The sequence below is a fragment of the Ranitomeya imitator genome, chromosome 4 (genome assembly GCF_032444005.1).
Source record: "Ranitomeya imitator isolate aRanImi1 chromosome 4, aRanImi1.pri, whole genome shotgun sequence".
Classification (NCBI taxonomy): Eukaryota; Metazoa; Chordata; class Amphibia; order Anura; family Dendrobatidae; genus Ranitomeya; species Ranitomeya imitator.
In genome coordinates this window covers 158,977,443-159,049,531 of record NC_091285.1, presented here as the reverse complement: position 1 = coordinate 159,049,531, position 72,089 = coordinate 158,977,443, and positions in this window count along the sequence as shown.

Below are 72,089 nucleotides of genomic sequence, written 5' to 3'. Positions count from 1 at the left end.
GGTTGTGGTTAGGGGTGTGTTGGGGTTAGGGTTGTGATTAGGGTTATGGCTACAGTTGGGATAAGGGTTAGGGGTGTGTTGGGGTTAGTGTTGAAGTTAGAATTCAGGGGTTTCCACTGTTTAGGCACATCAGGGGTCTCCAAACGCAACATGGCTCCACCATTGATTCCAGCCAATCTTGCGTTCAAAAAGTCAAATGGTGCTCCCTCCCTTCCAAGCCCCGACGTGCGCCCAAACAGTGGTTTACCCCCACATATGGGGTACCAGCGTACTCAGGACAAACTGGGTAACAACTATTGGGGTCCAATTTCTCCTGTTACCCTTGCGAAAATAAAAAAATTGCTTGCTAAAACATAATTTTTGAGGAAAGAAAAATTATTTTTTATTTTTATGGCTCTGCGTTATAAACTTCTGCGAAGCACTTGGGGGCTCAAAGTGCTCACCACATATCTAGATAAGTTCCTTGGGGGGTCTAGTTTCCTAAATGGGGTCACTTGTGGGGGGTTTGTACTGTTTAGGCACATCAGGGGCTCTGCAAATGCAACATGACGCCCGCAGACCATTCCATCAAAGTCTGCATTTCAAAACGTCACTACTTCCCTTCCGAGCCCTGACGTGCGCCCAAACAGTGGTTTACCCCCACATATGGGATATCAGCGAACTCACGACAAACTGGGCAACAAATATTGGGGTCCAATTTCTCCTGTTACCCTTGTGAAAATAAAAAATTGCTTGCTAAAACATCTTTTCTGAGGAAAGAATAATTATTTTTTATTTTCACGGCTCTGCGTTGTAAACTTCTGTGAAGCACTTGGGGGTTCAAAGTGCTAACCACATGTCTAGATAAGTTCCTTGGGGGGTTTAGTTTCCAAAATGGGGTCACTTGTGGGGGGTTTGTACTGTTTAGGCACATCAGGGGCTCTGCAAATGCAACGTGACGCCGGCAGACCATTCCATCAAAGTCTGCATTTCAAAACATCACTACTTTCCTTCCGAGCCCTGACGTGTGCCAAAACAGTGGTTTACCCCCACATATGGGGTATCAGCGTACTCAAGACAAACTGGGCAACAAATATTGGGGTCCAATTTCTCCTGTTACCCTTGTGAAAATAAAAAATTGCTTGCTAAAATATCTTTTTTGAGGAAAGATAAATTATTTTTTTTATTTTCACGGCTCTGCGTTGTAAACTTCTGTGAAGCACTTGGGGGTTCAAAGTGCTCACCACATATCTAGATAAGTTCCTTTGGGGGTCTAGTTTCCAAAATGTGGTCACTTGTGGGGGGTTTCTACTGTTTAGGCACATCAGGGGCTCTGCAAATGCAACGTGACGCCCACAGACCATTCCATCAAAGTCTGCATTTCAAAACATCACTACTTCCCTTCCGAGCCCTGACGTGCGCCCAAACAGTGGTTTACCCCCACATATGGGGAATCAGCGTACTCACGACAAACTGTGCAACAAATGTTGGGGTCCAATATCTCCTGTTACCCTTGTGAAAATAAAAAATTGGTTGCTAAAACATCTTTCTTGGGGAAAGAAAAATGATTTTTATTTTCACGGCCCTGCGTTGTAAACTTCTGTGAAGCACTTGGGGGTTCAAAGGGCTCACCACATATCTAGATAAGTTCCTTGGGGGTCTAGTTTCCAAAATGGGGTCACTTGTGGCAGCTTTCTACTGTTTAGGCACATCAGGGGCTCTGCAAATGCAACATGACGCCCGCAGAATATTCCATCAAAGTCTGCATTTCAAAATGTCACTGCTTCCCTTCCGAGCCTTGACGTGCACCCAAACAGTGGTTTACCCCCACATATGGGGTATCAGCGTACTCATGACAAACTGGCCAACAAATATTGTGGTCCAATTTCTCATGTTACCCTTGTGAAAATAAAAAATTGCTTGCTAAAATATCTTTTTTGAGGAAAGAAAAATGATTTTTTATTTTCACGGCTCTGCGTTGTAAACTTGTGTGAAGCACTTGGAATTCAAAGTGCTCACCACATATCTAGATAAGTTCCTTGGGGGTCTAGTTTCCAAAATGTGGTCACTTGTGGGGGGTTTCTACTGTTTAGGCACATCAGGGGCTCTGCAAATGCAATGTGACGCCCGCAGACCATTCCATCAAAGTCTGCATTTCAAAACATCACTACTTCCCTTCCGAGCCCTGACGTGCGCCCAAACAGTGCTTTACCCCCACATATGGGGTATCAGCGTACTCATGACAAACTGTGCAACGAATGTTGGGGTCCAATATCTCCTGTTACCCTTGTGAAAATAAAAAATTGCTTGCTAAAACATCTTTCTTGAGGAAAGAAAAATGATTTTTTATTTTCACGGCTCTGCGTTGTAAACTTCTGTGAAGCACTTGGGGGTTCAAAGTGCTCACCACATATCTAGATAAGTTCCTTGGGGGTCTAGTTTCCAAAATGGGGTCACTTATGGCGGCTTTCTACTGTTTAGGCACATCAGGGGCTCTGCAAATGCAACATGACGCCCGCAGAATATTCCATCAAAGTCTGCATTTCAAAAGTCACTACTTTCCTTCTGAGCCCCAACGTGTGCCCAAACAGTGGTTTCCCCCAGCATACTCAGGACAAACTGGACAACAACTTTTGGGGTCCAATTTCTCCTGTTACTCTTGTGAAAATAAGAAAATTGCAGGCGAAAAAATAATTTTTGAGGAAAGAAAAATTATTTTTTATTTTCACGGCACTGCGTTATAAACTTCTATGAAGCACTTGGGGGTTTAAAGTGCTCACCGCACATCTAGATTAGTTCAATGGGAGGACTAGTTTCCAAAATGGTGTCACATGTGGGGGAGCTCCAATGTTTAGGCACACAGGGCCTCTCCAAACGCGACATGGTGTCCGCTAACGATTGGAGCTAATTTTTCATTCAAAAAGTCAAATGGCACACCTTACCTTCCGAGCCCTGCCGCGTACCCAAACAGTGGTTTACCCCCACATGTGAGGTATCAGTGTACTCAGGAGAAATTGCCCAATAAATTTTAGGATCCATTTAATCCTGTTGCCCATGTGCAAATGAACAAATTGAGGCTAAATTAATTTTTTTGTGAAAAAAAAAGTACTTTTTCACTTTTTCGGATCAATTTGTGAAGCACCTGGGGGTTCAAAGTGTTCAGTATGCATCTAGATAAGTTCCTTGGGGGTCTAGTTTCGAAAATGGGGTCACATGTGGGGGAGCTCCAATATTTAGGCACACAGGGGCTCTTCAAACACGACATGGTGTCCGCTAACGATTGGAGCTAATTTTTCACTCAAAAGTCAAATGGCGCTCCTTCCCTTCTGAGCCTTGCCGTGTGCACAAACAGTGGTTTGTGACCACATATGAGGTATCGGTGTACTCAGGAGAAATTGTCCAACACATTTTAGGATCCATTTTATCCTGTTGCCCATGTGAAAATGAAAAAATTGAGGCTAACATAATTTTTTTGTGAAAAAAAAGTACTTTTTCATTCTTACGGATCAATTTGTGAAGCACCTGGTTTCAAAGTGCTCACTATGCATCTAGATAAGCTCCTTGGGGGGGTCTAGTTTCCAAAATGGGGTCGCTTGTGGGCAAGCTCCAATGTTTAGGCACACAGGGTCTCTTCAAACGCGACATGGTGTCCGCTAAAGAATGGAGCCAATATTTCATTGAAAAAGTCAAATGGCGCTCCTTCCTTTCAGAGCCCTGTCGTGCGCCCAGACAGTAGTTCCCCCCCACATATGAGGTTTCGGCATACTCAGGACAAATTGTACAATAACGTTTGGGGTCCAGTTTCTCTTTTTACCCTTGGGAAAATAAAAAAATTGTTCCTAAAACATCATTTTTGTGACTAAAAAGTTAAATGTTCATTTTTTCCTTCCATGTTGCTTCTGCTGCTGTGAAGTACCTGAAGGGTTAATAAACTTCTTGAATGTGGTTTTGAGTACCTTGAGGGGTGCAGTTTTTAGAATGGTGTCACTTTTGGGTATTTTCAGCCATGCAGACCCCTCAAACTGACTTCAAATGTGTGGGGGTCCCTAAAAAAATGGTTTTGTAAATTTCGTTGTAAAAATGAGAAATCACTGGTGAAATTTTAACCCTTATAACTTCCTAGCAAAAAAAAAATTTGTTTCCAAAATTGTGCTGATGTAAAGTAGACATGTGGGAAATGTTATTTATTAACTATTTTGTGTCACATAACTCTCTGGTTTAACAGAATAAAAATTAAAAATTTGAAAATTGCGAACTTTTCAAAATTTTAGCCAAATTTCCATTTTTTTTCACAAATAGACGCAAAAATTAGTGACCTAAATTTACCACTAACATGAAGCCCAATATGTCACGAAAAAACAATCTCAGAACTGTTAGGATCCATTGAAGCGTTCCCAAGTTATTACCTCATAAAGGGACACTGGTCAGAATTGCAAAAAACGGCCAGATCATTAACCCCTTCCCGACCTTTGACGCCACGTAGGCGTCATGAAAGTCGGTGCCAATCTGACCCATGACGCCTATGTGGCGTCATGGAAAGATCGCGTCCCTGCAGATCGGGTGAAAGGGTTAACTCCCATTTCACCCGATCTGCAGGGACAGGGGGAGTGGTAGTTTAGCCCAGGGGGGTGGCTTCACCCCCCCCCGTGGCTACGATCGCTCTGATTGGCTGTTGAAAGTGAAACTGCCAATCAGAGCGATTTGTAATATTTCACCTATTATAACTGGTGAAATATTACAATCCAGCCATGGCCGATGCTGCAATATCATCGGCCATGGCTGGAAACACTAATGTGCCCCCACCCCCCCCACCGATCGCCCCCCCAGCCCTCCGATCTGTCCGGTACACTGCTCCGGCTCCCCTCCGTCCTGTGCTCCGCTCCCCCCGTGCTCTTGTCCGCTCCCCCCATGCTCCAATCACCCCCCCGTGCTCCAATCACCCCTCCTGCACTCCGATCCACCCCCCCGTGCTCCGTTCCACCCCCCCATGCTCCGTTCCACCCCCCCGTGCTCCGTTCCACCCCCCGTGCTCCGTTCCACCCCTCCCGCACTTCGATCCACCCCCCATGCTCCGATCCCCCCCGTTCTCCCCCCCACCCCATCATACTTACCGATCCTGCCGGGGTCCGTCCGTCTTCTCCCTGGGCGCCGCCATCTTCCAAAATGGCGGGCGCATACGCAGTGCGCCCGCCGAATCTGCCGGCCGGCAGATTCGTTCCAAAGTGCATTTTGATCACTGAGATATAATCTATCACAGTGATCAAAATAAAAAAAATAATAAATGACCCCCCCCCCTTTGTCACCCCCATAGGTAGGGACAATAAAAAAATAAAGATTTTTTTTCCCCACTAATGTTAGAATAAGGTTAGGGTTAGGGCTAGGGTTAGGGTTAGGGCTAGGGTTAGGGTTAGGGCTAGGGTTAGGGCTGGAGTTAGGGTTAGGGCTAGGGTTAGGTTTAGGGTTAGAGTTAGGGTTAGGGCTAGGGTTAGGGCTAGGGTTAGGGTTAGGGTTAGGGTTAGGGCTAGGGTTAGGGCTAGGGTTAGGGTTAGGGTTTCGGTATGTGCACACGTATTCTGGTCCTCTGCGGATTTTTCCGCTGCGGATTTGATAAATCCGCAGTGCTAAACCGCTGCGGATTTAAGGCGGATTTACTGCGTTTTTTCTGTGCATTTCACTGCGGTTTTACAACTGCGATTTTCTATTTGAACAGTTGTAAAACCGCTGCGGAATCCGCACAAAGAAGTGACATGCTGTGGAATGTAAACCGCTGCGTATCCGTGCAGTTTTTCTGAAGCATGTGTACAGCGATTTTTGTTTCCCATAGGTTTACATTGAACTGTAAACTCATGGGAAACTGCTGCGGATCCGCAGCGTTTTCCGCAGCGTGTGCACATACCTTTAGAATTAGGCTATGTGCACATGGTGTGGATTTGGCTGTGGATCCGCAGCGGATTGGCCGCTGCGGATTTGCAGCAGTGTTCCATCAGGTTTACAGTACCATGTAAACCTAGGGAAAACCAAATCCGCTGTGCCCATGGTGCGGAAAATACCGCGCGGAAACGCTGCGTTGTATTTTCCGCAGCATATCAATTCTTTGTGCGGATTCCACAGCGTTTTACACCTGTTCCTCAATAGGAATCCGCAGGTGAAATCCGCACAAAAAACACTGGAAATCCGCGAAAAATCCGCAGGTAAAATGCAGTGCCTTTTACACGCGGATTTTTCAAAAATGATACTGAAAAATCTCACACGAATCCGCAACGTGGGCACATAGCCTTAGGGTTAGGGTTGGAATTAGGGTTGTGGTTAGGGTTGTGATTAGGGTTATGGCTACAGTTGGGATTAGAGTTAGGGGTGTGTTGGGGTTAGTGTTGGAGGTAGAATTGAGGGGTTTCCACTGTTTAGGCACATCAGGGGTCTCCAAACGCAACATGGCGCCACCATTGATTCCAGCCAATCTCGTATTCAAAAAGTCAAATGGTGCTCCCTCAATTCCGAGCCCCGACGTGTGCCCAAACAGTGGTTTACCCCCACATATGGGGTACCAGCATACTCAGGATAAACTGCGCAACAATCACTGGGGTCCAATTTCTCCTGTTACCCTTGTGAAAATAAAAAAATGCTTGCTAAAACATCATTTTTGAGGAAAGAAAAATGATTTTTTATTTTCACGGCTCTGCGTTGTAAACGTCTGTGAAGCACTTGGGGGTTCAAAGTGCTCACCACATATCTAGATAAGTTCCTTGGGGGGTCTAGTTTCTAAAATGGGGTCACTTGTGGGGGGTTTCTACTGTTTAGGCACACCAGGGGCTCTGCAAACGCAACGTGACGCCCGCAGACCATTCCATCAAAGTCTGCATTTCAAAAGTCACTACTTCCCTTCTGAGCCCCGACGTGTGCCCAAACAGTGGTTTACCTCCACACATGGGGTATCACCGTACTCAGGAGAAACTGGACAACAACTTTTGGGGTCCAATTTCTCCTGTAACCCTTGGGAAAATAAAAAATTCTGGGCTAAATAATTATTTTTGAGGAAAGAAAACGTATTTATTATTTTCACGGCTCTGCATTATAAACTTCTATGAAGCACTTGGGGGTTCAAAGTGCTCACCACACATCTAGATAAGTTCCTTTCGGGGTCTAGTTTCCAAAATGGGGTCACTTGTGGGGGGTTTCTACTGTTTAGCCACATCAGGGGCTCTGCAAACGCAACGTGACGCCCGCAGAGCATTCCATCAAAGTCTGCATTTCAAAACGTCACTACTTCAATTCCGAGCCCCGGCATGTGCCCAAACAGTAGTTTACCCCCACATATGGGGTATCACCGTACTCAGGAGAAACTGGACAACAAATATTGGGGTCAAATTTCTCCTGTTACCCTTGGGAAAATTAAAAAATTCTGGGCTAAATAATTATTTTTGAGGAAAGAAAACGTATTTATCATTTTCACGGCTCTGCATTATAAACTTCTGTGAAGCACTTGGGGGTTCAAAGTGCTCACCACACATCTAGATAAGTTCCTTTCGGGGTCTAGTTTCCAAAATGGAGTCACTTGTGGGGGGTTTCTACTGTTTAGCCACATCAGGGGCTCTGCAAACGCAACGTGACGCCCACAGAGCATTCCATCAAAGTCTGCATTTCAAAACGTCACTACTTCACTCCGAGCCCTGGCATGTGCCCAAACAGTGGTTTACCCCCACATATGGGGTATCAGCGTACTCAGGAGAAACTGGATAAAAACTTTTGGGGTCAAATTTATCCTGTTACCCTTGGGAAAATAAAAAATTGCAGGCTAAAAGATCATTTTTGAGAAAATATATATTTTTTTTATTTTCATGGCTCTGCGTTATAAACTTCTGTGAAGCACTTGGGGGTTCAAAGTCCTCACCACACATCTGGATTAGTTCCTTTGGGGGTCTAGTTTCCAAAATGGGGTCATTTCTGGGGGATCTCCAATGTTTAGGCATACAGGGGCTCTCCAAACGTGACATGGTGTCCGCTAATGATTGGAGCTAATTTTCCATTTAAAAAGCCAAATGGCGTGCCTTCCCTTCCGAGCCCTGCCGTGCGCCCAAACAGTGGTTTACCCCCACATATGGGGTATCAGCGTACTCATGACAAACTGGACAACATTTGGGGTCCAATTTCTCCTATTACCCTTGGCAAAATAGGAAATTCCAGGCTAAAAAATCATTTTTGAGGAAAGAAAAATTATTTTTTATTTTCATGGCTCTGTGTTATAAACTTCTGTGAAGCACCTGAGGGTTTAAAGTGCTCAATATGCATCTAGATAAGTTCCTTGGGGGGTCTAGTTTCCAAAATTGGGTCACTCGTGGGGGAGCTCCAATGTTTAGGCACACAGGGGCTCTCCAAACGCGACATGGTGTCCGCTAACAATTGGAGCTAATTTTCCATTCAAAAAGTCAAATGGCACGCCTTCCCTTCCGAGCCCTGCCGTGTGCCCAACCAGTGGTTTACCCCCACATATGAGGTATCGGCGTACTCGGGAGAAATTGCTCAACAAATTTTAGGATCCATTTTATCCTATTGCCCATGTGAAAATGAAAAAATTGAGGCAAAAAGAATTTTTTTGTCAAAAAAAAGTACTTTTTCATTTTTACAGATCAATTTGTGAAGCACCTGAGGGTTTAAAGTGCTCACTAGGCATCTAGATAAGTTCCTTGGGGGGTCTAGTTTCCAAAATGGGGTCACTTGTGAGGGAGCGCCAATGTTTAGGCACACAGGGGCTCTCCAAACGCGACATGGTGTCCGCTAACGATGGAGATAATTTTTCATTCAAAAAGTCAAATGGCGCTCCTTCCCTTCCGTGCCCTGCCGTGTGCCCAAACAGTGATTTACCCCCACATGTGAGATATTGGTGTACTTAGGAGAAATTGCCCAACAAACTTGAGGATCTATTTTATCCTGTTGCCTATGTGAAAATGAAAAAATTGAGGCTAAAAGAATTTTTTTGTGAAAAAAAAGTACTTTTTCATTTTTACGGATCAATTTGTGAAGCACCTGGGGGTTCAAAGTGCTCACTATGCATCTAGATAAGTTCCTTGGGGCGTCTAGTTTCCAAAATGGGGTCACTTGTGGGGGAGCTCCAATTTTTAGGGACATGGGGGCTCTCCAAACGTGACATGGTGTCCGCTAAAGAGTGGAGCCAATTTTTCATTCAAAAAGTCAAATGGCGCTCCTTCCCTTCCAAGTGCTGCCGTGCGCCCAAACAGTGGTTTACCCCCACATATGAGGTATCAGCGTACTCAGGACAAATTGGACAACAACTTTCGTGGTTCAGTTTCTCCTTTTACCATTGGGAAAATAAAAAAATTGTTGCTAAAAGATCATTTTTGTGACTAAAAAGTTAAATGTTCATTTTTTCCTTCCATGTTGCTTCTGCTGCTGTGAAGTACCTGAAGGGTTAATAACTTCTTGAATGTGGTTTTGAGTACCTTGAGGGGTGCATTTTTTAGAATGGTGTCACTTTTGGGTATTTTCAGCCATATAGACCCCTCAAACTGACTTCAATGTGAGGTGGTCCCTAAAAAAAATGGTTTTGTAAATTTCATTGTAAAAATGAAAAATCGCTGGTCAAATTTTAACCCTTATAACTTCCTAGCAAAAAAAAATTTTGTTTCCAAAATTGTGCTGATGTAAAGTATACATGTGGGAAATGTTATTTATTAACTATTTTGTGTCACATAACTCTCTGGTTTAACAGAATAAAAATTAAAATTTGAAAATTGCGAAATTTTCAAAATTTTCGCCAAATTTCTGTTTTTATCACAAATAAATGCAGAATTTATTGACCTAAATTTACCACTAACATGAAGCCCAATATGTCACGAAAAAACTATCTCAGAACTGCTAGGATCCGTTGAAGCGTTCCTGAGTTATTACCTCATAAAGGGACACTGGTCAGAATTGCAAAAAACGGCAAGGTCTTTAAAGGGACACTGTCACCTGAATTTGGAGGGAACAATTTTCAGCCATGGAGGTGGGGTTTTCGGGTGTTTGATTCACACTTTCCTTACCTGCTGGCTGCATGCTGGCTGCAATATTGGATTGAAGTTCATTCTCTGTCCTCCATAGTACACGCCTGCGCAAGGCAAGATTGCCTTGTGCATGCATGTACTATGGAGGACAGAGAATGAACTTCAATCCAATATTGCAGCCAGCATGCAGCCAGCGGGTAAGGAAAGGGTGAATCAAACACCCGAAAACCCCGCCTCCATGGCTGAAAATTGTTCCCTCCAAATTCAGGTGACAGTGTCCCTTTAAGGTCAAAATAGGCTGGGTCATGAAGGGGTTAATGTGTCTAGCTGATATAATTGTTCACCTGCTTTGACATTATTACCATATCTCCCGCTAGGATTGTACAATTATAATCTTTGAATTTTACAGTAAGTCCTTTGTTTGTCAGATGCTTTACGGATAACAATCCTCCTTCTAGTCCTGAAACATATAACACATCTTTTAATAGTAATTTTGAATTATGCCCAAATCTATCAGGACAGATTAGCATTCCTTGTCCAATACCTTCTGCGGTTATTTTACTCCCACCTGCAATATAAATTGCTTCCTTCTTATTTTCATCAAGTTCAGTAAACAAGCTTTTATCACTTGTTATGTGACTTGTTGCTCCTAAGTCAATAAACCAGGCTGACAATGACTCTTTATCAGTTATTTTATGGCTGTGTGCACACGTTGCTGTTTTTTCGTATTTTTTTTGCGTTTTTCCCCAATAAAAACGCTATAAAACCACAAAAAAAAGCATACAATAAGCATCCCATCATTTAGAATGAAATTCGCATGTTTTGTGCACATGATGCGTTTTTTTCCGCGAAAAAAACGCATTGCGGTAAAAAACGCAGCATGTTCATTAATTTTGCGTTTTCTTTTGCGGATTTCCTAATACTGGGAAATGTCCGGAAAAAAAGCGCATTAAAAACGCGGCAAAAACGCATGCAGATTTCTTGCAGAAAAATTCAGGTTTTTTTCAGGCATTTTCTGCGAGAAATCCTGAACATGTGCACATAGCCATAATGTACCATTCCAGTGATCTGCATGTGGGTTAGAAATTGTCCTTTTTACTTTCTGTTTATTCTCTTTTTGGTGTAATTTCTGTTGTTCTGCTTTCTCTATATTACAGTCTTTCTTTAAATGTCCATTTTTCTTACATCTGAAATATTCTCTTGTCTCTGTTTTAGGCCTCTTTCACACGTCCAGATAATTCCGGTACCGGAGAAATCGGTATCGGAATTATCCGTGTCCGTGTGCTCACGTAGCACATCAGTGTGGCACACGTGCGGCAGCCGTGTGCCGCCCATGTGCCGACTGAGGACCACTCGAACCGTGCAGGAGACAGCGCTACAGTTAAGCGCTGTCCCCTGCATGCGGTGCTGAAGCCGGTATTCATCCCTTCTCACCAGCAGCATTCGCTGGAGAGAAGGAATGAAAAATCAATGTTTTTTTATTTATTGTCCCTTAAAAATAAAGTTTGTGCGTCCCCTCCCGCCTCCCATCCCCTGTGCGCCCCCCCCCCCCCGCTTGCCTGCCGGGAAATACTCACCCAGCTCCTGCGAAAACACGCACATGTGCAGAAACGCATAGATCCTAATGAGTCTACGTGTGTCAGTGTCTCCGCTATGTGAGAAAACTGTCACTACACGTACCGGAGACACTGACGTGTGAAAGAGGCTTTAAGGTAATTCTAGTCTGTCGCTTTAAGAGCATTTTCACTATCCCTTTTAGTGGAATCATTTGTTTGCTCTTTCCTTCTATGATATTCATCTATAAGTCTGGTCTTTACAAACACTAGTGTAATGTCTGCTTCAGCTCTTGTCTCTAGTGCATTTATCAGAGCAGTGTATGAATCTGCACAATAATATTGCTGCTATATGACATTCCTTAATGTCTTCACCGACTGATCTCAGTTGTGTTCCCACCTCCATCATGGAGTTAATGTGCTCCTGCATGTCTTTCTTTGCACTTAATCTCAATCTTGTAAAGTTTTCTTAGCAGGAATAATTTGTGATTTAAGCTGCATCTTTCATGTAGCTTTCTCAATGCTTCCCACATTCCCTTTGCTGTATTCTCATTCCTTATGTGGATTAACTCTCCACTAATAAGCTGATAGTAGCTCTTGCTTGTTAGTTTTTCTTATCTCATGTCTGATTATTATTATTGGGTCTGTTTGTAGTGATTTCCTCCCATAAATCATCTTTAGACAATAACATCTCCACTTTGAACTTCCATAACTGATAGCTCTCATTGTTCAGCTTAGCTACTGTGAGTCTCAGTTCTGAACTGCTGACCATCTTTAACTTATTTGTCTTACTTGTTTGGAGTATTGCTTTAAAGTATTATTTTGCATTCACCAAGTCCTTTTTGTCTTCTTTGCAGGGCCCATAACCTGTTGCATAGTTTGCTTGCAGAAGAAACTTGTGAGAGTAGGTTACATGGGGTAATTCAACTTTTATCTTCACAGGACATGAGGTACATGCATCAGCTTCTTAATACAGCATAACAGGAAGTTTAAATGACCTTCTACCAGAGAGAAAGTGAAACCAAAGTACATGAAATATATGCATTACATTCAACTAAGCATATAACAGTAACAACATCGCCATCTACTGTCAGAAAAGTGTAAACTCCTCCTGCACACAAATAAGTCTGTATCTATTGCATATTGGACAACAAACCTTCGGCCAAGTCTGAGGTCCAGAGCACTCTGGAAGAGGTTTTCATCCAGGATATATCTGTACTTGGCTGCATTCATGATTCCTTCAATTGCAACTAGTTGTCCTGTCCCTGCAGCTGAAAAACATCCCCATAGCATGATGCTGCCACCACCCTGTTTCACTCTTAGGATTGTATTGGGCAGGTGTTGAGCAGTGCCTGGTTTTCGCCACACATACCACTTAGAATTATCACTAAAAAGTTGTATCTTCGTTTCATCAGATCAGAGAATTCTCATTGTCTTAGAGTCCTTCATGTATTTTTTAGCAAACTCTATGTGGGCTTTTTATATGTCTTGCAGAGGTTTCCGTCGGGCCACTCTGCCTTAAAGGCCTGACTGGTGGAGGACTGCAGTGATAGTTGACTTTGTGGAACTTTCTCCCATCTCCCTACTGCATCTGTGGAGCTCAGCCACAGTAATCGTGGAGTTCTTCTCTACCTCTGTCACGAAGGCTCTTCTCCCACGATTCCTCTGTTTAGCTGGAGAGCCAGGTGTAGGAAGACTTCTGGTGGTCCCAAACTCCTTCCATTTAAGGATCATGGAGGCCACTGTGCTTTGAAGAACTTTAAGTACTGCAGAAATTCTTTTGTAACCTTGGCCAGATCTGTGCCTTGCCACAATTCTGTCTCTGAGCTCCTTGGCCCGTTCTTTTGACCTCATGATTCTCATTTGTTCTGACATGCACTGTGAGCTGTGGGGTCTTATATAGACAGGTGTGTGCCTTTCCAAGTCAAGTCCTATTAGTTTAATTAAGCACAGTTGGACTCCAAGTAGAACCATCTCAAGGAGGATCACAAGCAAATGGACAGCATGTGACTTAAATATGAGTGTCTGAGCAAAGGGTCTGAATACTTATGACCATGTGATATTTCAGTTTTTCTATTTTAATACATTTGCTAAAATTTCTACATTTCTGTTTTTTTCAGTCAAGATGAGGTGCAGAGCATACATTAATGAGAAAAAATTAACTTTTTTGAATTTACCAAATGGATGCAACAAAACAAAGAGTAAAAAATTTAAAGTGTTCTGAATACTTTCTGTACCCACTGTATGTTTTAATTTATTTTTAGTTAAGAGAATGTGTCATATACATTTTTGAAAATAATCAACAATACCACATACAAGGACAAATACCATCACACCATGGCAGGACCACATACACTACAGTTCAAAAGTTTAGGGTCATCCAGACAATTTTCTGTTTTCCATGAAAAGTCATACTTTTATTAATCAAATGAGTTGGCAAATGAATTGAAAATCTAGTCCAGACATTGACAAGGTTGGAAAAAAAGTTTTTTATTTGAAATAATAATTTTATCCTTCAAACTATGCTTTCGTCAAAGTATGCTCTCTTTGCATCAATTACAGCATTGCAGACCTTTGGCATTCTAGCAGTTAATTTGTTGAGGTAATCTGGAGAAATTTCACCTCATGCTTCCAGAAGCCCCTCCCACAAGTTGGTTTGGCTTGATGGGCACTTTATGCATACCATACGGTCAAGCTGCTCCCACAACAGCTCAATGGGGCTGAGATATGGTGACTGCACAGGCCACTCCATTACAGATAGAATACCAGCTGCCTGCTTCTTCCCTAAATAGTTCTTGCATAATTTGGAGGTGTGCTTTGGGTCATTGTCCTGTTGTAGGATTAAATTGGCTCCAATCAAGCACTGTCCACAGGGTATGGTATGGCATTGCAAAATAGAGTGATAGCCTTCCTTATTCAAAATTCCTTTTATCTTGTACAAATCTCCCACTTTAGCAGCATCAAAGCAACCCCAGACCATCACATTACCTCCACCATGCTTGCCAGATGGCGTCAGGCACTCTTCCTGTATCTTTTCAGTTGTTCTACATCTCACAAATGTTCTTCTGTGTGATCCAAACACCTCAAACTTGGATTTGTCTGTCCATAACACTTTTTTCCAATCTTCCTCTGTCCAATGTCTGTGTTCTGTTGTCCATATTAATCTTTTCCTTTTATTAGCCAGTCTCAGATATGGCTTTTTCTTTGCCACTCTGCCCTGAAGCCAGGATCCCGGAGTCGCCTCTTCACTGTAGACGTTGACACTGGCGTTTTGCGTGTATTATTTAATAAAGCTGCCAGTTGAGGACCTGTGAGGCGTCAATTTCTCAAACTACAGACTCTAATGTACTTGTCTTGTTGCTAAGTTGTGCAGCAGGGCCTCCCACCTCTCTTTCTACTCTAGTTACAGCCTGTGTGTGCTCTTCTCTGAAGGGAGTAGTACACACCATTGAACGAAATCTTCAGTTTCTTGGCATTTTCTCCCATGGAATAGCCTTCATTTCTAAGAACAAGAATAGACTGTCGAGTTTCACATGAAAGTTCTATTTTTCTGGCCATTTTGAGAGTTTAATGAATCCAACAAATGCAATGCTCCAGATTCTCAACTAGCTCAAAGGAAGGTCAGGTTTATAGGTTCTCTAATCAGCCAAACTGTTTTCAGCTGTGCTAACATACTTGCACAAGGGTTTTCAAGGGTATTCTAACCTCCTTACACAGTTAGCAAACACAAAGTACCATAAGAACACTGGAGTGATGGTTGTTGGAAATGGGTGTCTATACACCTATGAAGATATTACATTACAAACCAGACGTTTGCAGCTAGAATAGTTATTTACCACTTTAACAATGTATAGAGTGTATTTCTGAATCATTTAATGTTAGCTTCATTGGATAAAACTGTGCTTTTCTTTCAAAAATAAGGAAAATTCTATGTGACCCTAAACTTTTGAACGGTAGTGTGTTACCACCCCATAGTGACTGAATAATACAACATACAAGGGGCTTTCATTAATGATTTCCCCTGACCCACCTCCTGTGGACTGAGAGCAATGAAACTTGGCACAGTTATGAGTCCTTCTCTACTACTGTAGTTGCCACCTAGGGATACACAATTCATCCATTTCTGTAAGCAACTATAAACACCAGGCTTGTAGAAGTCGAGAGGTTGCTCCAAAAGCCTCGCTGTGACTTTGGAAATCAGAGTCTCATCATCTGGAAAACACTTACCCTTCAAAAATAACTTAATTATTGGAAAGAGGTGGAAGTCCGATGGTGCAAAGTTGGGAGAATAAAGGGGATGCTGTGGAATTTCAAAGCCACAGGAGCATGCTTCCATTTGGGCAATATGTGAGTTGTGAACTGGTTCATTGTCTTGCAGAAGGCTGACACCTTTTGTGAGCATGCCATGTCTCTTGGTTTTGATGGCCTCCCACAATTTCCACAGCAGTGAAGCATAATATGCCCCAGTGACCCTTTGCTAGGAAATCGATCAAAACTAGTCCGTGCTGGTATCAAAATACGGGGAGCATAACCTTGTCTGCCAAGGGTTGGGTACCTGCTTTCTTTGGAGGTGGTGAGTGATGATGCTTCCATTGCATTGACTGGACTTTAGTCTCAGGATAATAGTGATGGACCCAGCTTTCATCCTGTGTGATCAGTCGGTTGAAAAAGTCCTCCTGGTTTCCAATGCACATTGTCATTAGAGCCTGAGAGCATTTGATTTGTTCACGCTTCTGGAAGGTGTGAGCAGCTGGGCAAACCAGTGAAAGGATACCTTATGCATGTGAAGATGGTTGTGGATTATTTTTTCCACGGACCCCACGCTAATCTTGACATTTTTGGCTAGGTGGCGAATGGTTACTTAGCAATTTTGCCATGGAATTGGAGTTGTTTGCACCGAAGTCCAACCACATTTGAATTGACTATGCCAGTTCTTGACTACATCACATGATGGGGAATCATCACCATAAACCTCTTTCATCTTACGAACGTCTCTTTTCGTTTGCAGTCTTTCAAGTAAAGGAACACATACCACCACACCATGATCAGAACACATACTACCACCACATAGTGACCAAATAATACCACATACAAGGAACAAATACCGGCAGACCATAACCAGACTACATACTACCACCACATAGTGACAGAATGCTACAATACTGATCATTACTAAAAAAACACAATTCTAATATTACCATAAGTGCCATTATGCACAGGAGCTCTGTACATAGTACACAGTGTATAATATAAGTGTACAGGTAATACAGGGATTCACCAGTGACATTATATACAGGAGCTCTGTATATAGAATACAGCATATAGTGTCAGTGTACAGGTAACACACTGACTCACCAGTGACATTACATGCAGGAGCTCTGCATACAGTGTAAGAGTACAGGAAATAGTGTTCAACAGTGACATACAAAGGAGCTCTGTATATAGTGCACAGGTAACACAGTGATCACCATTGACATGATACACAGAAACTCTATGTATAGTGTCAGTGTACAGGTAATATAATGATCACCAGTGTTTTTACACACAGAAGTTCTGTATGCAGTGTCAGTGTACAGGTAATACAAGGATCACCAGTGACATTATATACAAGAGCTCTGTATGTACTGTATAGTGCATAATAGCGATTATGGAGGTGCTCTACTGTTATGTAATTAGGTGCCAAGAGAAAAAATCAATATAATCAATACTAAAAATCTCTGGCACTCAAGACAAGAAACAGTTTCTTTATGCAAGTCAAAAATTTCTTTATTCAAGACGAAATGTTGGTGGGAATCCACAAATAATTTCTCAGTAGATAGGTGATAAACAATTTATATAATTTTCAATTCTCAACGTTTCGGCTATTGGAGCCTTTTTCAAGAGATTATTGTTTATCCGCCTTTGGTGTGAATGTGGAACTCCCACTTAAAAACAGAAGCCGCTTGTGTGTCCGGTGTGGAGGTCCGGGAGGCAGTGACTGCTCAGTAAGTATAGTGCATAGTGTTAGGGTACAGGTACCACAACTTTGCAGGCAGCGGCATTTGTGCAATTAATTCTGGGCCTGAGTTGCACAAATCCAGAAGTTGCCTCTGTAATTCAATAATTTCCTTTTGCTGACCCAACACCTGTGTTTTCAGCTTAGAAAATGTTTCTTGGTATGTGGCACCAAAATTCTGAATTTCGGCAACTTGTTGCCTTAGTTGGGCTGCAACAGACTCCATTTTATGGGCAAGATTATTCTTTTATGGACTGTACTGAGTTGAAGTAGTGATATTGCAGCCACTAGGGGCTGCACCAGTATGTAGCATCGTCAGGAAATGGCCGGAGATTGGTACACGGTGCAGCAGTACAGTTGGGAGGATAAACAGACATCTTAGTCAGGAAATAGCCAGAGGTCGGTACATAGTAGCAGCAGTAGAATCTTGAGAATAGGCAGCAGGTGGAAAGCAGCTACACTAAAAGCTGGGAGCTCAATAATCTCGCAATGAAGGAAGTGCAGTTCCATGTTAAAATAGGGTAGAATCATATAAAGACCAAAGCGTATTTGGAACATCATATAACAATCTTTATTGGAATAAAAACAAGAAAACACATATCTAAAAATAGTACCCACAGGTGGATGAGCCAGAAAAACATAAGTGGCACCACTACTGAGCAGCAAGTCCAGCAAGACCTAATGAACCATAATAGTCTATTGTATTGCTGTATGAGACGGAACTCCTAAAATAGGGATCCCAACAACCCACCACATATGTACAACTTAACTCCACGTTATATAGCCATAATGGCGTGTCAGAGTGGTTATATACAGCGTCGAAACGCGCATAGGGGCTGTGGCACCATCTCCTGAGCTCCGCTAAGACCCTGTTATATAGATAGATTACGGTTGCTGCTAGTACAGACGTGTGCTTTCCTCCTATTGTATTTTTTGTATATAACCACTCTGACACGCCATTATGGCTATATAGCGTGGAGTTCAGTTGTACATATGTGGTGGGTTGTTGGGATCCCTATTTTAGGAGTTCCGTCTCATACAGCAATACAATAGACTATTATGGTTCATTAGGTCTTGCTGGACTTGCTGCTCAGTAGTGGTGCCACTTATGTTTTTCTGGCTCATCCACCTGTGGGTACTATTTTTAGATATGTGTTTTCTTGTTTTTATTCCAATAAAGATTGTTATATGATGTTCCAAATACGCTTTGGTCTTTATATGATTCTATCCAATTTTGCGTAAGAACGGGGGCGTACTATAGATTGGTATGAACGTTGTGGGACAATAAAACTAATTATTATAGAATTATCTTTTTCCAATCGTGGGATTATCATTTGATTTTCATGTTAAAATAGGGTGTTCAATCAGGAGATCACAGGGTTGAGCCAATCAGGAACTCGGGGTGGAGACAATCAAGAGCAACACAGTTACTAGTATCTGGTTTAGCAAGGAATTGTCCAGTGAGCTGAATAGCTCAGAGGGAAGAGCAGCCACCTGGTGCACAAGAGCTGCTGGGTTCGAGTCCTGACACATACTGTAGCTAGTGATGTGCGAATACATCCGGCACTATTCGTTACTCGCACAAATAGTACTATATTTGGGCTATTCGTTACTTGGCGAGTAATTTGGCATTCGTCTCGGTATATTCAAGTGACCCGCCCAGCATGTTTGGCACTTTATTTTCAGTCAATGAACATTACTGGCTTGCTAATCACAGTATTGCCGCAACATCTTTAGTGTGACAATACTGTGATTTTCTGGCCTTCCAGCATCATAAGGACTATTTAAAGTCTGCCGGCACCATCTTGTGCACATTACAGCAGGAAACAGCATAGGGAGAGCAATGTTTCAGCATTTAGTGAAAGTTGTGTAGGGAGATACCGATACCCGATACCAATGCAAGTCATGGGACACAAATATCAGAATGTAAATAAGCCCTTTCTGTCCTTAAACATCCTGTTCCAGAGGGGGGAAGAGTGTGGGCAGTGCGTGGGCGGTGCGTGGGTGGACACTGTGAGTGTCTGTGTGGGCGGGGTCTGTGTGGGCCTGCCAGGGATGTGTACATGCTTACCTGGGCTCTCTGGGGTCTGTACAACGTGCGGGGTGTCTCTGTGCGGCATGCGCGGGTCTCTGCGGGGCATGCGGGGCGTGCGGGGTGTCTGTGCAGCGGGTAGGGTATCTTTGGGGGGTTCGGGGGTCTCTGCGGGGTGTGCGGAGGTCTCTGTGCGGCGGGCGGGGTCTCTGCGGGGCATGCAGGGGTCTCTGCGGGGCGTGCGGGGGTCTCTGCGGGGTCTCTGCGGCGTGTCTCTGTGCAGGAAGTCTCAGTGCAGGCATCGTCTGATGGGACTACAAGTCCCATCGGACGATGCCTACTACACTGACACTGATTGACACATTAGCCAATGATGGGACAGTAGTAGTCCCATCATCCGGCTAATGTGTTGAATGAAAAAATAAATACTCCATACATACTCCATACATACTCCATACAGTACATTCATACATTACATACATGACATACAGTACATTAAACATAGAGTTCATACTCACCATTACTTGTCATTTTGATCCTCGAAACCAGTGTCATCTGTAAAAAATGTGAAAAAAACAAACAACCAATATGCTCCGTGTCCGCAGGAATCCACGGGTGTCCCACGACGATCTCCCATGGAGAACGGCAGCAACAGCTGTTGCAACCGCTCTCCAGGGGCCCCAGAAACACAATGACAGGAGGAAGGCATTCCACCGCCGCTGTAAAAAAAAAGTCCCTAGCCTCACTTATGGCATTGCTGCATGAGAAATTTTCCCACGTAGCAATTGCCATAAAGTAAGACTTTGAACTTTAGCAACCTCAGTGATGCACTGCAAGAGCCATTGTCTCCTGCCAGAGTGTCACTGAGGGTCCTATAGAGCAGTGACATCACCCAATGTCACTGTTCTATAGGGGAGATCGTCGTGGGACACTCGTTATTAATTGGACTACGGCGGACAGGTAGTATACGGTTTATTATTTTACGTTTTTTTGCAGGCGCTGAAGTATGGTAAGTATGGTTAAATGAAGAATATTAAAATACTTTTTTCCGAATGTGTGCGTGTTTTATTAACCCTTTCTTACTATTGGATTAATAATGGATAGGCGTCTTATTGATGCCTCTCCATTATTAACCCGGCTTAATCTCACCTTACAATAGCAAGGTAACATTAACCCCTTATTACCCCATATCCCACCGCTACACGGGAGAGGGAAGAGAGGGGCTAAGTGCCGGAATTGGGGCATCTTACAGATGCGTCATTTCTGGGGCGGCTGCGGACTGGTATTTGTAGCCAGGGGGGGCCAATATCCATGGCCCCTCTCTAGGCTATGAATATCAGCCCGCAGCTGTCTGCGTAGCCTTTCTTGCTATAAAATATAGGGGGACCCCACGTCATTTTTGGGGGGTCCCCCTATTTTAATAGCCAGTAAAGGCTACACAGACAGCTTCGGGCTGGTATTCATAGCAGGCTACAAATATTGGCCCCCGGCTGTCTGCTTTCCCCCTCTGGCGCAGAAAATTGCGTGGGAGCCCACGCCGTTTTTTTCCGCTTTCTTTTTAAAAAAAATTCAATGCTCATTAAGGCCTCTTTCACTCTTGCGTTTTACGTTGTGAAATTTGTGCACGACGTGGGCAGCGGATGCAGTTTTTCAACGCACCGCTGCCCATTCTGAAGTGCGGGGAGGAGAGGGCGGAAATTCTGCCACGCATGCGTTGTAGAAAATGTGCCAATTCCGGCTCTTAGCCCCACTCTTCCCACTCCCGTGTAGCGGTGGGATATGGGGTAATAAGGGGTTAATTTCACCTTGCTATTGTCAGGTGACATTAAGCCTGGTTAATAACGGAAAGGCGTCAATAAGACGCCTATCCATTATTAATCCAATAGTAAGAAAGGGTTAATAAAACACGCACACATTCGTAAAAAAGTATTTTAATATTCTTCATTTAACCATACTTACCATACTTCAGCGCCTGCAAAAAATGTAAAATAATAAACCGTATACTACCTGTCCGCCGAAGTCCAATTAATAACAAGTGTCCCACGATGATCTCCCCTATAAAACAGTGACATCGGGTGATGTCACTGCTCTATAGGACCCTCAGTGACACACTGACAGGAGACAATGGCTCCTGCAGTGCATCACTGAGGTTACTAAAGTTCAAAGTCTTACTTTATGGCAATTGCTGCGTGGGAAAATTTCTCATGCAGCAATGCTATAAGTGAGGCTAGGGGCTATTTTTTTTACAGCGGCGGAGGAATCCCTTCCTCCCGTCATTGTGTTTATGGGACCCCAGGAGAGCGGTTGCAACAGCTGTTGCTGCCGTTCTCCACGGGAGATCGTTGTGGGACACTCGTGGATTTCTGCGGACAGGAAGTATATTGGTTGTTTGTTTTATTCACCGAGCCGATACCCGATATTTGCAGTATCGGAATGCTCAACACTACTCACAACTAGTGTTGAGCGATACCGTCCGATACTTGATAGTATCGGTATCGGATAGTATCGGCCGATATCCGAAAAATATCGGATATCGCCGATACCGATATCCGATACCAATACAAGTCAATGGGACATCAAGTATCAGAAGGTATTCTCATGGTTCCCAGGGTCTGAAGGAGAGGAAACTCTCCTTCAGGCCCTGGGATCCATAGGGATGTGTAAAATAAAGAATTAAAATAAAAAATATTGATATATTTACCTCTCCGGCGGCCCCTGAACTCAGCGCGGGTAACCGGCAGGCTTCGTTGTTCAAAATCAGCGCTTTTAGGACCTGAGAATCACGTCCCGGCTTCTGATTGGTCGCGGGCCGCCCATGTGACCGCCACGCGACCAATCACAAGCCGCGACGTCACCGCAAGCTATTAACGCGCTCATTTTTAAAAATGAGCGCGTTAATGGCTTTCAAAGACGTAGCGGCTTGTGATTGGTCGCGTGGCGGTCACATGGGCGGCCCGCGACCAATCAGAAGCCGGGACGTGATTCTCAGATCCTAAAAGCGCTGATTTTGAACAACGAAGCCTGACGGTTACCCGCGCTGAGTCCAGGGGCCGCCGGAGAGGTAAATATATCAATATTTTTTATTTTAATTCTTTATTTTACACATCTCTATGTATCCGATACCGATACCCGATACCACAAAAGTATTGGATCTCGGTATCGGAATTCCGATACCGCAAGTATCGGCCGATACCCGATACTTGCGGTATCGGAATGCTCAACACTACTCACAACACATCCGAACTGTTGAAAGGGATAAAAGAACAGACCGATCAGTGGCTTTCCCGGCTGAACCTCCAACCAGGTCTGGTTGTGTGCAATAATGGGCGTAACTTGATGGCGGCTTTAAATCTTGGCAAGCTGGTACATGTTCCATGCAAGGCCCACATTTGAACTTGGTTGTACAATGGTTTTTAAAAACATACCCTGACTTGACAGACCTACTTACCAAGGTTCGTGTCAGCGAACATTTCCGAAAGTCATCTGAGGCTTTTGCCGGTCTAGCTTCGCTGCAGCAACACTTTAATTAGCCTCGTCATCGACTGATATGTGACCTGCCCACATGCTGGAAGTAGACCTTCCATATATTGTCTCTAAATTCCAGCTTCTCTATACCTGTCAGAGTAACACTCAGCCCTCACACATATCAGTTGCCAAGTGGGTGTGGATCACTGTACAGTGGCTGATACCACAGAGCCCAGCACCATACATTATTCTCAGGCCACATTGGGTAATGATGAAGAGCAGGAGGACAAACAGGATTTTTTGCTCTGTGTTACAGAGGGGACATCCAATCCCAGCTTCATGCCTGTCTAGCATGGATGGCCTGAAGAGGAGGAGGAGGCTATGCATCATGAGGAGGAGAGGATGGTTAGTGTTCTTCCTGAATGTTTGACTCTTTATAGTCTGCCACACATGGCAGAGTTCATATCCAGATGCATTTCCACAGACCCTCATGTGAAAGACATTTTGTCCACCATAAAATACTGGCTGTGTACCTTTCTTGAATCACAGTAGAAGGAGAAATTTGCTTCTCTAATGTCAGAGGTACAGTAGGCATGCCATTTTCAGTGCATGAACCAAAGGGCCATAGTGGAAGACTTGCTCAAAAGGTTATCCTCAGACAACACTGGTGGCAGTAGTACCGACTCTTTTTTCACCCACAAAGATTACAGAGGAAGGCCAAAAACACCAACTGTCCACCAGCTGGGCCATTTTCATGAGACCGTCCCATCAGTAAGGGATATCTGTGGGTGTAACTATGACAAGGATGGAGAAGTTGACCAAGATGGTGAAGGACTATTTAAGTGATTCTTCAGTACCCTTTAAAGGGAACCTGTCATCAGGATTGTGCACAGTAACCTACAAACAGTGTCAGGTCGGCGCTGTTTTACTGAATAAAATGATACCTTGGTTGATGAAATCTGTCTTGTTGTTGTTTCTTAATCTTTATTTTCAGCTTTGTGTTAAGGAGATTCTCGTGCCCTAAGGCGAGGTTGGTGTATGTGGTGCTCTGATTATATATTCATAATGCAGACTGCTGACAGGTCACTGATCCCTTAGTTTTAGTCCTTTTACTAGGCACTGCTCCTAATAGCCAGTTTCCTACTCCACACTGATGAGGGGCAAATACCCTGAAACATCTGTCTGAGGATGGATACCATGTTTTGGCATAGGTGGTTTTCCTTTTGGATGCTGACCTTCCCGTGGTTGTTCCTTCCCGGTGAAAGACCTGGCTATTTATTGCTTGCGTTGAGAAACACGTGATGGTGTCTCTGCGGCTTTTCTACATACTGATCCCTTAGTGACCTGCCCCCTAGTTTGCATAATGATTATACTAATGTGTGGATTTGAAGAAAACATGTCACTTATTCAAAATGTCAGTACCTGCGCACTTTCTCTTATCGATTAGTGCCTATTATCTTCCTGTGTTTCAAAGGAAAAAAAAAATCATCATCAATATGGTGCCGTCGTGTGCGCCTGCGTATTAGCATCTGTTGTGTTCCGATAGATGTAAATGCGTAAGCGCCACCGCCGGCTCCTTGTTGCTGCAGCCAAAAAAATCTATACTACAACAAAATGGCGCTGGCGCATCCGCAGTGGCATCTCTCAATATTCGATAGATGCTGTTGCGCATACGCCGAATCTGGCGGCATTTTGTTATAATGTAAATTTTTCTTTTTGACTGCAGCAACAAGGAGCCAGTGGAGGCGTTTGCGCAGTAGCATCTATCTACTACCAAGGGATGCTACTTCGCAAGTGCCGCCGCCGGCACCATTTTCTTGTAGTGCACATTTTTTATCTGCAGCAACAAGGAGTCGGCGCCGGCGCTTGCGCAGTAGCATCTATCAGAACACGATAGATGCTAATGGGCAGGCGCACCCGAAGGCGCCATATTGATGGTGACTTTTTTTCTTTGAAATACAGAAAGATAATAGGCACTAAACCGATAAGAGAAAGTGCGCAGGCGCCGCCATTTTGATTAAATGACATGCTTGTTTTCAAATACATACATTAGTATAATCATTATGCAAACTAGGGGGCAGGTCACTGAGGGATCAGGGACCTGTTAGCAAGTCTGCATAATGAATATATAATCAGAGCACAACATACATGAACCCCGCCTTTGGGCACGAGAATCTCATTAACACAAAACTGAAAATAAAGATTAAGAATCAACAAGACAGATTTAATCAACCAAGGTATAATTTTATTCAGTATAACAGTGCCGACCTGACACTGTGCGTAGGTTGCTATGCACAATCCCACAATTTCTACTCCCTATCTCTACCTATTCTAATATCTGCAAAATGTGTTGTGAGGACCCCATCACTGTCTTTCAGCATGTATGATACAGACTCCTTGGGTAATTTTTGGAAAGCTTTGCACATTGTGCAATGGTCGCATTTCTACTCTCAATCTCTATATATTCTATTATTATAATTTTTCTTATTGTGTTGCCCTTCTCACAGTCTCTTTAAGCATGTATTTGGTAGCCTGATGTTGTTTTTTGGTTCTGCACTTGGACATTTTGCAGTAATATGCTCCACACAATTCTTCAGGTTTCAACTTTACACAGAATAATAATATGAGTAATGAAACATGCTCTATATATGCTGCTAGTTCACAAGTCTTACCCACGCATCCCTTTATAGAGGGAAATTTGACATAATACCTCTGTTAGCATACGCCATATACTGCTCATATACGCAGCACCCCAGTAGGTGGGTGGAAAGTCTGGGTACAAAATATGTGTCTGACAGCTAAACCAGTGGCCCTTCCCCTTTGTTACGTCATTCCCGCTCTACTGAAAATTTAACCGTGAGCACTACAAGAGAAGGGGTGCTAAGGACAGGTTCCCAAACCATATAGATTAATAGTAAGAGACCTAGCACTCAACTTTAGGTAAGATGCAGCAGGAAAAATTTATTGTAGTAAATACAGGAAAACGTTTCGGTCAATTGTGACCTTCATCAGTTGCAGGAGGTTATTAAATAAAAGCCGGTAACGGGAATTATAATCGCTGCACGATCATATATCAAAATTAGTTCAGCGTGGTTGTTGTAGGTAAACCTGCTATGAGCAAATAGGAAGATTCCTGGAGCTGCAGTGCTCTCCGACGCGGCATCCACCGCTTGTCTGTCTTGAGACAAGTGCTCTAAGAGTGTCTTCAAAGCCCTAATTTGGAGAAACCCTGGAATGAGATATGTGTTCTCAAGCTAGACCTTCAGATCCTTTCTTACTATGAAAAGGAAATAAATAAATTAAAAGCTAATCAATGAGAACGAGATGTTGAAACATCAGATTGCAGATAGGGAAAATCCTCTAACCATTAGACTCTAAAGATTAGAGAATAGACTTTGGTTCAGACTTTAGTTCAGCACAATGGACAGCTCATTGCTCTAAAAACTAAGTCTATCATATTCCATCTCCTTGATGCCGCTAAAAGCTGAGACATTGGAAAGACACTGATCCTCCTTCCCAAAATCAATTTGTCATATTCCAAACAGGACACGCTATCTGTGCTACTTATAACTATACTTGTCCACTATCAAGGAGAATGTTTGCTAGTTCTCAGCAGGACTTCCCTCCCATTTTCCCCCTCCTTCCCCTGTTTGGTACTTCTCTTTTCCTCTCTCTTCCTCTCTCAGATTCCCCTAGTTTGTACCCTATATATAAAATCAATGTTGATGTACTCAAATGTACACATCTGCTTTTTCACTTTTTTTTGTGTACAATTATGCTGTCCTTCATTTCAAAATTCCTAAATAAAGAATTTACAAAAAAGACTGAGTCTGTCATGCTGAGCTCTATGTTAGAGCAAGAGACGCTAAACAGAGAAAGCTTTGAGGCTCTAAGAAATACAAGCAGATAATTAGCCATCATGCGCCATTTATTTACTTATATAGCACCAATAATTTCCACAGCACTTTAAAAACATCATCATCTCTATCTTAAGAATCAGTAAGTTTTTGGATTGTGGCTGGAAAACCACACAAACATGGGAAGAAAATGCAAACTCTTTGCAAATGATTTTCTTGTATGGATTTGAAAAAAGGACCTCAATGCCAGAAAGCTATTGCGCTAACCACTGAGCCACTGTGCTGCTCATCAGCAGAAGCACCTGATTGGTTCCAAATTTATCCTGCAGCTGGACAACAACCCCAAATATACACCTAATGCCACTAAGAAATATTTTCAGCGTAAGGAAGAACGTAAAGAAATGATGATGTGGCCACCACAGAGATCTGATCTCAACATCATTGAGTCTGTCTTGGAGAAAATGAGGAGACTAAAGGATTTGCTCAAACCTACATCCACAGAAGATCTGTGGTGAGTTCTCCAAGATGTTTGGAGCAACCTTTCTGATGAGTTCCTTTAAGAACTGTTTTCAAGTGTAACTAGAATTGTTGCCGATTTAAAGTCAAAGGGCAATCACACCAAATATTGATTTGATTTGGATATTTCTTTTGTTCATTCACTTTGATTTCTGTAAATTGATAAAACTATAACATTTCTATTTTTAAAAGTATTCGTACTTTTCAACATCTTTTTCACAATTGTCTAAAACTTTTGCACAGTACCTACTGTATGTCCAAGGAGAACTGACTAATTCATAGAAGAAGCATGATGAGTGACCCACTTTCACAGGCACATGGCCTGCCAGCTACCACTAGCCGAACCGCTAGATAAAAATTAAAGACATTAGTAATGCTAAGGACAGAGAGGAACACAAAACAATAATTTCTCTTTGTACATGTGAATTATGTGAACCACACAGCCAGGGCCACTCTGTGTTGAATATTGATTGACGGTAAGCATTTCTGAAAATAATATGCGAGTGGCACTGCATCAGAGCCCATTTATGTGTGTTTACTGACCTACTTTAATACTTATAAGTTAATAATGTTTGATGTGTCAATTAAGGTGCATGTCTATATAACACATGCCATGTGCCTTTGTGCCAATTACATCAAATAAACTGACAGTAATAATTTGGCAATAACAATGAACACAATACACGTGTCTATAAATGGACTTTGGCAAATATTTTCAGTACTAAATGTTCTAGTTACATAAAAAGCAAACAATGAAGGAATGGCTGGCCATTATTGTCATTAAATCATTGTGAACAGCGGCACAGAAAACACCATTGTTTGTGAGGGTGCCATTGAAGTAACAGGATAAAAATCTTTTTGGAAAGTTGCCTGTAGGAGCAATTTACATTATTCTTTTATATTTTTGATGGGAACACATTTCTTTATATTCCCTACCCACACAACTGGAGCCCACCTATCATTTCAATAAGCTGTGCTTGTAGGGGTTTCCAGGTTTAAATGTTGTCCAGAACTAAAGCGCTGCCCATGAAGCTACCTGAATTGTCTATTTGTTTTTATTTTATTGGCCAATTGTTTAGATGTCATAATCCCCAGAACTTAATAAACTAATTTAGATATGCAAATTATGTACTTTCTTTGGCAAACATATATAAAGTTGTAAAACATATATTTTTTAAAATTAGAAATGTTACAATCTATATGTAAAATATTGTTATAATCTTCCGACTGCTTAATTTCCAGTATAAGCTTAGCTGTGTTAGGTATCACCTCTTCCGTAGTATCGATTGTTTTAATGCAGTTTCCCCCAATGTTAGCATTGCATGAACACCATAATGTTAGTGTTACAGTTTACACCATTTTTTTTATCATTAAACAAATAGTATTTTGAATTTCATCATCCTAGGTTGCTTTGTTCAGCAGATATTTAATGATTTGCATGTACAGTACAGACCAAAAGTTTGGACACACCTCATTTAAAGATTTTTCTGTATTTTCATGACTATGGAAATTGTAAATTCCCACTGAAGGCATCAAAACTATGAATAAAACACATGTGGAATTATATACTTAACAAAAAAGTGTGAAACAACTGAAATTATGTCTTCTATTCTAGGTTCTTCAAAGTAGCCACCTTTTGCTTTGATGACTGCTTTGCACACTCTTGGCATTCTCTTGGTGAGCTTCAAGAGGTAGTCACCGGAAATGGTTTTCACTTCACAGGTGTGCCCTGTGAGGTTTAATAAGTGGGATTTCTTGCCTTATAAATGGGGTTGGGACCATCAGTTGTGTTGAGTAGAAGGCTTCTGGATACACAGCTAATAGTCCTACTGAATAGACTGTTAGAATTTGTATTATGTCAGGAAAAAAGCAGCTAAGTAAACAAAAATGAGTGGCCATCATTACTTTAAGAAATGAAGGTCAGTCAGTCCGAAAAATTGGGAAAACTTTGAAAGTGTCCCCATGTGCAGTTGCAAAAACCATCAATTGCTACAAAGAACCTGGCTCACATGAGGACCGCCCCAGGAAAGAAAGACCAAGAGTCACCTCTGCTTCTGAAGATAAGTTTATCCGAGTCACCAGCCTCAGAAATCGCAGGTTAACAGCAGCTCAGATTAGAGACCAGTTCAATGCCACACAGAGCTCTAGCAGCAGACACATCTATACAACAACTGTTAAGAGAAGACTTTGTGCAGCAGGCCTTCATGGTAAAATAGCTGCTAGGAAACCACTGCTAAGGACAGGCAACAAGTAGAAGAGACTTGTTTGGGCTGAAGAACACAAGGAAAGGACATTAGACCAGTGGAAATCTGTGCTTTGGTCTGATGAGTCCAAATTTGAGATCTTTGTTTCCAACCACCGTGTCTTTGTGCAACGCAGAAAAGGTGAACGGATGAACTCTACATGCCTGGTTCCCACCGTGAAGCATGGAAGAGGAGGTGTGATGGTGTGGGGGTGCTTTGCTGGTGATACTATTGGAGAGTTATTCAAAATTGAAGGCATACTGAACCAGCATGGCTACCACAGCATCTTGTAGAGGCATGCTATTCCATCCGGTTTGCGTTTACTTGGACCATCATTTATTTTTCAACAGGACAATGACCCCAAACACACCTCCAGGCTGTGTAAGGGCTATTTGACCAAGAAGGAGACTGAAGGGGTGCTCAGTCACCAGACCTGAACCCATTTGAGATGGTTTGGGGTGAGCTGGACTGCAGAGTGAAGGCAAAAGAGCCAACAAGTGCTAAGCATCTCTGGGAACTCCTTCAAGATTGTTGGAAGACCATTTCTGGTGACTACCTCTTGAAGCTCATCAAGAGAATGCCAAAAGTGTGCAAAGCAGTCATCAAAGCAAAAGGTGGCTACTTTGAAAAACCTAGAATATAAGACATATTTTCAGGTGTTTCACACTTTTTTGTTAAGTATAAAATTCCACATGCGTTAATTCATAGTTTTGATGCCTTCAGTGTGAATTTACAATTCTCATAGTCATGAAAATACAGAAAAATCTTTAAATGAGGTGTATCCAAACTTTTGGTCTGTACTGTACATGGTCAAAAACTTTATTTGGAGTTCTGGTTTAAATGTTTTGTAAAAATAAGCATGATGTAGCTGTATGGATCTATTGCGTAAGAGAACACGCATCTGGTGGAACCATGAATTCCTGGACCAATACATACAAAAAGACCTCATTCCACGAGGCCTTCGTGCTCAGGTTTTCCCTTCATTCCCTATAACTAATGAGGACTTTAAAAATAAATGGGAGGAGTTGGCGAACACCTGTTCAAAAGGCTTCATGGTCCTCCTTAAGCAAATGAACCATGAATCACTGGTGTCGATTGAAACTGAGATTGATGGCCTAAAGGCTACTCTTCAAAAAGATCTGTCAGGTGACACCCTCAAAAAATTGAACGACGAAGTGGATGCCGAGCTCCAGAAATGGGCCGGCGATATTCAATCCACCAAAGCGAAGAAATTCCAACGTGACGTTCAGGACCAACAGTTATCAAGGGTATATAGGTGGCAAAATCCATCTGGACGATCCCGGGCCAAATCCAGGAATACTACTTATTCTAGATCTACTTCCATACGCTCCAACAGATCTATGGGCGATGATGATACCGGTGCCTCGTCCAAATCTGGGATTCCATCTACATCTGCTCCCAATAACAAACGAATGACTACCAGGCAATACACCAAAAATAAAACAATGGGTGGAAAGGTTGCCCAGGTGGGTACACAGGGGGGTATACAGGTGCTCAACCTTTCGGCACATGCTCTCACGGAGGATCAGTTGGACGTTTTAAGTAGGGGTCTGACCTTCTCTCTCACTAATGCCTTTAATTATTTGCAGCGCTAAAGGATCTTCACCTGTTCTCCCGCAAGTTGGTGCTCAAGAAACTACACACTAAAAGAGAAACCATTGGGGAGATGAGTGATATTGAGAGACAAGCACTCCGTGACTTGGAGGACTTGCTTGAGGAACAATGTACACCTACCGCAAGTAAGTTCCCTCCTTCCGCTCGGCCAAGATCTACCAGGTTCCCCCCCTTGTCCCTTTCACTGGCAATAGAGATTTTTACTAAATTAGTAAGTGAGGATTTAAAAAAACTCTCCTCTGGGCGGAGATATGATAATCTAACATGGAAACAACGTGAAGCCATCAATCAATTACAATCTCTTACTGATGTGGTGTACAAACCGGCGGAAAAGGGGGGGAACGTGGTGGTCTGGCCTTGCGTGAAATACGAGCGGGAAGCTTTTCGCCAACTTAGAGATGCAGATACATACCTCAGGCTGTCCTCCAATCCTACGGTTCCCTACTTGCGGGAGTTACAGGGTATCCTTACTAGAGCCCTTGAGGCTAATATTATTACTCAACAGGTATTTGAGGGGTTGATGGTCATATCCCCCAGAGTTCCAACTTTTTATTTATTACCTAAAGTCCACAAGGATGCCCTTGACCCTCCAGGACGCCCCATTGTGTCGGGGATTGATGGGCTCTGTGATCCCATCTGTCAATTTTTTGACTTTTATCTCAAACCCCTGGTAGAAACTCTACCTTCATATGTTAGAGATACTATGGACGTCCTGTCGAGGGTTGATGGCATCCTTGTGGATGATGATACCATTCTCGTCACAGCCGACGTCGAGAGTCTGTATACCAGCATCCATCACTCCCAGGGGTTGGATGCTGTCCACCGCTTCCTGGGGACCTCCTACCTGGACGGTCCTCTACATGAGCTGATCCTCGAGCTGGTTTGACTTTATCCTCACCCACAATTTTTTCGTCTTTAAAGACCACTTCTATCTGCAGAAGCGTGGCACAGCCATGGGCGCGGCCTGTGCGCCCTCGTACGCCAACCTCTTCCTTGGCGCCTGGGAGAGGGATATTTTTGGCGACGGGGGCCCGCCGTCCGCTGCCCATGTGCTGTGCTGGTAACGCTATATTGACGACATTCTGTTTTTGTGGGGTGGATCTGTCGGCCAGCTCGAGGAGTTCATGCGGTGTCTTAATGACAACGCCTGCAACATTAAACTTACGCATACATCCAATTTAGTCACGGTTGACTTCCTGGATGTCCGTCTGGAGGTTGATTCTGACCGGCGCATCCAGACGGACGTGTTCAGGAAGCCTACCTCTGTGAATTCTCTGTTGCACGCTACTTCCGCTCACTATCCAGCCATAATTAGGGCCGTCCCGGTCGGACAGTTCCTCAGGATGCGGCGTATTTGCTCCTCTGAGGCAAAATTCGAATCACAGGCTGGCGATTTAAAACAAAGGTTCCTTGCTCGTGGCTATAGCCATAGATCGGTTAAGGCCGGTTATGATCGGGCAAGAAAAACCCCTCGGGATCAATTATTGCACTCAACTAAGCGACGTCGGGCTGTTGACGGGAATGCACTTATTAGGTATATTTCAACCTATAACCATGAATGGGAGAGCATGCGCTCTATTTTGAAAAAGCATTGGTCCGTTCTTCAAACGGAACCCTCTCTTTGTGCCACCGTGGGTAGCCTTCCCCTCATGACCCCCAGAAGGTGTAAGAATCTGGGGGACATGTTGGTAAGGAGCCATTACATTCCTGCTCCCACCAATGTTTTTGGTACTACTGGTCCTCGTACTGGTTCCATACCGTGTGGGCGCTGTCTTGCCTGCGCCAATGTCCTGCGCTGCTCTAAGTTCACTTCTAGTGACGAGTTGAAAGAATTCCAAATAAGGCAGCGCATAACCTGTGGGACCACTAACGTCATCTACTAAGCTACGTGCCCGTGTCCCAAGGTATACGTGGGTCTCACTACCCGCGAACTGCGTGAGTATGTGCGGGACATTGGCGCGGCCAGGACAACCCCCCCTACGGTGGAATTAAAAACTATCCCCCGTCACTTTAAGTCACATCATAATTGTGATGGTAGGTTACTTTCAGTTAGGGGGATAGATGTACTTCATCTGGGCATTAGAGGCGGGGATAATAAAAAACACCTTGCCCAGATTGAAACCAAGTGGATCGTCCTCTTGGACACCCTGACCCCTCGTGGTCTTAACGAATCCTTGAGTTTTGCCCCGTATTTATGATTTGGTCAATTACCCCTTGGTCCTTTGTTTTTCCATCTTCACGTTCCTCCTATTTGCTGCATACCACCATTGCTGTCCGGATTTTTTGTGTGTTTTTATATTGTTTTTAATTGTTTTTTTTTTCTTTATTATCAGTAATGTCTTCCACTGGCCTTCCTCTTTCCTCTCGTGTGGACCCAGCTGATCTATCTATGTTGTCTGAATCACGGATTGTTACCACGCACCAAGAAAGCGCCGCCTGCATATTTATATATATATTTATACCTGTGTTGTTATACAGTTTATTTTATGGTGGTATTCTGTGCTCCTTTTAAAGGTTTTCAATGTACGTATAATGATCTGTGTTTATGTGATATTTGTACAATTGTCACGGTGCATGGTGCCCTCTTGTGGCGCTGTTAAATATGCTGCAGGAGATTGGCCCCCCCTATGGGTATTTCACTTGTTTAACCACTGATAAATATGTAATGGGGGGCTGCTGCCCTTACAGGTATTTCATCTGCCATACCAAGTAATCATCGGTGGCAGTGCGCATCACTCTGGGCACAGCTGGCTCGGGTGTGTGGGCGGGCGTCTCTGCGGCTATGTGCGGTGGCTCCAGGATGTTTTCCCCGCACCTGCGCACTTGGTTTGACGCCCTGCCTCCACTCCCTGACCCGGCCGTCACAGTGCGCATGCGCCGCACGCGTCACCGCTATTGGCCCATTATACACATGTGACACGGGTTCACTGGGGGTTATCTAGAGGTCCTGGTTGTGCCATACTCACACTCCCTTGAGAAAGTGGCATGGTAGCGCCGCGAAACGCGAGTCGGGGGTCTCCCTTTCCGGCTGTGTCCCTCCTCTGCACCCCTCTGCACTTTATTCTGGTGAGTCCATCTCGGTACTGTGTTACTATTCGTTTACATGCATATGCAGCCCATGTGGGTTCTGTCTTAGAACAGATAGACTGACTACATTGCCTTACCCTGGACTTGCCTGTTTTCTATAGTGTTGTTGGGGAGTACACTGTGTGCTTTACCCACTATATGTGGGATTCCCCCTGCAGTATATTTAGGGGTAATTTGGAGTGACAGTCCCCTTTCTGCCCTTCATTGGAACTTACACGCTGTGACTAATTACTGATTGTATTTTAATGATTTTAATGTATCAATAAAGATTTAATTATATATTGTGCATGGTATGCTCCTTGTTCTCCTATTTCTGATCTGTATGGAATATGCAGACACAGTGGTAAAGTGCACACTTTTTTATTAATTATTTATAATTCAAGTAACCAAAGATGCAAAGTCTGGCAACTGACAATTTGCAAATTATAAAATGTTAAACTGTTATACAATTCTCTGACATATTGTTTTGATGTACCAAACGTCATGCTGTGATCATCTTTAGTAAGAGAAAGGGGCCTCAAACTGACCCTGGAACTGGGAACCTAACTATCGCTGTCCCAGGGGAACTCTTGAAGTTAGAGAGGCCCAAGTCTCCAACCATACTATGCTCCTATTAAACCATGATCTGTCCCCTTCCCCGCCCCCATGAGGCATGGGACAGAAATGTAAGATAAACAAGACACAAGGACAGTAACAGAAAACCACCATCATAGAAAAACACTCACCAACAATAGGGAGGAGGATAGGGAGGAATTAACTAAATAGGAATAGGGACCAGGAGATGAACTCTTACATACAATATCGAACAACAGATTATTACTGTTACAACTCCACTCCAACTACTCAGCTTTAGCACTAGCAGAGGAAGACGACTCTTTCACCGGCAAGGAATCTTCTCCGGAACATATCCCTTCCTGTACACCAAGTATTGTAAAGAGTGGAAAAAAAAACACACAGGAATTCACAAGTCTTGTCACCTAGAATTCCAAATTACCATCATCAATAACCGGTGGCAGCAGCAAGGGTGATGACTCCATAGGCACTATATAGTTTTTGAACAATGACCTGTGAAAAATGTCGTGGATTTTGAGAGTTAGAGGAAAGTCAAGGCAAAAATCCACAGGGTAATTACAGCAATCGATTTGTAAGTACAAATAAATCTAAGAACTAATTTCCAGGAGGGAATTTTCAGTTTAATTTTTCTGGTAGACAGCCATAACAAATCATTCATACCCAGGTCCTGAACTGACAACCGTTTTTTATCCACCATGCATTTGTATCTGTACCCGATGATTGTCAAGTTGTTCTAAACTCCTTGCCATACAGATGAGAGTGATGAATAAAATTGTTTCTCCCTAGCAATCACAGAACTGTGGATGGAAGCCATATGCACTAAAAAATGGCAACTTACCAGTGGATTCACTGCAACGATTGTTCAAGGCAGAGTCAGCTAATGGTAAAAAAGATAACCTGATTAAGTGACAGAAAATAACTGAGGTATGTCTCCAAACTCTGGTTTTACTCTGACTGTTAGTTTGAAGATGGAATGCTGAAGAAAAGGAAAGATGCATCCCCAGGCAAGAACAAAATAACCTCCAGAATTTAGATACAAATTGGGTCATCTGATCTGACTCCACATTGGAGGGAACCCTGTGAAGCTTCACTATCTCGGTGACAAACACCTGAGACAGGGTCTAAGCATTAGGGACAGCAGGTAAATCAATGAAGTGCACCATTTTACTAAACCTATCAACCTCAACTAAGATGACAGCGCTACCAGAGAAGTAAGGAAGATCTGTAATAAAGTCCATGGTTAAATGTATTTATGGCCAGTCAGGTGTGGTTAATGGTAGAAGTGTCCCAGGTGGACGAGTGTGCGGGTCTTTAAATGTGCACAGACATCACAGGAATGCACCAAATTGACTATATCCAATTGCATCCCAATTTGGCCACCAAAAATGATGAGAAAGGAGGCCCAAAGTTGCTTTACCTGGCTGAATAGCCAGAACCTTGCTATGGTGAGCCCGTAAAACTTTTAGGCACAGATGCAATGGTTCAAACAATTTCCCTGAAGGGCAAGCAGGAGTGTCCCCCTTAGCCTTCAATACCTCTCCCTCCAGTTCAGAACACATGGCCGAGTTGCCATCCCTCCTTGTAAAATTGGAACAAAGTATTCCGAACTACCACCGCCAGGGAAGCTCCAAGATAAAGCATTAGCTTTGATGTTCTTAATTCCAGAGGGTAAGTGACAATAAAATTAAATCAAGTAGAAAATAGAGACTATCTAGCTTGTCTAGGATTAAGACATTTAGCGATTTCGAAGTATAACATATTTTTATGATCAGTAATGACAGTGACAGGGTGACCCCTCCTAAAAGTGACGCCACTCCTCAAAAGCCAACAACTAAATGACCAAAAGTTCTCTACTGCCTATGTCATAGTTTCTTTTGACCGATGATAATTTTTAAGAGAAAAAACCACAGGGCGCCACTTTCCAGGAGATGACTCTTAAGACAACACAGCTCCCCAGATACATCAACCTCAACAAGAAATGGTTGACAATCATAGAGTTGAATGAGTACACGAGCAATGGAAAAGCATTTCTTCAAAGAAGAGAAGACCTGACATGTGCTTTCTTTGTCAAGTCAGTCCTGGGTTTGGCAATCGACGAGAAGCTTTTATCAAACTTCCGATATTAGCTAGCAAAATCCCAAAAAGCATTGCAATGCTTTTAGATTTTCTGGCAGATCTTATTTAAAAACTGCACAGACCTTATCAAGATCCATCCGGAAACCTGCAGCAGACACTAGAAAACTCAGAAACTGAACCTCTTGTACGGCGAATACACATTTTTTAAGTTTGGCATATAGTTTATCATCCTGCAGAAACTGCCTGCCTGACATGCACCTGATGTGACTTGAGATCAGGTGAGTATATCAAAATATCGCCAAAGTACACCATGACAAACCTATCCACAAGGTGATAAAAAATTTAATTTACAAAATGTTGGAAAACGGAGGGGGCATTAGTCAAACCAAAGGGCATGTCAAGGTTTTCATAATGCCTTTCAGGGGTGTTAAAGGCCGCTTTCCACTCATCCCCCTCCTTGATCCTAATCAGGTTATAAGCTCCCCTGAGGTCCAACTTAGAGAATCATTTTTCCCCAACAATCTGATTAAATAAGTTGGGAATGAGTGGAAGAGAATATGGGTCACGTATAGTTTATTTCACAAAAATCTAAATAGGGACACATGCCCCCATCTTTCTTCTTAACAAAGAAGAACCCTGCCACTACGAGTGAAGAGGGGGGTTTAGTACGTTCCATAACAACCCTCCTAGAGATGTAATTCTTCATGACTTGCCTTTCAGGGCCAGACAGATTGCACAATCTGGTCTTGGGTAAATTCGCTCTAGGAAGCAAGTTTTAGATCAATCATACACACGGTGAGGAGGTAGTTCCTGGCATCCCTTTCTGGGAGCACATCTACAAAATCAGCCAGAAAAGAGGGCATGGTTTTAGTAGAAAGAGTAGAAATAATATTACACAAGCAAATACATTTGCAGAAATCACCCTACTTCACTATTTATCTGAACTGCCATTCAATAACCAGCTTATGCACAGTTAGGCAGGGAAGGCCTAACACAATAGCAGTAAGGAGACCTTCTAACACATAACAGGAAAGGAGCTCCCTGTGAAAAGCTCCTACATCTACATGCAGGTTCACATTATGCACAACTTGTGTAAAATTTCTCGAGAAATGCAGAGTCAATAGTAAATATGGGTATGGGCTTTGCCAATGTTCTAAAGAAGAGACCATGGTCTTGTGTGAAGCAGGCATCCACCATATTAGCTGCCGCCCCGCTATCCAAGAGGGTAGATATATTATCAGTTTTTGTACCTATTACCATTTCATTGGGCAAGAAAAACTGAGATACAAATGCGGAAGAGGTATATATATAGCCAGGTTGTTATCCTCCACACTACTTGGGTTAAGAAGTTTTTCTAAGGTTTTCTGGTGTTTTGGTAAAGAAGGGCAGACCCCAATAAAATGACCCTTTTGATCACAGAAAAAACGCAACTAAGTTTGACAGTGAACCACTGGAGAGTCATACCGATGGAAAGAGGACTATATAGTTTTTTCAGAACACGTAGGGGGACTTCGGTTTAGGGAGTTCTATAGAGGGCGTGGGGCAACACCAAGTCTATCCCAGAGGCATCTATCTATATGTATGGCCAGAGCCATGGCGGCCTCCACTGACTCAGGAGTTTCGTAAAGCTGTAAGGTGGCCAGGGAGGTAGTCGTGACAAAGGGTTGTTCTGTTCCCAAATGTGGCACCCCACAGATGAAATACATAGTCTTTTCTGTCGTGTATGTGATGCATGCAGCAGAGTACTCACTTCAATTGCTGGAGTCCCCTCGGTCTCTGTCACTCTGGCTTCAGGTTTCCAGGTTCCATAAAACACTGCAGAGTCACAGTCCTTTTCACACAGTTCAACTTTACTGATAACATGGCAACTCATCACTTTGGCAGCACAATTCACACAACGCCGAATATCCTGCACTTTCCCTGCCTTTGGGCAGATTCTAACGGGCTGCCGTTCCTCTCGTCAAACTCTCTTCTGTATGTGCCTTTCTTTTCCCTGCCATTAGGGCAACCTCTTTGGACAGTCCATGTCCCTTCTGTGCCTTCCTCGTCACCAGCTCCCTGTCATCCCCTCGTCCAGTTCCAATTGGGAAAGGTTCCGAGAACGCCATCTCAGCTGCTCTCACCCCTGGATCCTTCTTGGGGATGGTCCTGCTGAGCTGCTGCCCAACTGCACTATTCTCCAGCCTGGAGCCACTTCCTGCCATAGCAGCTTTTTCCCCATGGCCTGCAACTGTCTGCTTCACTGCGTCTCACACACCCGCCCTGGACAAAGGTGCCTGGGCTTCTGCTTCTAATCTGGAAGTGCTTTTCCTATATCTCTGTGCTCTGTGCTGCTCTGCTCCTCCCATTTGCTTAACCCCTATGCTGCATGTATCCAACTAGCACTTCTATCTATTCTATACTATCCTATCTCTATGATTCCCCATTCTACGCTAACCCCTATGGTTCTTTGCTAACTAGGATCCTATCTTAACCCTAAATGTACCTTCACACTCAGCGACGCTGCAGCGATACCGACAAAGATGTCGATCGCTGCAGCGTCGCTGTTTGGTCGCTGGAGAGCTGTCACACAGACCGCTCTCCAGCGACCAACGATGCCGGTAACCAGGGTAAACATCGGGTTACTAAGCGCAGGGCCGTGCTTAGTAACCCGATGTTTACCCTGGTTACCAGCGTAAAAGTTAAAAAAAACAAACACTACATACTTACCTTGCGCTGTCTGTCCCCGGCGCTGTGCTTTCCTGCACTGACTGTGAGCACAGCGGCCTGAAAGCACAGTGGTGACGTCACCGCTGTCCTTTCCGGCTGGCCAGCGCTCACACTGCAGAGAAGTAGAGCGCCGGGGACAGACAGCGGAAGGTAAGTATGTAGTGTTTGTTTTTTTTAACTTTTACGCTGGTAACCAGGGTAAACATCGGGTTACTAAGCACGGCCCTGCGCTTAGTAACCCGATGATTACCCTGGTTACCAGTGAAGACATCGCTGAATCGGCGTCACACACGCCGATTCAGCGATGTCTGCAGGGAGTCCAGCGACGAAATAAAGTGCTGGACTTTCTGCAGCGACCAACGACATCACAGCAGGATCCTGATCGCTGCTGCGTGTCAAAGTGAACGATATCGCTAGCCAGGACGCTGCAACGTCACGGATCGCTAGCGATATCGTTCAGTGTGATGGTACCATAACTCTACATAGTACACAATACATACACAATACAGCAACACATAGTACACTTCATTACAATTCAGGACATCACAGAATAAGAACATTAATAAACAGTGAGATGGTGCATGTGAATGAGTGAACAGCATCCAGAAGAAAGGAGGCACATGAGGGTCCCCGCCACCTCCTTACAAAGCACTAGTATGACTTTTAATATTTCAGACAGGCTCTTACAACACTGACTACTGAAAGCAGGATTGTTCCACCAGGTGTCAGTAGCCCATCTAGAGGCCTCAGAGCAGAATTTCTCTCCAGGCCGGTCTCCCTGCTAGAGCTTACATAGCTTAAACTCAGCAAGGAAGGCATGGTCCAGATCATAGTGCACAAGGCCTGGAGCCGCAAAAAACACATCAACTGAACAGAGAGACAGTGAGTCTGATGAAAATTAAAGACCCAGGATTGAGGATCTCCCTGAAATAGCGAAATAACAATCCCAACTTGTTGCTCCTCTTTCCCAGATGAACACAGACAAAGCCTAAAATAAAGCTTGCAGGCTTCACGGAAAACAACAAAGTTATCCCATCCCTCAGAAATCCTATCTGGGATGGCCACCTTAGGTTCTGGTTCATCGCCAGACCAATAGTCTGCTGTGAGACCCTAGATTGCAGGTCAGACCTGCAATGGTTTGGTAAGGACTGCAACGGGGTCCATAAGAATATACAAAACATGAGGTTGGGTGAAAATATCAAGCTGTGATGGTCTTTAGTAAAGGAGAAGGGACTCAAACTAGTCCTGGAACCTAAATATCCCTATCCTGGGGGTACTCTTGAAGGTAGAGAGGCCCAGGTCTCTGACCTTACTGTGCTCCTGTTAAACTCTGATGTGACCACTCCTCCACTCCCATGAGGCATGAAACAGAAATGTCAGATAAACAAGACACAAAGACAAAACAGGGATAACAGAAAACCAGTATTATACAAAAGAACTCACCACCAATAGGGAGGAGGATATGGACAGGAAGGAATAAACTAAATGGGATTAGGGACCATGACGTAAATGCTCACATACAACAGCAAAGAACAGATCACTACTGCTACAACTCCACTCCAAATACAGCTTTAGCAGTGCCACAGGCAGGGCTGTGTTTGCCAACAGGCACTGGAGGGCACGTGCCTAGGGCACTGGCCTGAAGGGGGCGCCAACAAGACGAAGAAGAACTACTTTTTTTTTCAACCTCCTTTCCCCTCCATTAGACAATCCAGGAAATCTGTTGTCTTTTTGGAGGGGGCAGGGATAGGGTCGGAGTCAGGAGGGGGCAGGGGCACTCCTCCATATCAACTTACATGCAGGAAGCTGACTGACCCAGGAAGTAGTGGCGCTGCAACTTCCGGGGTCAGAGAGGTCCCTGCATCCGAGGTGCTGAAGCGTCTGCATGTGAGGAAGATGAGATCATCTCTCACTGCAGACGTCACAGCAGAGTATGAAGACGACATGGGAGAAGAACACAGGAGCAAGTGAGCGATCATAGAGCTGAAGATGGGGAGGCTGCTGCATACTGGTGAGAGGAGGATGGTGACAGGAGGCTGTGCTGCATACTGGTGAGAGGAGGCTGTGCTGTATACTGGTGAGAGGAGACTGGTGATGGGAGGCTGCTGCGGTATACTGGTGAAAGGGGGCTGTGCTGTATACTGGTGAGAGGACGCTGGTGACGAGAGACTGCTGCTGTATACTGGTGATAGGAGAATGTGCTGTATACTGGTGAGAAGAGGCTGGTGAAGGGAGGCTGCTGCTGCATACTGGTGAGAGGAGGCTGGTGACTGGAGGCTGCTGCTGTATACTGGTGATTATAGGCTGTGCTGTATACTGGTGAGGGGAGGCTGGTGACAGGAGGCTGCTGCTGTATACTGGTGAGAGGAGGCTGGTGAAGGGAGGCTGTCTTGTATACTGGTGAGAAGAGGCTGTGCTGTATACTGGTGAGGGGAGACTGGTGACAGGAGGCTGCTGCTGTTTACTGGTGAGGGGAGGCTGGTGACGGGAGGCTGTGCTGTATACTGGTGAGAGGAGGCTGTGCTGTGTACTGGTGAGAGGAGGCTGGTGAAAGGAGGCTGCTGCTATATACTGGTGAGAGGAGGCTGTGCTGTATACTGGTGAGACGAGGCTGGTGAGGGGCGGTTGTGCTGTATACTGGTGAGAGGAGGCTGGTTACTGGAGGCTGCTGCTATATACTGGTGAGAGGAGGCTGGTGACGGGAGGCTGCTGCTATATACTGGTGAGAGGAGGCCGGTGACGGGAGACTGTGCTGTATATTAGTGAGAGGAAGCTGTGCTGTATACTGGTGAGAGGAGGCTGGTGACGGGAGGCTGTGCTGTATACTGGGGAGAGGAGGCTGGTGACTTGAGGCTGCTGCTATATACTGGTGAGAGGAGGCCGGTGACGGGAGACTGTGCTGTATACTGGTGAGAGGAAGCTGGTGAGAGGAGGCTGTGCTTTATACTGGTGAGAGGAGGCTGGTGACGGGAGGCTGCTGCTATATACTAGTGAGAGGAGGCTGGTGACAGGAGGCTGTGCTGTATACTGGTAAGAGGAGGCTTTGCTCTATACTGGTGAGAGGCAGCTGGTGATGGGAGGCTGCTGCTGTAAACTGGTGAGAGGAGGCTGTGTTGTATACTGGTGAGAGGAGGCTGGTGACTGGAGGCTGCTGCTGTATACTGGTGAGAGGAGGCTGATGACAGGAGGATGTGCTGTATACTGGTGAGAGGAGGCCGGTGACGGGAGACTGTGCTGTATACTAGTGAGAGGAAGCTGTGCTGTATACTGGGGAGAGGAGGCTGGTGACTGGAGGCTGCTGCTATATACTGGTGAGAGGAGGCCGGTGACGGGAGACTGTGCTGTATATTGGTGAGAGGAAGCTGGTGACGGGAGGCTGTGCTTTATACTGGTGAGAGGAGGCTGGTGATGGGAGGCTGCTGCTATATACTAGTGAGAGGAGGCTGGTGACAGGAGGCTGTGCTGTATACTGGTAAGAGGAGGCTTTGCTCTATACTGGTGAGAGGCAGCTGGTGATGGGAGGCTGCTGCTGTAAACTGGTGAGAGGAGGCTGTGCTGTATACTGGTGAGAGGAGGCTGGTAACTGGAGGCTGCTGCTGTATACTGGTGAGAGGAGGCTGGTGACAGGAGGATGTGCTGTATACTGGTGAGAGGAGGCTGGTGACGGGCGGCTGTGCTGTATACTGGTGAGAGGAAGCTGTGCTGTATACTGGTGAGAGGAGGCTGGTGACGGGAGGCTTCTGCTATATACTGGTGAGAGGAGGCTGGTGACGGGCGGCTGTGCTGTATACTGGTGAGAGGAAGCTGTGCTGTATATTGGTGAGACGAGGCTGGTGACGGGCGGCTGTGCTGTATACTGGTGAGAGGAAGCTGTGCTGTATACTGGTGAGAGGAAGCTGGTGACGGGAGGCTGTGCTTTATACTGGTGAGAGGAGGCTGGTGACGGGAGGCTGCTGCTATATACTGTGAGAGGAGGCTGGTGACAGGAGGCTGTGCTCTATACTGGTAAGAGGAGGCTTTGCTCTATACTGGTGAGAGGCAGCTGGTGATGGGAGGCTGCTGCTGTAAACTGGTGAGAGGAGGCTGTGCTGTATACTGATGAGAGGAGGCTGGTGACTGGAGGCTGCTGCTGTATACTGGTGAGAGGAGGATGGTGACGGGAGGATGTGCTGTATACTGGAGAGAGGAGGCTGGTGACGGGTGGCTGTGCTGTATACTGGTGAGAGGAAGCTGTGCTGCATACTTGTGAGAGGAGGCTGGTGAAGTGAGGCTTTTCTGCTATATACTGGTGAGGGGAGGCTGGTGAGAGGAGGCTGTGCTGTATACTGGTGAGACGAGGCTGGTGACGGGCGGCAGTGCTGTATACTGGTGAGAGGAAGCTGTGCTGTATACTGGTGAGAGGAGGCTGGTGACGGGAGGCTGCTGCTATATACTGGTGAGGGGAGGCTGGTGACAGGAGGCTGTGCTGTATACTAGTGAGAGGAAGCTGTGCTGTATACTGGTGAGAGGAAGCTGGTGACGGGAGGCTGTGCTGTATACTGGGGAGAGGAGGCTGGTGACTGGAGGCTGCTGCTATATACTGGTGAGAGGAGGCCGGTGACGGGAGACTGTGCTGTATACTGGTGAGAGGAGGCTGGTGGCGGGAGGCTGTGCTTTATACTGGTGAGAGGAAGCTGTGCTGTATACTGGTGAGAGGAGGCTGGTGACGGGAGGCTGCTGCTATATACTGGTGAGGGGAGGCTGGTGACAGGAGGCTGTGCTGTATACTGGTGAGAGGAGGCTGTGCTGTATACTGGTGAGACGAGGCTGGTGACGGGCGGCTGTGCTGTATACTGGTGAGAGGAAGCTGTGCTGTATACTGGTGAGAGGAAGCTGGTGACGGGAGGCTGTGCTTTATACTGGTGAGAGGAGGCTGGTGACGGGAGGCTGCTGCTATATACTGTGAGAGGAGGCTGGTGACAGGAGGCTGTGCTCTATACTGGTAAGAGGAGGCTTTGCTCTATACTGGTGAGAGGCAGCTGGTGATGGGAGGCTTCTGCTGTAAACTGGTGAGAGGAGGCTGTGCTGTATACTGATGAGAGGAGGCTGGTGACTGGAGGCTGCTGCTGTATACTGGTGAGAGGAGGATGGTGACGGGAGGATGTGCTGTATACTGGAGAGAGGAGGCTGGTGTCGGGCGGCTGTGCTGTATACTGGTGAGAGGAAGCTGTGCTGCATACTTGTGAGAGGAGGCTGGTGACGGGAGGCTTCTGCTATATACTGGTGAGGGGAGGCTGGTGAGAGGAGGCTGTGCTGTATACTGGTGAGACGAGGCTGGTGACGGGCGGCAGTGCTGTATACTGGTGAGAGGAAGCTGTGCTGTATACTGGTGAGAGGAGGCTGGTGACGGGAGGCTGCTGCTATATACTGGTGAGGGGAGGCTGGTGACAGGAGGCTGTGCTGTATACTAGTGAGAGGAAGCTGTGCTGTATACTGGTGAGAGGAAGCTGGTGACGGGAGGCTGTACTGTATACTGGGGAGAGGAGGCTGGTGACTGGAAGCTGCTGCTATATACTGGTGAGAGGAGGCCGGTGACGGGAGACTGTGCTGTATACTGGTGAGAGGAGGCTGGTGGCGGGAGGCTGTGCTTTAAACTGGTGAGAGGAAGCTGGTGAAGGGAGGCTGCTGCTATATACTGTGAGAGGAGGCTGGTGAAAGGAGACTGTGCTGTATACTGGTAAGAGGAGGCTTTCCTGTATGCTAATGAGAGGAGGCTGGTGACTGGAGGCTGCTGCTATATACTGGTGAGAGAAGGCTGGTGACGGGAGGCTGCTGCTGTAAACTGGTGAGAGGAGGCTGTGCTTTATACTAGTGAGAGAAGGCTGGTGACTGGAGGCTGCTGCTGTATACTGGTGAGAGGAGGCTGGTGACGGGAGGCTGTGCTGTATACTGGTGAGAGGAGGCTTGTGACGGGAGGCTCCTGGTGTATATCGGTGTTAGGAGGCTGGTGAAAGGAGGCTGCTGCTGTATACTTGTTAGAGGAGGCTGGTGACGGGAGGCTGCTGCTGTATACTGGTGAGAGGAGGCTGTGCTGTATACTGGTTAGAGGAGGCTGGTGACGGGAGGCTGCTGCTTTATACTGGTGAGAGGAGGCTGTGCTGTATACTGGTGAGAGGAGGCTGGTGACGGGAGGCTGTGCTGTATACTGGTGAGAGGAGGCTTGTGACAGGAGGCTGCTGGTGTATATCGGTGTGAGGAGGTTGGTGACGGGAGGCTGCTGCTATATACTGGTGAGGGGAGGCTAGTGAGAGGAGGCTGTGCTGTATACTGGTGAGACGAGGCTGGTGACGGGCGGCTGTGCTGTATACTGGTGAGATGAAGCTGTGCTGTATACTGGTGAGAGGAGGCTGGTGAAGGGAGGCTGCTGCTATATACTGGTGAGGGGAGGCTGGTGAGAGGAGGCTGTGCTGTATACTAGTGAGAGGAAGCTGTGCTGTATACTGGTGAGAGGAAGCTGGTGACGGGAGGCTGTGCTGTATACTGGGGAGAGGAGGCTGGTGACTGGAGGCTGCTGCTATATACTGGTGAGGGGAGGCTGGTGAGAGGAGGCTGTGCTGTATACTAGTGAGAGGAAGCTGTGCCGTATACTGGTGAGAAGAAGCTGGTGGCGGTAGGCTGTGCTTTATACTGGTGAGAGGAGGCTGGTGACGGGAGGCTGCTGCTATATACTGTGAGAGGAGGCTGGTGAAAGGAGGCTGTGCTGTATACTGGTAAGAGGAGGCTTTCCTGTATGCTAATGAGAGGCGGCTGGTGACGGGAGGCTGCTGCTATATACTGGTGAGAGAAGGCTGGTGACGGGAGGCTGCTGCTGTAAACTGGTGAGAAGAGGCTGTGCTTTATACTGATGAGTGAAGGCTGGTGACTGGAGGCTGCTGCCGTATACTGGTGAGAGGAGGCTGGTGATGGGAGGCTGTGCTGTATACTGGTGAGAGGAGGCTTGTGACGGGAGGCTGCTGGTGTATATCGGTGTGAGGAGGCTGGTGAAGGGAGGCTGCTGCTGTATACTTGTTAGAGGAGGCTGGTGACGGGAGGCTGCTGCTGTATACTCGTGAGAGGAGGCTGTGCTGTATACTGGTGAGAGGAGGCTGGTGATGGGAAGCTGCTGTATATTGGTGAGAGGAGGCTTGTGACGGGAGGCTCCTGGTGTATATCGGTGTTAGGAGGCTGGTGAAAGGAGGCTGCTGCTGTATACTTGTTAGAGGAGGCTGGTGACGGGAGGCTGCTGCTGTATACTGGTGAGAGGAGGCTGTGCTGTATACTGGTTAGAGGAGGCTGGTGACGGGAGGCTGCTGCTTTATACTGGTGAGAGGAGGCTGTGCTGTATACTGGTGAGAGGAGGCTGGTGACGGGAGGCTGTGCTGTATACTGGTGAGAGGAGGCTTGTGACAGGAGGCTGCTGGTGTATATCGGTGTGAGGAGGTTGGTGACGGGAGGCTGCTGCTATATACTGGTGAGGGGAGGCTAGTGAGAGGAGGCTGTGCTGTATACTGGTGAGACGAGGCTGGTGACGGGCGGCTGTGCTGTATACTGGTGAGATGAAGCTGTGCTGTATACTGGTGAGAGGAGGCTGGTGAAGGGAGGCTGCTGCTATATACTGGTGAGGGGAGGCTGGTGAGAGGAGGCTGTGCTGTATACTAGTGAGAGGAAGCTGTGCTGTATACTGGTGAGAGGAAGCTGGTGACGGGAGGCTGTGCTGTATACTGGGGAGAGGAGGCTGGTGACTGGAGGCTGCTGCTATATACTGGTGAGGGGAGGCTGGTGAGAGGAGGCTGTGCTGTATACTAGTGAGAGGAAGCTGTGCCGTATACTGGTGAGAAGAAGCTGGTGGCGGTAGGCTGTGCTTTATACTGGTGAGAGGAGGCTGGTGACGGGAGGCTGCTGCTATATACTGTGAGAGGAGGCTGGTGAAAGGAGGCTGTGCTGTATACTGGTAAGAGGAGGCTTTCCTGTATGCTAATGAGAGGCGGCTGGTGACGGGAGGCTGCTGCTATATACTGGTGAGAGAAGGCTGGTGACGGGAGGCTGCTGCTGTAAACTGGTGAGAAGAGGCTGTGCTTTATACTGATGAGTGAAGGCTGGTGACTGGAGGCTGCTGCCGTATACTGGTGAGAGGAGGCTGGTGATGGGAGGCTGTGCTGTATACTGGTGAGAGGAGGCTTGTGACGGGAGGCTGCTGGTGTATATCGGTGTGAGGAGGCTGGTGAAGGGAGGCTGCTGCTGTATACTTGTTAGAGGAGGCTGGTGACGGGAGGCTGCTGCTGTATACTCGTGAGAGGAGGCTGTGCTGTATACTGGTGAGAGGAGGCTGGTGATGGGAAGCTGCTGTATATTGGTGAGAGGAGGTTGGTGACAGGAGGCTGTCTTGTACACTGGTGAGAGGAGGCAGGTGACGGAAGGCTGTCTTGTAAACTGGTGAGAGGAGGTTGTGCTGTATACTGGTGAGAGGAGGCTTTTGACAGGAGTTTGCTGCTGTATACCGGTGAGAGGAGGCTGCTAGTGTATACCGGTGAGAGGAGGCTGGTAATGGGAGGCTGCTCCTGTATACTGGTGAGAGGAGGCTGGTGACGAGAGGCTGTGATGTATACTGGTGAGAGGATGCTGTGCTGTATACTGGTGAGAGGAGGCTGGTGAAGGGAAGCTGCTGCTGTATACTGGTGAGAGAAGGCTGGTGATGGGAGGCTGCTGCTGTATACTGGTGAGAGGAAGCTGGTAACGGGAGGCTGCTGCTGTATATTGGTCAGAGGAGGCTGGTGAAGGGAGGCTGTCTTGTATACTGATGAGAAGAGGCTGTGCTGTATACTGGTGAAAGGAGGCTGGTGTAGGGAGGCTGCTACTGTATACTGGTGAGAGAAGGCTGGTGATGGGAGGCTGCTGCTGTATACTGGTGAGAGGAGGCTGTGCTGTATACTGGTGAGAGGAGGCTGGTGACGGGAGGCTGTGCTGTACACTGGTGAGAGGAGGCTTGTGACGGGAGGCTGCTGGTGTATATCGGTGTGAGGAGGCTGGTGATGGGAGGCTGCTGCTGTATACTCGTGAGAGGAGACTGGTGACGGGAGGCTGTGATGTATACTGTGAGAGGAGGCTGTTGTGTATACTGGTGAGAGGAGGCTGATGAAGGGAGGCTGCTGCTGTATACTTGTTAGAGGAGGCTGGTGACGGGAGGCTGCTGCTGTATACTGGTGAGAGAGGTCTGTGCTGTATACTGGTGAGGGGAGGCTGGTGACGAGAGGCTGTGATGTATACTGGTGAGAGGACGCTGTGCTGTATACTGGTGAGAGGAGGCTGGTGAAGGGAAGCTGCTGCTGTATACTGGTGAGAGAAGGCTGGTGATGGGAGGCTGCTGCTGTATACTGGTGAGAGGAAGCTGGTAACGGGAGGCTGCTGCTGTATATTGGTCAGAGGAGGCTGGTGAAGGGAGGCTGTCTTGTATACTGATGAGAAGAGGCTGTGCTGTATACTGGTGAGAGGAGACTGGTAAAGGGAGGCTGCTGCTGTATACTGGTGAGAGAAGGCTGGTGATGGGAGGCTGCTGCTGTATACTGGTGAGCGGAGGCTGTGCTGTATACTGGTGAGAGGAGGCTGGTGACGGGAGGCTGTGCTGTATACTGGTGAGAGGAGGCTTGTGACGGGAGGCTGCTGGTTTATATCGGTGTGAGGAGGCTGGTGATGGGAGGCTGCTGCTTTATACTCATGAGAGGAGACTGGTGACGGGTGGCTGTGATGTATACTGTGAGAGGAGGCTGTTGTGTATACTGGTGGGAGGAGGCTGGTGAAGGGAGGCTGCTGCTGTATATTTGTTAGAGGAGGCTGGTGACGGGAGGCTGCTGCTGTATACTGGTGAGAGGAGTCTGTGCTGTATACTGGTGAGAGGAGGCTGGTGATGGGAAGCTGCTGTATATTGGTGAGAGGAGGTTGGTGACAGGAGGTTGTCTTGTACACTAGTGAGAGGAGGCAGGTGACGGAAGGCTGTCTTGTAAACTGGTGAGAGGAGGCTGTGCTGTATACTGGTGAGAGGAGGCTTTTGACAGGAGTTTGCTGCTGTATACCGGTGAGAGGAGGCTGCTGGTGTATACCGGTGAGAGGAGGCTGGTAATGGGAGGCTGCTGCTGTATACTGGTGAGAGGAGGCTGGTGACGAGAGGCTGTGATGTATACTGGTGAGAGGACGCTGTGCTGTATACTGGTGAGAGGAGGCTGGTGAAGGGAAGCTGCTGCAGTATACTGGTGAGAGAAGGCTGGTGATGGGAGGCTGCTGCTGTATACTGGTGAGAGGAAGCTGGTAACGGGAGGCTGCTGCTCTATATTGGTCAGAGGAGGCTGGTGAAGGGAGGCTGTCTTGTATACTGATGAGAAGAGGTTGTGCTGTATACTGGTGAAAGGAGGCTGGTGAAGGGAGGCTGCTGCTGTATACTGGTGAGAGAAGGCTGGTGATGGGAGGCTGCTGCTGTATACTGGTGAGATGAGGCTGTGCTGTATAATGGTGAGAGGAGGCTGGTGACGGGAGGCTGTGCTGTATACTGGTGAGAGGAGGCTTGTGACGGGAGGCTGCTGGTGTATATCGGTGTGAGGAGGCAGGTGACGGGAGGCTGCTGCTGTATACTCGTGAGAGGAGACTGGTGACGGGAGGCTGTGATGTATACTGTGAGAGGAGTCTGTTGTGTATACTGGTGAGAGGAGGCTGGTGAAGGGAGGCTGCTGCTGTATACTTGTTAGAGGAGGCTGGTGACGGGAGGCTGCTGTATATTGGTGAGAGGAGGTTGGTGACAGGAGGCTGTCTTGTACACTAGTGAGAGGAGGCAGGTGACGGAAGGCTGTCTTGTAAACTGGTGAGAGGAGGCTGTGCTGTATTCCGGTGAGAGGAGGCTGCTGGTGTATACCGGTGAGAGGAGGCTGGTGACGAGAGGCTGTGATGTATACTGGTGAGAGGACGCTGTGCTGTATACTGGTGAGAGGAGGCTGGTGAAGGGAAGCTGCTGCTGTATACTGGTGAGAGAAGGCTGGTGATGGGAGGCTGCCCATGTATACTGGTGAGAGGAAGCTGGTAACGGGAGGCTGCTGCTATATATTGGTCAAAGGAGGCTGGTGAAGGGAGGCTGTCTTGTATACTGATGAGAAGAGGGTGTGCTGTATACTGGTGAGAGGAGGCTGGTGAAGGGAGGCTGCTGCTGTATACTGGTGAGAGAAGGCTGGTGATGGGAGGCTGCTGCTCTATACTGGTGAGAGGAGGCTGTGCTCTATACTGGTGAGAGGAGGCTGGTGATGGGAGGCTGCTGCTGTATATTGGTGAGAGGAGGCTGGTGACGGCAGGCTGTCTTGTATTCTGGTGAGAGGAGTCTGGTGATGGGAGGCTGTCTTGTAAACTGATGAGAGTAGACTGCTTCTGTATACTGGTGAGAGGAGGCTGGTGATTGGAGGCTGTGCTGTATAGTGGTGAGATGAGGATGTGCTGCATACTGGTGAGAGGAGGCTGGTGATAGGAGGCTGCTGCTACATACTGGTGAGAGGAGGCTGGTGACGGGAGGCTGCTGGTTTAAACTGGTGAGAGGAAGCTGTGCTGTATACTGGTGAGAGGAGGCTGGTGACTGGAGGCTGCTGCTGTATACTGGTGAGAGGAGGCTGGTGACGGGAGGCTGTGCTGTATACTGGTGAGAGGAGGCTGGTGCTCGGAGGCTGCTGGTGTATATCAGTGTGAGGAGGCTGGTGACGGGAGGCTGCTGCTGCATACTCGTGAGAGGAGACTGGTGACGGGAGGCTGTGATGTATACTGTGAGAGGAGGCTGTTGTGTATACTGGTGAGAGGAGGCTGGTGAAGGAAGGCTGCTGCTGTATACTTGTTAGAGGAGGCTGGGGACGGGAGGCTGCTGCTGTATACTGGTGAGAGGAGGCTGTGCTGTATACTGGTGAGAGGAGGCTGGTGACGGAAGGCTGTCTTGTAAACTGGTGAGAGGAGGCTGTGCTGTATACTGGATAGGGGAGACTGGTAACGGGAGGATGCTGCTGTATACTGGTGAAAGGAGGCTCGTGACGGGAGGCTGTGCTGTATACTGGTGAGAGGAAGCTGTGCTGTATACTGGTTTAAGGAGGCTGGTGACGGGAGGCTGCTGCTATATACTGGTGAGAGAAGGATGGTGACGGGAGGCTGTGCTGTATGCTGGTGAGAGTAGGCTGTGCTGTATACTGGTGAGAGGAGGCTGGTGACGGGAGGCTGTGCTGTATACTGGTGAGAGGAGGCTGGTGACAGGAGGCTGTGCTGTATACTGGTGAGAGGAGGCTGTGCTGTATACAGGTCAGAGGAGGCTGGTGATGGGAGGCTGTGCTGTATACTGGTGAGAGGAGGCTTTTGACAGGAGTTTTGTTGTGAATTCTGTTTTCGGGCTCCCTCCTGTGGTCATGAATGGTACTTCGGCTGGTTCTGTCCATGGACTTTCTCTGATGCCTGTGGGTGTTTCTGAGTTTCCTTCCACAGGTGGCGAGGCTAATTCGTTAGTGGGCTGCTCTGTTTAACTCCACTTGGATCCTTGTCCTATGCCAGCTCTTAATGTTGTAGCATTGGTCTAGTTCGCTCCTGGATCTTCCTGGTTACCTGTTTTCTCCAGCAGAAGCTAAGTTTCGCTTTGCTTTTTTCTTGTTTGCTATTTTTTTCTGTCCAGCATGCTTATGTGAATTTTGCCTTGCTTGCTGGAAGCTCTGGGACGCAGAGGGGCGCCTCCGCTCCGTTAGTCGGTGCGGAAGGTATTTTTCCCTGCACTCTCTGTGTGGCTTTTTTAGGGTTTTGTGCTGACTGCAAAGTGACCTTTCCTATCTTCTGTCTGTTTAGTAAGTCGGGCCTCTCTTTGCTAAATCTATTTCATCTCTGTGTTTGTGATTTCATCTTACTCACAGTCAATATATGTGGGGGGCTGCCTTTTCCTTTGGGGAATTTTCTCTGAGGCAAGATAGGCTTATTTTTCCTATCTCTAGGGCTAGCTAGTTATGAGGCTGTGACGAGGCGCCTAGGTCATGATAGGAGCGCTCCACGGCTATTTCTAGTGTACGTGACAGGATTAGGGATTGCGTTCAGCAGAGGTTCCACTTCCCAGAGCTTGTCCTGTATTCATGTGCTATCAGGTCTTTTCTGGTGCTCTAACTACCAGGTCCACTATTTGTTCTAACCACCAGATTATAACAGTACAGCTGGCCAAAAGTATTGATGCATCTCAATAGAGGGATAAGTGAAGCTCTGAGACCATTTTTTTTTCTTTGCAGTGTGTTCTGTCTCACTTTTCCCCTTTACCTCTGGGTGGTTCAGAACACAGGTGTAGACATGGACATTCAAGGTCTGTCCTCTTGGATGGATAATCTCACTACAAGGGTACAAAACATTCAAGATTTTGTGGTTCAGAATCCGATGTCAGAGCCTAGGATTCCAATTCCTGATTTATTTTTTGGTGATAGATCTAAGTTCCTGAATTTCAAAAATAATTGTAAATTATTTCTAGCTTTGAAACCTCGCTCCTCAGGTGATCCTGCTCAACAAGTAAGGATCATTATTTCTTTGTTACGTGGTGACCCTCAAGACTGGGCATTTTCCCTTGCGCCAGGAGATCCGGCATTGCATGATGTGGATGCGTTTTTCCTGGAGCTCGGATTGCTTTATGACGAACCTAATTCAGTGGATCAGGCAGAGAAAATCTTGCTGGCTCTGTGTCAGGGTCAGGATGAAGCAGAGATATATTGTCAGAAGTTTAGAAAGTGGTCTGTGCTCACTCAGTGGAATGAATGTGCCCTGACAGCAATCTTCAGAAAGGGTCTCTCTGAAGCCCTTAAAGATGTCATGGTGGGATTTCCCATGCCTGCTGGTCTGATTGAGTCTATGTCCTTGGCCATTCAGATCGATCGGCGCTTGCGTGAGCGTAAAACTGTGCACCATTTGGCGGTACTATCTGAGCATGGGCCTGAGCCTATGCAGTGTGATAGGACTTTGACCAGAGCTGAACGGCAGGAACACAGACGTCGGAATGGGCTGTGTTTTTACTGTGGTGATTCCACTCATGCTATCTCCGATTGTCTTAAGCGCACTAAGCGGTTCGCTAGGTCTGCCACCATTGGTACGGTACAGTCAAAATTTCTATTGTCCGTTACACTGATTTGTTCTTTGTCTTCCTGCTCTGTTATGGCATTTGTGGATTCAGGCGCTGCCCTGAATTTGATGGACTTGGAGTATGCTAGGCGCTGTGGTTTTTTCTTGGAGCCCTTGCAGCATCCTATTCCATTGAGAGGAATTGATGCTACACCTTTGGCCAAGAATAAGCCTCAGTACTGGACCCAATTGACCATGTGCATGGCTCCTGCACATCAGGAGGATATCCGTTTTTTGGTGTTACATAATCTGCATGATGTGGTCGTTTTAGGGTTACCATGGCTACAGGTCCATAATCCAGTATTGGACTGGAAATCTATGTCTGTGTCCAGCTGGGGTTGCCAGGGGGTACATGGTGATGTTCCATTTTTGTCAATTTCGTCTTCTACTCCTTCTGAAGTTCCGGAGTTTTTGTCGGATTATCAGGATGTATTTGATGAGCCCAAAGCCAGAGCCCTACCTCCTCATAGGGATTGCGATTGTGCAATTAATTTGATTCCTGGTAGTAAGTTTCCTAAGGGCCGATTGTTCAATTTATCTGTGCCAGAACACGCCGCTATGCGGAGTTATATAAAGGAATCCTTGGAGAAAGGCCATATTCGCCCATCGTCATCACCGTTGGGAGCAGGGTTCTTTTTTGTGGCCAAGAAGGATGGTTCTTTGACACCTTGTATTGATTACCGCCTTTTTAATAAACTTACTGTCAAATTTCAGTATCCTTTGCCGTTGCTGTCCGACTTGTTTGCTCGTATTAAAGGGGCTAGTTGGTTTACCAAGATAGACCTTCGAGGAGCGTATAATCTTGTGCGTATTAAACGGGGCGATGAATGGAAAACAGCATTTAATACGCCCGAGGGCCATTTTGAGTACCAGGTGATGCCATTCGGGCTTTCCAATGCTCCATCGGTATTTCAGTCCTTTATGCATGACATCTTCCGAGAGTACCTGGATAAATTCCTGATTGTGTATTTGGATGATATTTTGGTCTTTTTGGATGATTGGGAGTCTCATGTGAAGCAGGTCAGAATGGTGTTCCAGGTCCTTCGTGCTAATTCCTTGTTTGTGAAGGGGTCAAAGTGTCTCTTTGGAGTTCAAAAGGTTTCATTTTTGGGGTTCATTTTTTCCCCTTCTACTGTCGAGATGGACCCTGTTAAAGTCCAGGCCATTCATGATTGGACTCAGCCGACATCTGTGAAGAGCCTGCAAAAGTTCCTGGGTTTTGCTAATTTTTATCGTCGCTTCATCGCTAATTTTTCTAGTGTTGCTAAACCGTTGACTGATTTGACCAAGAAGGGTGCTGATGTGGTCAATTGGTCTTCTGCGGCTGTGGATGCTTTTCAGGAATTGAAGAGTCATTTTTCTTCTGCCCCTGTGTTGTGCCAGCCAGATGTTTCGCTCCCGTTTCAGGTTGAGGATGATGCCTCTGAGATTGGAGCAGGGGCTGTTTTGTCGCAAAGAAGTTCTGATGGCTCAGGAATGAAGCCATGTGCTTTCTTTTCTAGAAAGTTTTCGCCTGCTGAGCACAATTATGATGTTGGTAATCGAGAATTGTTGGCCATGAAGTGGGCATTTGAGGAGTGGCGTCATTGGCTTGAAGGAGCCAAGCATCGTGTGGTGGTCTTGACAGATCACAAAAATTTGACTTATCTTGAGTCTGCCAAACGGTTGAATCCGAGACAGGCTCGATGGGCGTTATTTTTCTCCCGTTTTGATTTTGTGGTTTCGTACCTTCCGGGCTCTAAGAATGTGAAGGCTGATGCCCTGTCAAGGAGTTTTGTGCCTGACTCTCCGGGTGTTTCTGAGCCGGCAGGTATTCTCAAAGAGGGGATAATTTTGTCTGCCATCTCCCCTGATTTGCGGCGGGTGCTGCAAAAATTTCAGGCTGATAGACCTGACCGTTGCCCAGCAGAGAAACTGTTTGTCCCTGATAAATGGACTAGCAGAGTTATCTCTGAGCTTCATTGTTCAGTGTTGGCTGGGCATCCTGGAATCTTTGGTACCAGAGATTTGGTGGCTAGATCCTTTTGGTGGCCTTCTTTGTCACGGGATGTGCGTTCTTTTGTGCAGTCCTGTGGGACTTGTGCTCGGGCTAAGCCCTGCTGTTCTCGTGCTAGTGGGTTGCTTTTGCCCTTGCCGGTCCCGAAGAGGCCCTGGACGCATATTTCTATGGATTTTATTTCGAGGTTTTGGCGATCCTTTTGTGCTAGGATGGGCATTGATTTGTCTTGTTCCTCGGCTTTCCATCCTCAGACAAATTGCCAAACCGAACGAACTAATCAGACGTTGGAAACATATCTGAGATGCTTTGTTTCTGCTAATCAGGATGATTGGGTGTCCTTTTTGCCGTTGGCTGAGTTTGCCCTTAATAATCTGGCCAGCTCGGCTACTTTGGTTTTGCCGTTTTTCTGCAATTCTGGTTTCCATCCTCGTTTCTCTTCAGGGCAGGTTGAGTCTTCGGACTGTCCTGGTGTAGATACTGTGGTGAATAGGTTGCAGCAGATTTGGACTCATGTGGTGGACAATTTGACATTGTCCCAGGAGAAGGCTCAACGTTTCGCTTACCGCCGGCGCTGTGTGGGTCCCCGACTTCGTGTTGGGGATTTAGTTTGGTTGTCGTCTCGTTATGTTCCTATGAAGGTTTCCTCTCCTAAGTTTAAGCCTCGTTTCATTGGTCCGTATAAAATTTCTGAGGCTATCAACCCTGTGTCATTTCGTTTGGCCCTTCCAGATTCTTTTGCCATCCATAATGTGTTCCATAGGTCGTTGTTGCGGAGATACGTGGCGCCTGTGGTTCCATCCATTGACCCTCCTGCTCCGGTGTTGGTTGAGGGGGAGTTGGAGTATGTGGTGGAGAAGATTTTGGATTCTCGTATTTCGAGACGGAAACTCCAGTACTTGGTCAAGTGCAAGGGTTATGGTCAGGAGGATAATTCCTGGGTTTTTGCCTCTGATGTTCATGCGGCCGATCTGGTTCGTGCCTTTCATTTGGCTCATCCTGGTCGGCCTGGGGGCTCTCGTGAGGGTTCGGTGACCCCTCCTCAAGGGGGGGGGGTACTGTTGTGAATTCTGTTTTTGGGCTCCCTCCTGTGGTCATGAATGGTACTTCGGCTGGTTCTGTCCATGGACTTTCTCTGATGCCTGTGGGTGTTTCTGAGTTTCCTTCCACAGGTGACGAGGCTAATTCGTTAGTGGGCTGCTCTATTTAACTCCACTTGGATCCTTGTCCTATGCCAGCTGTCAATGTTGTAGCATTGGTCTAGTTCGCTCCTGGATCTTCCTGGTTACCTGTTTTCTCCAGCAGAAGCTAAGTTTCGCTTTGCTTTTTTCTTGTTTGCTATTTTTTCTGTCCAGCATGCTTATGTGAATTTTGCCTTGCTTGCTGGAAGCTCTGGGACGCAGAGGGGCGCCTCCGCTCCGTTAGTCGGTGCGGAAGGTATTTTTCACTGCACTCTCTGTGTGGCTTTTTTAGGGTTTTGTGCTGACTGCAAAGTGACCTTTCCTATCTTCTGTCTGTTTAGTAAGTCGGGCCTCTCTTTGCTAAATCTATTTCATCTCTGTGTTTGTGATTTCATCTTACTCACAGTCAATATATGTGGGGGGCTGCCTTTTCCTTTGGGGAATTTTCTCTGAGGCAAGATAGGCTTATTTTTCCTATCTCTAGGGCTAGCTAGTTATGAGGCTGTGACGAGGCGCCTAGGTCATGATAGGAGCGCTCCACGGCTATTTCTAGTGTACGTGATAGGATTAGGGATTGCGGTCAGCAGAGGTTCCACTTCCCAGAGCTTGTCCTGTATTCATGTGCTATCAGGTCTTTTCTGGTGTTCTAACTGCCAGGTCCACTATTTGTTCTAACCACCAGATCATAACAGAGTTTGCTGCTGTATACCGGTGAGAGGAGGCTGCTGGTGTATACCAGTGAGAGGAGGCTGGTAATGGGAGGCTGCTGCTGTATACTGGTGAGAGGAGGCTGGTGACAAGAGGCTGTGATGTATACTGGTGAGAGGAGGCTGTGCTGTATACTGGTGAGAGGAGGCTGGTGAAGGGAGGCTGCTGCTGTATACTGGTGAGAGAAGGCTGGTGATGGGAGGCTGCTGCTGTATACTAGTGAGAGGAGGCTGTGCTGTGTACTGGTGAGAGGAGGCTGGTGATGGGAGGCTGCTGCTGTATATTGGTGACAGGAGGCTGGTGACGGGAGTCTGTCTTGAATTCTGGAGAGAGGAGTCTGGTGACGGGAGGCTGTCTTGTAAACTGATGAGAGTAGGCTGCTGCTGTATACTGGTGAGAGGAGGCTGGTGATTGGAGGCTGTGCTGTATACTGGTGAGATGAGGATGTGCTGCATACTGGTGATAGGATGCTGGTGATGGGAGGCTGCTGCTATATACTGGTGATAGAAGGCTGGTGATGGGAGGCTGTGATATATGCTGGTAAGAGGAGTCTGTGATGTATACTGGTGAGAGGAGGCTGGTGACGGGAGGCTGCTGCTGTATACTGGTGAGAGGAAGCTGTGCTGTATACTGGTGAAAGGAGGCTGTGCTGTATACTGGTGAGATGAAGCTGGTGACAGGAGGCTGTGCTGTATACTGGTGAGAGGAGGCTGTGCTGTATACTGGTGAGAAGAGGCTGGTGATGGGAGGCTGTGCTGTATACTGGTGAGAGGATGCTGGTGACGGGAGGCTGCTGCTGTGTACTGCTGAGAGAAGGCTGTGACTGGAGGCTGCTGCTGTATACTGGTGATAGGAGGCTGGTGATGGGAGGCTTTGCTGTATACTGGTGAGAGGAGGCTGGTGATGGGAGGCTGCTACTGTATACTGGTGAGAGGAGGCTGCTGGTGTATTCCGGTGAGAGGAGACTGGTGACGGGAGGCTGCTGCTGTATACTGGTGAGATGAGGCTGGTGACGGGAGGCTGTGATGTATACTGGTGAGAGGAGGCTGTGCTGTATACTAGTGAGAGGAGGCCGGTGATGGCAGGCTGCTACTGTATAATGGGAGGAGGCTGGTGATGGGAGGCTGTACTGTATACTGATAAGAGGAGCCTGGTGACGGGAGGCTGTGCTGTATACTGGTGAGAGGAGGCTGGTGATTGGAGGCTGGTGACGGGAGGCTTTGCTTTATACTGGTGAGATGAGGCTGGTGACGGGAGGCTGCTACTGTATACTGGTGAGAGGAGGCTGCTGGTGTATACCGGTGAGAGGAGACTGGTGACAGGAGGCTGCTGCTGTATACTGGTGAGAGGAGGCTGGTGACGGGAGGCTGTGATGTATACTGGTGAGAGGAGGCTGTGCTGTATACTGGTGAGAGGAGGCTGGTGATGGGAGGCTGTTGCTGTATACTGGTGAGGGGAGGCTGGTGATGGGAGGCTGTGCTGTATACTGATGAGAGGAGGCTGGTAACGGGAGGCTGTGCTGTATACTGGTGAGAGGAGGCTGTGCTGTATACTGGTGAGAGGAGGCTGTGATGGGGGCTGCTGCTGTATACTGGTGAGAGGAGGCTGGTGAAGGGAGGCTGCCGCTGCATACTGGTGAGAGGAGGCTGTGCTGTATACTCATGAGAGGAGGCAGATGACGGGAGGCTGCTGTATACTGGTGAGAGGAGGCTGGTGATGGCAGGATGTGCTGTATACTGGTGAGAAGAGGCTGGTGACGGAAGGCTGCTACTGTATACTGGTGAGAGGAAGCTGGTGATGGGAGGCTACTGGTGTATACTGGTGAGAGGAGGCTGGTGACGGCAGGCTGCTGCTGTATACTGGTGAACAGAGGAGGCTGGTGCTGCTGTATGCTAGGGAACAGAGGAGGTTGGTGCTACTATATACTGGTGACAGGGGAGGCTGGTGCTGCTATAAACTGGTGAGCAGGGGAGGCTGTGTTGTATGCTGATGAACAGGGGAGGTTGATGCTGCTCTGTACTGGTGAATAGCGGAGGCTGGTGCTGCTATATACTGGTGAACAGGGGAGGCTGGTGCTGCTATATACTGGTGAACAGGGCAGGCTGGTGCTATGCAGGCTGGGGAGTTGGGGAGGCTGATGCTTTAGAATGGGGATTAGGGGGCATATTCCTACAGAATAGTTTTTATTGACCCTATAAAATTAAATCTACTTTAATTAATATGGAAATGAGGGAGTTTCGAAGCACACTCGTATTTGTATACTAAAGCTTGTCTTTATTGTCAGCGCTCCATTAGTAAAAGTGAGTGCTAAAATCAGCTTGTGCTTACTCACTGAGGCCGGTTTCACACTTATGTTTTTTTCAAGTCAGGCAAAATCCGTTTTTTCAGCCTAATCCTGATCCTTTCAGGATCCAGATTTTTTGTCCATTCACTTTAATGATGTCAGGGAGCAACCTGAAGTAACTGGATTCTACCTGACACCATTAAAGTGAATGGGTAAAAACTGGATCCTGAAAGGATCAGGATTTGGCCTGATTTGAAAAAAAAAGCCAGTGTGAAAGCAGCGACACTGGATGAGTGCAGCAGCGTGCTCCAAGTGTCAGTGTGGGTGCACACAATGTGGCTGCAGGCTCGCTCTGACGTCTGCTACCTGTCTGCTCTTGGCTTCACTTTGAACACCTTCAGTAAAGAGAATGGGCGAATGAGCAGACAGCATGTCTCTATATCACTGGGCCTCTCCTCACTGAAGCAATGGTTAGGTCACCTATTTTAATCTCTTGATGACTTTGAAAAGCTGAAGGTGTTAAAAAAACGCTCAAAAGACTGAACCTGTGCGCAGCAAGTACAGACAGTCATTCTTTTAGTGATTAGGTAGCGCTTTTTAAAATGTTTTACAGAGTAGATCTGCCTTATATAGATGTTGTGTGCACAGACTTAGTGTGTGATGTCAGTAAGGGGCGCGACCACGAAAAGTGCCTAGGGCAGCAGGAAGGCCAAATACGGCCCTGACCATAGGAATACAAATCTTTCACAAGCAAGAACTAAAAGCCCAGAGCCTGTATACAGTATATTTAGACAAAGTAAATGATAAGCAGTTGCAGCTGAGAACAACCAGGCTGTATGGTATCAGCCAGCATGGAAAGAGTACTTAACTCTCTCATCCATTTAAAATAAGACATATATCACAAAATCTCTAAGGAGGATTGCAATTTATTACCTGATGTGACCCTCTAACTCCATGTCTTCCAGGGCATATGATACCCTCCTGATCCCTAAGCACTGACTTAAAGACAAATAAATGAGCCAGAACACAAGTTTGTATACATACAATCTGTAGGAGCATATATACATGTTGACCATTTAGCAGACAAGCCTCAAGAAAAACCTTTTTTGTTTACTTACAACAGGCTATTTTTGCTTTTCTCGGGCTTCATTAATTAAAGTGTGAGCATACTCATACACACTACAATTATGCAAACTTGTGTTCCTGCTTATTTGATTGGTTTTGTTTTAGCTTCTCGGACTTTGTACAAACAGGGGCATGGTACCCTATTTTTGAGCTAGGCATTTTATCTACAGCTCTGATTTTTCTCTTTATACAGTGCCTTGCTACAGTATTCGGCCCACTGAAAATTTTCAACCTTTTCCCACATAACATGCTTCAAACATAAAGATACCAAATGTATATTTTTGGTGAAGAATCAACAACAAGTGGAACATAATTTTGAAGCTGAACGAAATTTATTGGTTATTTTAAATAATACTTTCAGTGCAGCAAACTCACTCCAGAAGTTCATTGTGGATCTCTGAATGATCCAATGTTGTCCTAAATGCCTAATGATGATAAATATAATCCACCTGTGTGTAATCAAGTCTCCGTATAAATGCACCTGCTCTGTGATAGGCTCAGGGTTCTGTTTGAAGCACAGAGAGCATCATGAAGACCAAGGAACACAACAGGCAGGTCCGTGATACTGTTGCGGAGAAGTTTAAAGCGGATTTGGATACAAAATGATTTCCAAAACTTTGAACATCCCAATGAGCACTGTGCAAGTGATCATATTGAAATGGAAGGAGTATCATACCACTGCAAATCTTCCAAGACCTGGCCGTCCCTCTAAACTTTCATCTCAAACAAGGAGACTGATCATAGATGCAGCCAAGAGGCCCTTGATCACTCTGGATGAACTGCAGAGATCTACAGCTGAGGTGGGACAGTCTGTCCATATGACAACAATTAGTCAAACACTGCACAAATCTGGCCTTTATGGAAGAGTGGCAAGAAGAAAGCCATTTCTCAAAGATATCCAAAAAAGTGTCATTTAAATTTTGCAAAAAGCCACCTGAGAGACACACTAAACATGTGGAAGAAGGTGCTCTGGTGAGAGAAAACCAAAATCGAACTTTTTGGCAAAAACGCCAAACGATATGTTTGGCGTAGAGGCAACACAGCTCATCACTCTGAACACACCATCCCCACTGTCAAACATGGTGGTGGCAGCATCATGGTTTGGGCCTGCTTTTCTTCAGCAGGGACAGGGAAGATGGTTAAAATTGATGGGAAGATAGATGGAGCCAAATACAGGATCATTCTTGAAGAAAACTTGTTGGAGTCTGCAAAAGACCTGAGACTGGGACGAAGATTTGTCTTCCAACAAGACAATGATCCCAAACATAAAGCAAAATCTACAATGGAATGGTTCACAAATAAACGTATCCAGGTGTTAGAATGGCCAAGTCAAAGTCCAGACCTCAATCCAATGGAGAATCTGTGGAAAGAGCTGAAAACTGCTGTTCGCAAACAATCTCCATCAAACCTCACTGAGCTCGAGCTGCTTGCCATAATAATAATATTGCATGCCTTACTTTTCAGTTTTTGAATTTCCACAAAAATGTAAAATAACCAATACATTTCGTTCAACTTCACAGTTGTGTTCCAATTGTTGTTCAGTCTGCACCAAAAATTTATATTTGGTGTCTTTATGTTTGAAGCATGATATGTGGGAAAGGTTGAAAAGTTCCAGTGGGCTGAATACTTTCACAAGGCACTGTAGGTATATTTTTGAGTAAAATGTAAATTGCTCTTTTATTCTATAAACTACTGACAATGCCGACGAATTTCCGAGCACTAAATTTTTTATTTATTTTCAGAAAATGAAAAATGGTGAAAAAAACAAAAAATGCAGTGCTTGCAGACCTCAAATAATGCTAAGAAAACAAGGTCATAATCATTTAGAAATACCAATACTAATGTTTTAACTCAGGGAGTTCAGAAACCAATATTTTGTGAAATAATCATGATTTTTAATCACAGTTTTCATGCGCCTTGGCATGCTTTCTACCAGCCTTTCACACTGCTTTTGGGTGACCTTATGTCACTCCTAGTGCAAAATTTTAAGCAGTTCTTTGTTTGATGGCCTGTGACTATCCATCTTTCTCTTGATTACATTCCAGAGGTTTTCAGTGGGGTTCAGGTCTGGAGATTGGGTTGGCCATGACAGGGATTTGATGTGGTGGTCCTTCATCCACACATTACTGACCTAGCTGTGTGGCATGACGCATTGTTCTCCTGGAAAAACCAGTCCTCCGATTTGGGGAACATTGTCTGAGCAGAAGTAATCAACTGGTTTTCCAGGATAACCTTGTATGCGGCTTGATTCATACGTCCTTCACAAAGATTAACCTGCCCAATTCCAACCTTGCTGAAGACTCCTCAGATCTTCAGCGATCATTCACCAAATTTTGCAGTGGGTGCAAGACACTGTGGCTTGTACACCTCTGCAGGTCTCTGTCTAACAACCAGGTTTTGGGCAAAGCTGAAAAGTAGACTCATTCTAGAAATTTACTTTACTCCAGTCCTCTATATTCAAATCCTTATGCTCTATTGCAAACTTAAGCCTGCTTCTCCTTTGCTTCTCATTGATAAAAGGCTTTTTTCTATGTTTACATGACTTGAGACCTGCCTCTAGGAGCCTGTTACGAACTGTTCTTGCCGTGCACTTCACCCCAGCTGCAATTTGCCATTCCTTTTGTAGGTCACTTGATGTCATCCTGCGGTTGCTGAGTGACATTCGAATAACATGATGATCATTCTGGTCAGTGGAAAGTCGTTTTCGCCCTCTGCCGATCTGTAGCTTTCTTGTCCCCAATGTCTGCTACTTATCCACGTTGTAATGGACTGCCGTCTTAGAAATTTTAAGGATAGAGGCAACATGACGCCCACTGTATCCCTCTGCTAGTAAAGCCAGAATTGAGCCCTTCTTTTCCTCACTCAAGGCTTTTCTTTTCAACTCCTTTGGCATGGTTAAAAGTTATGTTTTCATTCCTATTACTTTTGGGATATTATTAGCACTTTTTTTGCCATCCAGCTTGTCCTATTACAAGAGGATTGTGAACACCACTGCAGGTTTTTTTTTATACTTTCCTTCATTAAATAAGATTTGGTTCAGGCGATCACCTAATCAGAAGCACATTAAGTAGAATGAGGTGTACTCTGGTTGGAATTCAACTGACACTGGAATGGAATGGCTGTCAGACATGTAGAGAAGCTGATTTTTATAAAACTGTGCAGTGGTCTCTTAATTTTTGCCAGATCTGTATATAGCTTCCCAGGGGCAGATGTCTGAATAGTTGGGGCAGGGTCCTGCTCTGCCCCCATCTATTTTGAGATCTGCTTACACTTGGTGAGGTTTGAATACTAAAGATAGAGCTGTCCCGATTGGGAACAACCTTTCATGGTGGGATGGCTTTGACGCTTTTTTGATCAAATTAGTGTTAACTAAGTACCCTATGCTATTTACATGTACAATTACTATTTACTTATTTGCTTGCTATAGGATATATGCTCATTTTGTTTTCTTTTCTTGGGTTTTCTCTAAACACTGACTTGTACAATACAATCTAAATCACAAGGTTAGCTAAATAGCACTCCAAATTATATTTATAAAAGATGCACTCATTTCTAATTCATGAAAGTCCACTTCGTTACTATAATAGTTGTTTCCTAATCTTCCAGGTAAGCTGTCACCGCGACAAGCCCTAATGGGAGTAAAAAACTAAATAAATAAAAGCAAAAGTTATGAACTGGGTTATAAATTGATGTGCATGCAGCATGTAAGCGCAAGTTCACACTAGCTACTAAACACAAAAAAAAACAAAGAAAGAAACATAATGATTAAATTATATAAAAGATATAAAATATATATTTGCGCTAAAATATCAGTAAAAATATATAAATAAGAACATACCACCGTACTGAATTGGCCAGATATTAAATAGGTGCAATATTGTGTGACATACCTCAATCTTTATATGCCGTATATGAACGTTCTCCCCTTTAGCATGGAAGGTCCTTTCAGTGTTGTCTATTTTGTACCAATATGTAAATTGCAACAGATGCCGACACAGATGGATGGTGAAAAAGCTGAGCAGAAAAATGCCGATGCTCTGGGGGGCGCCATCCCGGCCGGTGACAGGCCTACCTCCCCACAAAAACAAGAATAGAATGTGCCGTGCACAGGCACAGAGGGCTCTAACCGTAAGGAAGAGCCGGCAAGGTGCAGAGCGGCTGCAGGACCTTGCGTGACGTCACTGCCATGTGATAGATCACGTGACCGGCTACGGAGCGCACACCAAACCAATTTCCAACGCGTTTCGGAATCGCTGATTCCTTCTTCAGGGAAGAACATATTGGTACAAAACGGACACCACTAAAAGGACCTTCCATGCTAAAGGAACGTTTATATACGGCATATAAAGATTGAGGTATGTCACACAATATTGCACCTATTTAATATCTGGCCAATTCAATACGGTGGTGTGTTCTTATTTATATATTTTTACTGATATTTTAGCGCAAATATATATTTTATATCTTTTATAGTGTTTATTTTTGGATGAACAGGGTGGTTTTCATCGTTATATTTGCTGCAAATAGATTCAGCTTTGGTGCAGCGCCTTCTGGACAATTGTTTATCATAATGATTAAATTACCCTGCAGTAAATAAATAAATACAGTGCTGTGCAAATTAATTGGGACAAAGCATTTTTTAAGTAAAATCGTAAGTTGGTTACCAGTCAGTGATTCAAACCAGTTTTAATATATAATAAATAAATCTTGGTCAACTAGCCAGTGGAAAAAGGTAATTTTCAGAATTAGTATGCAAGAATGCATTATAACATTTTATTTTTTGCTTTGTTCCAATTAAATTGTACAGAACTGTAGCATAGTGCATGATAATGATATGCGGTACATTTTTTATCAAAAGAATGCGAAAGACATTCCGCTTGTCATGTCGACTGTTATTGGAACAGTCCGAACTATAATATTAATAACATTACCGTTTGTCATGTGACAAAGGGCTGATAAGGGCTGAGAAGGACTGGGCCCAACTAGTAGACATACAGCCACGGGAGACCACATCAATAATGCCCAGCTCAAACGAAAGGCAGGTAACACCTTTATATGCACGTGATGCAAACAGACAGAAAACCCCCCAAAGGTATGAACATGAATGGAAAATAGTTGCCTACCAAGGTATTAACAGTAGTCACGATCGCCGCTATAGTATAACTCAATCAGCACCATTAAAGCCAGTTAATATTACAAGAAATCCTCTGTGAAACCAAAGTGTACCATACATATACTATGACAAAGGTCTTAAACGTAGGACATATGATAATGTATGCAATTGGATTAAAATTCACTTTGATGAGAATTGATGAAGTGTGACTAATGCTAAGCTAGGCATTGTGCCAGGCCAGCTCAAAACTAATCTGTTGTGCATTGTCTGAAAGGCTGTTTTCTTAATAAACACTGCCTAAAGGTACTTTCACACATAACGATATTGTTAACGATATCGTTGCTATTTGTGACGTAGCAACGATATCGTTAAGGATATCGTTCTGTGTGACAGCGACCAACGATCAGGCCCCTGCTGGGAGATCGTTGGTCGCTCAATAAAGTCCAGAACTTTATTTCGTCGCTGGATCTCCCGCTGACATCGCTGGATCGGCGTGTGTGACACCGATCCAGCGATGTCTTCACTGGTAACCAGGGTAAACATCGGGTAACTAAGTGCAGGGCCGCGCTTAGTAACCCGATGTTTACCCTGGTTACCATCCTAAAAGTAAAAAAAAACAAACAGTACATACTTACCTACAGCCGTCTGTCCTCCAGCGCTGTGCTCTGCACTCCTCCTGTACTGTCTGTGAGCGTCGGTCAGCCGGAAAGCAGAGCGGTGACGTCACCGCTCTGCTTTCCGGCCGCTGTGCTCACACAGACAGTACAGGAGGAGTGCAGAGCACAGCGCTGGAGGACAGACGGCTGTAGGTAAGTATGTACTGTTTGTTTTTTTTTACTTTTAGGATGGTAACCAGGGTAAACATCGGGTTACTAAGCGCGGCCCTGCGCTTAGTTACCCGATGTTTACCCTGGTTACCGGCATCGTTGGTCGCTGGAGAGCTGTCTGTGTGACAGCTCTCCAGCGACCAAACAGCGACGCTGCAGCGATCCGGATCGTTGTCGGTATCGCTGCAGCGTCGCTTAATGTGAAGGGGCCTTTACATCCGTAGACACTACAATGATGTTGTCAGAAAAAGCACATTTGCATCAACTACTGCTGTGGTAGATAATTCAGGTCTCAAGTAGTGATGAGCGAATTTGTTCGGAAAACAATCACCAAACATAAATTCGGCACGGATATGGCACATTCGGATTCATGATCGGAAACAAGAGCAAAATTTGATATTAACGCTAAAAATCTGTAAAATTCAGTAAAAAATGCGAGAAAATATTTGCGTATTTTCAGCAATGATAATGGTGGTGTATCATGAGCGTTTTGCATGTGTTTGCTGAGGGGATGGGGTTTGCAGACCTCAGAGGTGCGGCGTTCTTGTAAACTTTTTCTTCCCTAACTTTATGTGTGCACATTGCGGCTAGCCAATCAGGGCACAGGAAACATCCACAATGTCCTGACACCACGGCTTGTGTCATTGGATCTGAAATCACATGTCCCTCTCCTTATAATGAGCAAACATCTTGTTTTAGTGCCAATTTGACACTGAAACAGTGCAGAGAGGCTGCTCCTGATGCTGGCACTGTTAGCAGCAAGATTTTAGCTAGTTAGCTAGGGCATTGTATGTCAGTCAGATAGTGTAGCTAGCTAGTGTCCAGTGTGGCTGTTAAATTTACCTTATAATATTTTTTCTTTGGCCATTACTGAAATCCACAGACAAAGCCAGCAGGGCACATTTCCTACAAGTGTGTTGTGCACTGCTTCTACAGTGCTCCATGCACGAGTATAGCATTCTAAAAAAAATATTTTTTACACTAGCTAAATGTGAAACAGCGTGCTGTATCCCACCTTGTAATTTATTGCTGTGGTGATATGAAACTGTCTGCAGTACTAATGCACATTAAAAAAAATATATAGTTTTTCAGCTGCAAAACGTTAGACAGCCTGCCATATCACACTTTGTCATCTTGTTGGGTTGAAATTAAGCTGTCTGCAAGCTTCAATCACATAACCAAAAAAATGTTTCTGTTGCTAAATGTCATACAGTAGGGGGCCAGACTTTCAAATTGTTTTTAGCATATCTTCTTTGTTACACAAACCTCATCCACACTCAAGCAATTCTTTCTTCTGTGACTAACATGATATAGAATGCCATATTTCACCTTGAAATTTACTGTCGCTGTAATTCTGCTGTTTGCAGAGGTGGTGCAGAGTTTAAAATCTAATTTTTAGTTACAAATACTCTGCTCCCAGCACATGCTGCCTTTCCACCTGGTAGATACAGAAGGTGTCCGAAAGCTGATGGCCGTCGCAGTCCCCCAGTACTAATTGCCCAGTCGCCATTACTTTTCTAAGAAAGCTGTGCCTGCACTACACCAGCATGTCACAGGAAACATCATCCGTTCCTTGACTAAATCTCTGTCTGCCAGGCTTCATGTCACCACAGACACTTGGACGAGTAAGCATGGCCGAGGGTGTTACATCTTGCTGACTGGGCACTGGGTGACTCTGGTGGCTGTGGGGGCAGGCAATGCTCCACAAGTCTTGGAATCCCCAAGGCTTGCAGGACAAACCTATACATTTAACACTTCCTCCACTTCTTCTGCCTCCTCCTCTATCTCCTCTAGGGCCTCCACCTGCTCCCTCAACCTCTGCCTTAATGAGGCATGCATTCTAACAGTGCACAGCGAATCCCCACCACCTCCGTACTGCAAAGCCACGGCTAACCGCTATCTGGCAAAATTAAAACTGATATGCCTTGGAGATCGCAGTCATGCAGTTGAAGGGTTGTGGACAGCTCTCCAGGCTGAGTTTGATCAATGGCTGTCTCCACTGAACCTGCATCCAGTGAAGGCTGTGTCTGCTAAATGTGTGAACCTGATGGTTACCCTATGGCGAGGCAAGCTCACACACGTACCTTGTATGGATCATGGATTATGTCCTCAACCTGGTGGTACAGTATTTTCTCAGCCACTATGATGGCCTGGGTGAGCTGCTTCAGAAAGCACGTAAGCTGTGTGCACATTTCCGTCACCAGAGGTCTTTGTCCATGCCAGTTAATAAGTTGATATGCGATGTGCCAGCACGGTGGAATTCCACTCTGCATATGTTGCAGTGACTGTGGCAGCACCAACGAGCCCTAACACAGTATGTCATATCGTATAGCCTGGGCCAACGCAGTATGGACGTGGCACATATCCCATTTACAGAGTGGGCCCAGATTAAGGAACTACTTAATTTAAGTACTAAGGCTACTAGGATTGTTAGCACTGACAACGCCATCATCAGCATCACTATTCTGGTCATCTATATGCTGGAGCAGATTTTTAGCAGCCTGTGGGAGGAGATGGTTGTCCCAGAAGAGGAGGGAGCAGAGGAGGATGTGGAAGGGATAACATTGTCTCTAAGTTCCAGACTGTCGTCACATAGGCGGGTGCCAAGGGAGGGTGCATTACTGCTTTCAAGGGAGGCGCAAGATCTGAGGAACAGATAGAGGAGGGAGAAGTGATGGGCGAGCAACTGTGAGATGATAATCCTCCCCTCTCTGTTGTTTGTGATTTGTGGCAGGGAATGAAGAAAACAAGCCTCATTATTACCCAGCCACCAACACAGCATGGGATTGGACCTCATGGTAGAGCAAGACATATGAGTGCCTTCTTGCTGCACTATATGCAACATGATCCCCATATCGTTATGATTAGGAATACTGCTGACTGCTGGGTTGCCAGTCTGTTAGATCCACTTTATTAAACCAAATTTTGCCCAATGATTCTTGCCCTGCAAAGGGAACCACAAATACTGGAGTATTGAAACATACTTTTACACAACCTTCAGAGAGCTTTTCCCTAAAATAGCAGTGAAGAACACAGTTTGTATCAAAGCTCTAGACTTCCAACCTCTAGCATATCAATTCGTCAATGCCAAAAAATTAGCAGCAGCAGTGGTGTAAAGGTACCTTCACACATAACGATATTGTTAACGATATCGTTGCTATTTGTGACGTAGCAACGATATCGTTAATGAAATCGTTATGTGTGACAGCGACCAACGATCAGGCCCCTGCTGGGAGATCGTTGGTAGCTGAATAAAGTCCAGAACTTTATTTCGTCGCTGGACTCCTGCTGACATCGCTGGATCGGCGTGTGTGACACCGATCCAGCGATGTCTTCACTGGTAACCAGGGTAAACATCGGGTAACTAAGCGCAGGGCCGCGCTTAGTAACCCGATGTTTACCCTGGTTACCATGCTAAAAGTAAAAAAAAACAAACGCTAGATACTTACCTACCGCTGTATGTCCTCCAGCGCTGTGCTCTGCACTCCTCCTGTACTGTCTGTGAGCGTCGGTCAGCCGGAAAGCAGAGCGGTGACGTCACCGCTCTGCTTTCCGGCTCACAGACAGTACAGGAGGAGAGCAGAGAAGCAGAGCGCAGCGCTGGAGGACAGACTGCTGTAGGTAAGTATCTAGTGTTTGTTTTTTTTTACTTTTAGCATGGTAACCAGGGTAAACATCGGGTTACTAAGCGCGGCCCTGCGCTTAGTTACCCGATGTTTACCCTGGTTACCGGCATCGTTGGTCGCTGGAGAGCGGTCTGTGTGACAGCTCTCCAGCGACCAAACAGCGACGCTGCAGCGATCCGAATCGTTGTCGGTATCGCTGCAGCGTCGCTTAATGTGAAGGGGCCTTAAGTGGAAAAAGGAATTTCTGTGAGTCCTTTGACACTTTTGGTACACCAGCTCATGCATCAGCATAACAGTCCTGAGTAACATCAGGGAGGGTTTGGAACCTTTCACACTTTTTCTTCCTAAATGGATGAGTTATCTGACCTCGTCTCACATGTCTTGGAGAATTTATCGTGCCTGGCAGTCCGCACTCTCTCAGAATGTGTCTTCAGCACTGCTGGTGGTGTCCTGACGGATAAGTGTAGCCGGCTGTGCCATTGAAAGTGTAGACCGCCTAATTTTCATCAAGATTAAGACAAGTCATGGATCTCTAAGGACTTTTGAACCCCAAACGCAGACTGCAAAGACTAGGTGATATTGCATTTTTTAGTGTGATACATTAATTGCACTCGGTGATGGCTTTAGTGTGGCTTCTGTGCCTGCTGTGGCTGCTTCTGCTGATGTTAACACAAATATGTGGAAATGTGAGCAGTCATGGTTGGTCTACATCTGCTGGGTTTTATTAAATGTGAAAACTCCAGGTTGGGTGTCCATCTGTTGGATTGGGTGTAGTGGAAGACCTTTCGGTCACTTTTGTACTATTTCTACTGTGATGAAATTGATGCTACTTTTGTATTGCCTGCCAATAATTTTTGGAAATGTGAACACTTCCGACTGGATGTCCATCTGCTGGATTAAATGTAGTGGAAGACCTGTTGGTCCCTACTATACTATTTATACTGTGGTGAAATTGATGCCACTTCTGTGATGTAAGGCCCTCATTTGTTTAAATGTGAACACTCCTGGTTAGGTGTCCATCTGCTTGATTGGGTGTAGTGGAACACCTGTCGGTCCCTATTATACTATTTCTACTGTGGTGAAATTTATACCAATTTGTTGATGTCTGTCAATATTTTTTGGAAATGTGAACACTCCTGGTTGGGTCTTTCATGCATGTTGCCTGTAGCAGTAGGCCTCTGAGACCGTCAGGCCTCCACTTCCTTTGACTCAACTACCTGTTTTACTATCCTTAAATTTTTCTGACAATGATATTTTACAAAATTGATATTTGTGCCACCTGAGTGTGGCTCAGCATGAAAGCAGGTAGAGGTGTTACATGTGAGTATCTGGGCTCCCAGCAAAGTAGACCTAC